Source organism: Panicum virgatum, chromosome 5N (assembly GCF_016808335.1).
Source record: "Panicum virgatum strain AP13 chromosome 5N, P.virgatum_v5, whole genome shotgun sequence".
Lineage (NCBI taxonomy): Eukaryota > Viridiplantae > Streptophyta > Magnoliopsida > Poales > Poaceae > Panicum > Panicum virgatum.
The window spans coordinates 43,176,961-43,249,049 of record NC_053149.1 but is presented as its reverse complement, the minus strand read 5'-3'; the positions used below and the strand labels follow the sequence as shown (position 1 = coordinate 43,249,049).

At 47.2% G+C, this 72,089-nt stretch overlaps 1 protein-coding gene across 1 annotated transcript; it reads right to left on the bottom strand.

Moving 5' to 3' along the window:
• Positions 1 to 20,015: 20,015 nt before the first annotated feature.
• LOC120674822 lies at positions 20,016 to 60,991 on the bottom strand. Its single transcript, XM_039955934.1, has 8 exons — positions 60,753 to 60,991; positions 50,486 to 50,504; positions 44,668 to 44,844; positions 22,390 to 22,675; positions 21,827 to 21,872; positions 21,656 to 21,736; positions 21,188 to 21,270; positions 20,016 to 20,355 (listed from the first exon to the last, which is right to left on the bottom strand). The coding sequence occupies exons 1-8, from the start codon at positions 60,989 to 60,991 to the stop codon at positions 20,171 to 20,173; spliced, it is 1,116 nt and encodes a 371-aa protein (XP_039811868.1). The 3' UTR covers positions 20,016 to 20,170.
• Between the last annotated feature and the right edge of the window lie 11,098 nt (positions 60,992 to 72,089).

Sequence of the window (72,089 nt, the reverse complement as noted above, 5' to 3'; positions counted from 1 at the left end):
TTTCGGATCCGCTCCCAGCGGGACACATGATCTGGTTCGGGAGTCTCGAGTTTAGAGCAACCGGCAACGGTTACCTCATGCAGCTCCTCTCGCCCAGACGTAACCCCGTCATTCCGACTTCACCAGCCCAGTGCAACAGGTGCTCGGGTCAGCGTTCGCGACAAGCACGCACGGAGCGGCGTCGCGCGGCACGCCACAGCTCCCCCACGTGGGTCGAGGCTGGCATGTCGCAACTCAGCATCATGGCCAACGGGGCCACCGCTTCGTCATCACGTGCCTCGGCGTCATCAGCGCCGGCACCGTTTTCTGCGGCAGCACCAGTGCCTCCCAAGGGGGGCTCGACTTCGGCGTCGCCCTTCCCCTTCGGGATGCGCAACGCTGCCGCCTACGCCTCGTCAACCAGCGCTAACTTCATCGAGCATGAGGATCTGCCGGGTCATCATCCTCTGCCGATCCGCAGCCTCATCGCGTCGTCTCCTGACAAATCCTACCCCGAGACGGCGAGCTCGATTGCCGGCGACGTCAACTTCTTCATGAACAACTTCGCGGCCGACGAGGCCGAGGATTACTCCAGGGTTTGCGACCCCGACGCTCTTCGCTCATTCCAGCTGGCGATGGCTTACTGCCTCACCTGCTCCGAAGACTCCAGCGAAGGGGATTTCGATCCTTCCCGGGAGTGCTTCATGGCGGACCTTGCGGACGAGCAAAACGACAACGCCCCGAGCAACGACGGGGACGGCGGGGCGGACGCGCAGGCAAACCCACCGGTGGTGCCGCTTGCAGCCCCTTCTTCGTCAAGCTCGGCGGCGCGACAAGCTCAGCTGGCACAGCTCAAGGAGCTTCAAGCTAAGCTCGACGAGCAGCGTCAGCAAACCCAGGAGCTGCGCACCGCACTCGAGCAGCAGCGTACCGCGCGTGGTGCACATGCCCAGGCGGCGGGACGCGTCGCTCGGGAGCGGATCCTAGCTGACGACAACGTCGACAAACCTCCAGAACTGCAAACAGCAGGCAAAAAACTCGTCGCTGCGGCCTATCTACTTCAAGCTATGCCTGAGCCATCGACACCTTCGGGCCGCAACCTGCGCCGCGAGGCACAGGAGCTCATCGAGTAAGCTGCCGTGCAGCAGGCCAAGAGTTCTGCATCTCGTATGCGCTCAAAAGCCCCGGAGTAGCCTGGTGGGACTGCGCACCAAGACCGCAAGGTTTCTGTGCACACACCACCGGTAGGAAATGGCAAGGCAGCTGTAGTGCCCGGTGCGAAGGCACCCTCGGTGCACGAGCGCATCGGGAGAGTTCCCGCAAGGGAGCGAATCCGTGACATGCGCGGGCATGCCGGCAACGGCGACGCCCGCTGCATCATCGACGGCAGGAGGTACACCCCTCGATAGGGGTGAGACACCGGAGCCTTCGGGCACCCGGGTGTTCAGCCGGGAGATCCGAACTGCGTCTTTTCCCCCGCGCTTTCGACAACCCAACACCCTCGTCAAATACTCGGGCGAGACCGATCCTGCAGTCTGGCTCAATGACTACCGCCTAGCGTGCCAGCTAGGCGGCGCGACGGAGGACGCGGTCATCATCCGCAACCTTCCTCTTCATCTTGCTGACGCCACACGAATGTGGCTCGAGCACTTGCCTGCGGATCAGATCCACAACTGGGCCGACTTGGTCCATATCTTCGTGGGCAATTTCCAGGGCACGTACGTGCACCCTGGGAACTCCTGGGACCTCAAAGGGTATCGCCAGAAGCCCCGCGAGTCCTGCGAGACTACGTGCGATGTTTCTCCAAGCAGTGCACCGAGCTCCCCAGCGTCACCCACGTCGAAGTCATCAACGCTTTCCTCGAGGGTACGACGTGCAGGAACCTGGTGCATGAGCTCGCGAGAAGCCGACCCGTCAACACCAATGAGTTGTTCGATGCTGCCACCAACTACGCCGCCGGCGAGGAGGCTGTTGGTGCCATCTTCGACGACAAATCGAGCAAGCGCAAGGACGATGCGCCCGCGGAGGGCAGCAACGTCAAGCCCAATGCCCCCGCCAAGAAACTGAAGCGGGGGAGGAAGGGAAAGAAGCCGGTCCCACCGAACCAGCGCGGGTCGGGGCAGGCAGAGGACTCCGAGGAGGCCTTCGCTGCCGCCCCAGACCGCAAAGGACCTCGAGGCCCCCCTCGAGGTGGTGGTGGCCAATTCGACGACATGCTTAAGAAGCCGTGCCCTTACCACAAGGGCCCGGTCAATCATACCCTCGAGCAGTGCGAAATGCTCAAGAAATACTACAACCGTGTCGCGCATCGCGACGAAGACAAGAAGAAGGATGCTGGCAACAAAGGTGGAGATGACGAGTTCCCCCTAGTGGAGAACGCCTTCTTCATCTTTGGAGGAGCAACAACGAACATGACTTCTCGGCAGCGCAAGCATGAGCGCCGGGAAGTTTTCTCTGTTACCAAAGCCACGCCATCCTACCTCGATTGGTCGAAGGATTCCATCACCTTTGGCCACGAGGACCACCCCGACTACGACCCGCATCCGGGACGGTATCCGCTCGTTGTCGACCCCATCATCGGCAACACCCGCTTCTCCAAGGCGCTCATGGACGGAGACAGCAGCCTCAACATCATGTACGCCCGCACCCTGGAGCTCATGGGGATCGGATTGGACAAGCTTCACCCCAGCAAGTCGCCATTCCATGGTGTTGCGCCGGGGAAGCGAGTCCAACCCCTCGGCCAGATTGATCTGCCTGTGTGCTTCGGCATAGCAGCCAACTTCCGCAAGGAGGTACTCACTTTCGAGGTGGTGGGGTTTCGAGGATCCTATCATGCCGGGTCATCCTTGCTACGCCAAGTTCATGGCCGTCCCCAACTACACCTACCTCAAGCTCAAGATGCCGGGTCCAAAGGGTGTCATCACCATCGGCTCTTCGTTCGAGCATGCCTACGAGTGCGACGTTGAGTGCGTTGAGCGCGCGGAAGCTCAAGCAGAGGACGAGGCCCTCGCAGCCACCCTCGACAAAATGGCAAACGAGGCCTTGGACTCCACGCACCGACATGCCGGGAGCTTCGAACCCGCCGAGGGTATCAAGAAGGTGCCCCTCGACCCGAGCCACTCCGACGACAAGGCGTTGCAGATGACCGCCACCCTCGACGGCAAATAGGAAGTGGTGGTCGTCGATTTTCTCCGCGCCAATGCTGATATCTTCGCGTGGAGTCCCTCGGATATGCCTGGCATACCCAGGGAGGTCGCAGAGCACTGCCTTGATGTCCGCCCGAACTCCAAGCCAGTGAAGCAGCGCCTGCGACGCTTCGACGAGCTCAAGCGCCGGGCGATCGGCGAGGAGTTGCAGAAACTTCTGGCGGCCGGATTCATCAAAGAGGTATTCCATCCCGAGTGGCTAGCTAATCCAGTATTAGTGAAGAAAAAGAGTGGAAACTGGAGGATGTGTGTGGATTACAGTAGTTTAAATAAGACATGTCCGAAGGTTCCCTTTCCTTTGCCATGAATTGATCAGATCGTAGATTCTGCTGCGGGGTGTGAGCTTTTATCCTTTCTTGATGCTTACTCCGGTTACCACCAAATCAAGATGAAAGAGTCAGACCAGCTCGCGACTTCTTTTATCACACCTTTCGGCATGTACTGCTACGTTACGATGCCCTTCGGCCTCAGAAACGCTGGAGCTACCTATCAACGGTGCGTGCTCCACGTTTTCGGAGACCATCTCGGGCGCAGCGTAGAGGCATATGTCGACGATATCGTTGTAAAATCCAGGAAGGCGGACGACCTGGTTGCCGATCTCAGGATCGCATTCGATTGCCTACGGGCCAAAGGGGTGAAACTCAACCCCGAGAAGTGCGTGTTCGGGGTGCCTCGAGGCATGCTCTTGGGCTTCATTGTCTCCCAGCGGGGCATCGAACCCAACCCTGAAAAAGTCTCGGCCATCACTCAGATGGGACTGATCCGAGACCAAAAGGGGGTACAGAGGATCATGGGATGCCTAGCGTCCCTTAGCCGGTTCATCTCGCGTCTCGGCGAGAAAGGCTTACCCCTGTATCGACTCTTGAGGAAAACTGAACACTTCACATGGACCCCCGGAGCTCAAGAAGCCCTCGAAAGGCTGAAGGCGTCACTCACTCGTGCCCCCATTCTCACGCCACCCACGGACGATGAGCCCCTCTATCTGTACGTAGCTGCAACGACCCAAGTGGTCAGCGCGGTGATCGTGGTCGAAAGACAAGAGGAGGGCCATGCTCTGCCCGTCCAACGGCTGGTGTACTACATCAGCAAGGTGTTGTCTGAAACTAAGACACGCTATCCGCAGATTCAAAAGCTGCTCTATGCAGTGGTTTTGGCTCGGCACAAGCTCCGCCACTACTTCGAGGCCCACCCCGTCACCGTGGTCTCGTCTTTCCCTTTGGGAGAGATAGCCCGCAACCGGGAAGCCGAGGGTAGAATTGCCAAATGGTCTGTGGAGCTGATGGGAAAGACACTCACCTACGCCCCCCGCAAAGCGATGAAGTCCCAAATCTTGGCCGATTTCGTGGCTGAATGGACGGACATTCAGCTACCTTCGCCACAAATCCAGGGCGAATGCTGGACTATGTACTTCGACGGGTCGGTGATGAAAACTGGCGCCGGAGCCAGCCTCCTCTTCATCTCACCCCTCGGAGAACACATGCGGTACGTGATACGCTTGCATTTCCCTACTTCGAACAACATGGCGGAGTACGAGGCCCTCCTCAGTGGCCTCCGCATCGCCATCGAGCTCGGCGCCAAGCGCCTCAACGTGCGCGGGGACTCTCAACTCATCGTCGACCAAGTCATGAAAGAGTCTAGCTATCACGACCCGAAGATGGAGGCGTACTGCAATGCAGTGCGCCACCTCGAAGACAAATTCGATGGCCTTGAGCTCAATCATGTCCCGTGCAAGTACAATGAGGACGCCGATGAACTGGCCAAGATAGCTTCGGGGTGGACCACCGTCCCCCCGAACATCTTTGCCCGCGACATCACCAAGCCCTCCGCCGAATTCAATGATCTGACGGAGCTGGACCCCTCGTCCGCTGGGCCCTCCGGCGAGAACCCTCCGGCGGACGGGGTCGAGCCCATGGACATTGACTTCGGGACCACCTCCGCGGACGAGGCCGAGGCAATGGAAGTTGACGAGGCCCCCACTTCACGAGACTAGCGCGTCCAGTATCTTGACTGGATGATTCGAGGGGCCCTACCCTCGAACCGCTCTCAGGCGCGGCGCCTCGCTAGGCCGGCCAAGTCCTTCATCTTGATCGACGACGTGCTATAAAAGTGCAGTCCCTCGGGAGTTATGCAGCGATGCATCCCCGTCCCTGAGGGCAAGGAGCTGATCCGCGACATCCATGCCGGCATCTGCTGCCATCACGCCGCGCCGCACACCCTGGTGGGTAACGTGTTTCAGCAAGGTTTTTATTGGCCCACCGCGGTCGCCGACGCCACCGACGTCGTGCGGACCTGCGAGGGTTGCCAGTACTATGCTCGAAAAACACACCTCCCGACCCATGCTCTGCAGACCATCCCCATCACATGGCCATTTGCCGTGTTGGGACTGGACCTCGTCGGTCCACTGCAGAAGGCGCCCGGGGGCTTCACACACTTGCTGGTGGCGGTCGACAAATTCTCCAAGTGGATCGAGGCTCGACCCATCGGCAAGATAAAATCCGAGCAAGCAGTTCTATTCTTCAACGACATCGTCTTCAGGTTCGGGGTCCCGAACTCGATCATCACCGACAATGGCACCCAGTTCACTGGCAAGAAGTCCTTGGCGTTCTGCGAAAGCTTCCACATACGTGTGGACTGGTCAGCTGTGGCACACCCACAGACGAATGGGCAAGTGGAGCGTGCCAACGGCATGATCCTCTAAGGACTGAAGCCGATAATCTTCAACAAGCTGAACAAATTCGGCCGGACGTGGCTCACAGAGCTACCCTCGGTCATCTGGAGCCTGAGGACGACCCCAAGCAGAGCCATGGGCTTTACCCCATTCTTCCTCGTCTATGGCGCCGAGTCCATCCTCCCCACTGATTTGGAGTACGGGTCGCCAAGGCTCAAGGCATACAAAGAGCAACAGAACCAATGAGCTCACGAAGACTCGCTGGACCAAGTGGACGAGGCTCGAGACGTGGCACTCCTACACTCTGCGCGCTACTAGCAGTCCTTACGAAGGTATCAAGCGCAGAGGGTCCGGCGCCGAGACCTCAACGAAGGGGACTTGGTGCTAAGGCTCTGACAGGACAAGAGGGGCCGCCACAAGCTCTCACCTCCATGGGAAGGGCCGTACATAATCGCTGAGGTGCTCAAACCCGGCACGTACAAGCTGGCGAACGACAAAGGCGAAGTCCTCACCAACGCTTGGAACATACAACAGTTACGTCGCTTCTATCCCTAGAAATTCGAGCTTTTTGTACATTGTTTCTATCTGCATTATCAATTTCCCGAAATAATAAAGAAGTGCGCTTCGCTTGTTTATTTTTGGGAACCTTCCGGACCCTCGAGGGCTCGGATGTGCACGAACACTGAGGTATGCTTGGCTTTACCCTCGGCGAAGCCAAGCCTCCCTCGGGGCTACTACGGGGGGAACCCCTGAACGTCCCCAAAAATTGCTAGTGTTTTTTTCGAAATATTTCCGTCTCGACCCTAAGCTTCTCGTATCCTTGGAAAAAACGGACGCGAGGCGTAAGTAACTACGGTACGGGGCCGGCCGAGTCTCGGGGCCGCCTACGCCTCCGGGATACGGCACCCCCCTCACCATCCCACGCCTACATTGCTTATGAACACGAAATCCCTCGCAGACGTTCGTCTAAGTCGCATACAAGAACATGGAAATAAAGTAAAGAAACATAGGCTCGAACGTACGAAGGCCTCGATGGGCCACACAGTCGATTCAACGAAAATAAATCTCTTATATTCATAAGGTACGATTACAAAGTGCGACTACAATAATCACTAATCTATTTACATGGGCTTCGAGGCCTAGTTTTCCTACAGGCTACCATCCCCCCCTTGTGAGTCTTCCGTGGTGTCGAATTCAGTGATGGGAGGGATGTCTGCCTCGAGCTTCTCGGCGAGGACGGTGGCGAACTCCTCCGCGGCTGCGTCGGCTTCATCCATGATGGCCGACGCGGCGTCCGCATCAGCATCATCGGGAACGACGTACCCCGACGACACCCTCTGGAGATCCATGAGGTAATGCGTCGAGGCCATGGCGAGAGCCCGCAGGATGCCGAGACGGAAGGTGCTCTTGGTGTGTTCGGCAATCCGGCCGCCTAGCGCGCGCAGGCGGCTGATCACCGAACTGCCCGAGACGGCACCCTCCCCCTCGAGCTCTTGACACACGCTCACGGTGGTCTGCTCCAGCTCAGCAAACTCCATCTGTGCCGCCGTGTGCGCGGTGTGGACCGTTTCCTTCGCCGCGGTCTCGTCCGCCACCTTCTGCCTCAGCTCTGAGCAAAGGAAATCAACGTCAGCTACGAAAAGAAACAAATCGATGAAAAACTCGAAGGTACTCACCCGTGATGTTCCTTTGCGCCTCCTCCCTCTGGGCTCGAGCAGCCTCTTCGAGCGAGGACAAGGAGGCTTCCTTCTCCTTAAGGGTAGCCCCCATGTTCTGGAGGGCCACCTCCTTCTCCTCGGGGGCCTCGCCCTATTCCCGGAGGGTCCCGGTGAGCGCAACCACGGCCACCTCCTTGTGGAGGAGCTCGGCCTTCTGCTGCTCGAGCGTGGTGCTGAGGTGCTGCAGCTCGGCACTCTGTGCCTCAGCCTCCCGAGCTCTATCCTCGAGCGCCGTTCGTAGGTGCTGCAGCTCGGCAGCTTGTGCCTCGGCCTCCCGGGCCTTCTACTCTGCTGCCGCCCTCTGGACGTCCCGCTCATCGGTAACCCGCGCCAGCTCCTCCTCCAGCGCCTGCTGACGCGCTCCCAGATCCGCCATTTTCGTGTTGGCGTCGATGTTCTTGAGCACCAGCTCGGCGTTGTGTTGCCCGAGCTGGCTCATCTGGGAGTACATCTCGGTCATCTCGGCGCTCTTTTCGCGCGAGATGTCCCTCAGCTGCTGCAATAGGAAGGACGTGGGTAAAGACACGTTAAAGTTAAACCGAATCCGAGCAATTTTCGGGGGGAAATATTTACCTGGCTGACCTGGTAATCCGCATTCTGGTGGAGCTGGAAGGCGCGGTCGAGGGCTTGCAAGATCTCGCAACCGACGTGCATCTGCGCGTTCCAGGCTTCCTCCTCCTCTTGCTCCTTGCGGAGGAACTCCGAGGGGACCCCGATCGGGACGATTGGCCCGAGATGGCCCCCCTCGGACGTCCCCGCCTCGAGCATTCCCGCGCTGGCCGACGCGAACTCGGCGATGTGCATGGCGGCGCTTGCCACAGCAGCGAGGTCGATGTCCATTGAGTCCCCGTACTCCTCGCTGCTGTCCGGCAGCTCCACCACCGCCGCCGCGCTCCCTTGCGCCATTGGCACGGGCACTACCGCGATAATACCCTTGTCCCGGGCCTCGTTGGGCTCCGAGATGGGGGCTTCTTCCACCACTGGCACCCCCTGCGCCGTCTCCTCCTCTGCGACGCCCTCGCCCTCGGCCCTCGAGGGCTCGAAGACGAGGGTCTCCTCCTCTACACGATCGGCAGGGCGCTCCTGCGCGCCCCCGCCAGTCTCTCCTCCTGTGTCCGGTTGGGCGGCGCTAGCCGCATTGCCCTGACCGGCCTCAACTTCAGTACCCGCCAGGACGGCGCCGTCCACGCCTCCCCGGCCGGTCTCCTCGGCGTCGGTAGCCGGAGCGGCTGTTTCAGCACTGCTCTGGCCGGCATCGCCCTCCTCCTCCTGTGCCCGAGCTTGCTGCGCCGCCTGGGCCCCTCGAGCCATGGCCTCCCGTAGCCCCGCGGCCACCGCCTCGAGATCCACAGCAGGCAGGGGCTGCGGCGCCGTGTGCGGCGTGCTGCGTGCCTCAGTCTTGAGAGCCTTGGCCGGGGCAAGCTGCACCGCATCTTTGGGAATGGCCCCGGGGCTGGAAATCAGGAGACACGAGTTGAGGACAACAAGATCGAGAAACCCACCAAACACGCAACAAAAACGAAATCCAAATTACTTACCCAGATCGAGCACTCATGCTCTGCTTCCTCGTGGTGCTTCTTCGAGCCCGAGTCACCGAGCCACCCCTCGAAGATTGCCCCGAGGGCGCCCCCCTCGTGTCGGCCTGGTGACTCAAGGCTGGCAGCGCGGACAACTCCGCGCCCGCCGCAGCCTCGTCGACACGGATCGGCACCTTGGGCGCGGGCGTCTCCTCATCGGCTGCCAGAGGCGACGACTCCCGCTCAGCCCCCTCGAGGGATGGGTGCGCCGAGGCCATGGCCATTGTCTCTTTCGGCACCGCTGGCTCCCCCTCGTCATCGTCCCACAGGTAGAATGGCGGGGGGCTCGCGCCCGCACCTTCCCCGTCGCCCCTAAGAGCGTGGTCCTCGGCATCCGAGGCCTCCTCCTCGTCGTCCTCCGAGGACTCGGGCGTGGCGGGCTGCGGCTTCCCCTCCACGCGATCGAGCTTGCATGCCTTGTCGTGCCTCGCCTTCCTCTTCCTCTCGACCTTTGCCTCCGCCGCGTCCTTCCGCCTTTTCATCTTCTCCGCGTGGAGGCGATTGATCAGGCGTTGTTCCGGGACCGGGGGCTTCGAGATGCCGCTCCTCAACCCCTGCAAAAGCATGCCCGAGGTGGAGTCAGGAAAAGAGGGCTACACAACGCACACCGGATTCGAAGTCAAAACTTACCAGAGAAATGTACCCCGGCTTGGGGCGCATCTTGATCCTCCAAAGATCCTCGGGATTTCGGGGGAACTCCGCCACCGCATACTTTGCCATCCAGGCGGCGGTGGTGCGGGAGAGCAGCTTGTTCGACGTCCTCGAGCCCTCCACCTGGCTCCCGGGGGTGAGCTCGAAAATCGGCAGGGCCCTTTCCACGAGAGGAATAACCCTCTGCCAGTGGAAGTTCGCGATGACGGCCGCTGCCGTCAGCCCCTTCTTCGCCAGACGCACCAGCGCGTCGGTGAGGCCCTCGAGCTTGGCTTGTTGCGATGGGGGTGACACACCCAGTCCCACTTCGGCGGTCGCTCCCAGAGAACTCTATTAGTGAATGCCAGGAGCGCACCCCTGTAGTTCCGAAGGTAGAACCACCCTCGACTCCACCCGGCGTTGTTCGTCGTCATCTTGCTCGAGATGTAAAGATTCCTCCGGGTCGGGCGAACGTGGAGCGTCAGGCCGCCGGCGTGCGCGAACCGCCTCGGTTGGCCCCGCGCGTTCTCGACGAAGAGTTCGCCGCGGAACAGATGGATCCAGAGGTCCCAGTGGGCTTCGATGCCGAAATACCCCTCGCAGACGGCGACGAAGACCGCCGCCTGCGAGATGGAGTTGGGGCTGAAGTTGTGCAGCTCCACTCCGTAGTATTTGCACAAAGCCCTCATGAACCTGCTGACGGGGACGCCGAAGCCTCGCTCATGGAGGCGCACGATGCTCACGACGTAGCCTTGCGGGGGCTTCGGCTCGGTCTCGTCCGGATGCGGGGAAATCCACACCGGCGCCCCCGAGTCTGTGATCCGCGGCAGCAGCCGGTCGGCGACCAACTGCTCCAGGACCGCCACGGTGGCGGAGGACTTCCCCCATGGCAAAGGCTCCTGGATGTCCGACATGTCTTCGATCCGAGGGGGAATGTGGGAGCGAAGGCTCTGGGATGGCTAAGGTGCTCTTTCTCCCTTTTTTTTCTCTCTCTCTCTCTCTCCTTTCTCTTCCTCCTTCCGCTCTTGGCTGCGGGCTCAGGATGCAGGGGAGGCGGAGAAGGCGAAGCAGGATGGAGGCAAATGGCCAGGTGAACCCAAAACACCCCCTTTCTCTTCATTTTTATTCACCATGACGGGCGCGGCGGCAGCCACGGCCCAAATCTACCGCATTGAATGCGGTAGATTTTGCTATCACTGACGGATGGGCCCCACGACCGCGGAGTCTCCCACGCGTGCACGCAGCAATAAATGCGACACAGAAACCGGCGGGCGCGGCGCGACTGTTGCGCTATCCCATCCGTCAGCCGCCGCCCACACCGCTTCGTTTGCCCGAGGCTGTCGCCTGAAAAGGCGCGCCCGCACCACGCGCATGACTCGCGACCTTGCATCGTTTTCGAATCAAGACGGAATATTCCTTTGTGGGTCTCTTTACCCTCGAAGGAATCGCATTCCGAGGCCTTACCGATCAAGGGTTCGAAGCTTGGCCCTTCAGGGGGTTCGACAGGCGCCCCAGATCGCCAGAGTCAGGAACTGCAGGGATGTGCCATACAAGCTACTCTCGAACGTGAAGTTCGAGACATCCTATGCAGTGTTCAAGGCCGGTCGAGGGTGCCTAGAAGGGGGATCCCATCGAGGGAGAGCATCGCGCCCTCGAACCCTACTGAATGGGTCCGAGCCCCGCCTAGCGAATCCTCGCGAGCGCTTTATGAGACGTCTCCATGGATCACGAGCCGACCCTTATCGAACGGGGCACGGACGTCCGCTTGAACAACCCGCTAATAGCTCACTGAAGCAGCCATGGCTCGCGGCCCGGGCATGGGTAGCATGGTGCGCTTCACCCCTCCTCCCTGCGGAAGGGCGACGAGGGTCGTAATTGAAGTCGAGGGTTCCCCTGAACACCTTCACATGGGCCTAGGCTCGGGGGCTCCTCGCACACCACGGTTCAAACCGCACCCTCGAATAATTCAACGACCTTCAATTGCGAAGCTCCACGTGTCAAAACAAACCCTCCGCTGTTGGCGTGCGCTCTCCTGATGGCTAAGCTGAACGCCGGGCCGCTGTACCAGCACTGAGAACACCGAGGCCGGCTGAAAGAGTGCCGATGCCGGCTGAAAAAGACGCTGGACGGCCACCCCAGTAAAGCTACCCAGTGGGACAAACATTTATAGCCCTTGAACGAGCACAAACTCTCCTCCAAGGCCTCGGGGGCTACACCCGCGGGTGCGCTGACGCGCCCCCACGGAGGAGACTTCACACATATTTGAGGGTCGTAACTCTCTGTACACCCATATACCCTCGGTAATCCTCCCCGTAGAGGAGAAAGGGGACTTTATTGCTCAAATGCAAATAAAGATTACAAAGGGTTACCGGCGCGAAGCCGTTGAAAGATACAAACACGTTGCCACCTACGTGGCAATTTTCCCTGTCTTGGGGAGGAGCGAGCGACGAAGAAAGGCACCGAGCCCCTAGCTGACGCAACAGCGAGGCTGCTAGGGATGCGAGGAGAAGCCCCCAGGCCGCACGGGACCAGCGAGGGGCCCTCCTCGCAAGCCTTCTTCTAGCGTCTCCTCCACCGAAGACCACGCGGGGGGTCGAGCTGGCGGACAGCGCCCTCCGCACTGTCTCCCCCGAGAGCAACCTTGTCGCCGGGGGGACGATGCGAAAAACAGCCGCCAGACCTGGCGCCAGCGCCACGGTCAGGCGTCTCCATCCCCCTTTAGGCTAGGGGACATCGCAGGAGCAGGACCCCACAGGCCCAATGCTCTTCTGCTGGTCCCACTTAACCTGAGGGATGGAGCACGCGCCCACTCCGGTCTTCCCCTACCGCTCGCAAGCATTCTTCTAGCGCCAAAAGCCTAAAAAAGCCAGGCCACCCCATCTGGGGGCCGGTCACAAAAAGGCAAGGGAAACATTACAAGAGTTGGGCAATGCTGGAAGAAAGAGCTGGGAGGTTGGAGAGGAAAGGGAACCCCACGACCCCTATTTATAGCTGCGCCAGGCACCAAGCTTCAAGCCTGTCGAAAGGCGGAGGTTTGGATCGCCCGTGACGGCGCGGCAATCCACACGCAAAGAATGCCCTCGGTCACCGCGTCGAGACACGACCGAACGAAATAAAGCGGAGCTGAGCCCCTGGACGCTAAGCGGCACAGCGTCAGCTCAGGCCGACCGCCCTCGAACGGCGCGCTGCAAGGCAACCAGGGAAGGCAGGGCCAAGGCCCTGAGTGCGGGACACGTCTTGTCCTTCAAACAAACAAACAAAGAGGCGCGTGCCTCAAAGTACTCTCCCCGCGGGCGTACTACCCCAACCAGTGTGTTGTCACATCCGCCGGGCTGGCGCTCAGGCGCGTGTGGCGGGTGCGCGGCATTGACCGATCACGTCAAAGGGGAAATCGCCGAATCACCCTTTGGCCGAATCCATTGACTCGACCAAAGCCTCGGGGGCTACTGTCGGGTACCACGATTAGGGACACCCTAATCGGGGTACTAAGGTCGCTTTAAAAGGCAATCACATGTTAAAGCAACTGGGCCCACAAAGACCCACGGCCTGCTCCCCATCCGGAAGAAAGGAAAGGACTCAAAGAAGTCCAGCGTGCAGCCCATTCGCATCCCCCTCGAACCCGCGGAACGATCTCCGCCTCGCTCGAGGGTCCCTCTAGGGTCCGCTGGACAAACTCCGCCTCGCTCGAGGGTAGCGGATCTACTGTCGACCGCGCAACATATCTCCGCCTCGCTCGAGGGTTGCGAACATACCCTCGAGCGAGTGGCTCATCTCCGCCTCGCTCGAGGCCACCCCTCGGCACAAAGGACAAACGGCCCCGCCGCCCAACCGCTCGCCGTACGAAGGCATTAAAGGCCGGCCACTCCGCCACGGCACCAAGGACAGGCGGCGTCAGGCCGCCACTCCCATAGTGGATGTGACCGGGGTCCCATCCGCTGACTCCGGTCACCGCTCCGCCATCCCGGATGCTGTAGCAGCACTGTGGGACCTGCGACGCGGGACAAGACAGGCTCGGCACTGCTCCCGTTACTTTTCTGCCTACACCGACCATCCGGACCCGCCTCCCACTGGGGGAGGGGTCCGGCGACGTCACGTGTCCTTCTGAGAGGGGCGCTTAGCACACACGGACAGAGTCCTGGACCTCCCCCCTTTAGGAGTCCGGGACCTCCATGTGTCCCCCGGACCTTCTAGTGTGTACGCTCGCACTCCGACCAGGGGGTCCGGGGCCGTCGCGCGCCACCACTACCACGGGCGCATGCAGGACCCTAGTCCGCAGGGCCCCCTAAATGCCACCGCGCCGTATATAGAGGACCATGCACCAGCAACGACCACGCCGACTGTAGGGGCTGGCACGGCGAGCGGCACAATCTTTACAGGACCAAGGACGATATCCATGACGACTGCAACGCCCGCCGCCTTCCTACAGTGTACTTCCTACAGTATCCGACCACTGTACCCCCGCGATTCAGGGGAAAACGACGACTTCTACGCCCCCACTCATGTGCACCGCCCTCCTTGTAACTATAAAAGGAGGAGGCGGGCTTCCTTTAGCCGGGCTGGTCTCTCTGGCTTCTCTCTTCCAAGCGGACGTTCAGGGACTACTGAGCACTCATCTCAACCGACTCCACTTCTAGCAGAGACTTGGGAGCCTTCCTCCCTCTCTCGCCTCGCTTGTATCCCCTACTACAAGCACTCCGGGTGCAAGATAATACAGTGCCCTCGCACACCCCTTTACTGGACGTACGGCCACGTGGCCGGAACCAGGATAAACCGTGCGTTACTGTGTTGCCTCTTACATCATCATCTGGGACGAGGAAACACGCAGCATTTACTAGTTGGAATCCGGACCCCCGGGTCGGGACGCCGACAAAAAACATGGATTTCCGCTTCAATTTTAATGATGTACTATATACTAATTATAATTATGCTTTGTAATGATATGTATGTGTGTGTGTTTTATTTTTATGTGATTTAATTTTGCATGCATAATTATTATATTTATGAAACATGTTCCATGTCGATCCCGATAATATTCGATCATGAACTAACTTGATATAACAAAATTGCAGGAATTCAAATTTTTTGGCGGGCTGGAAAATGATTTCCAGGAGCGGGTGACCCCCTCACCCGCCCCTAAAAATGCATTTCCAAGAGCAGGTGACGGGTCACCCGTCCCTGGAAATGCATCTCAAGGGCGGGTAACATACCCGCCCCAGGTGCGCTGTCCGCCCCTGAAATGTTGTCTCGCCCGCCCCTGAAATGTTGTCTCGCCCGCCCCTACAAATAGTTTATGTTGTAGTGCGTGTTGCATATAAACTTTTATTATGACTATGTCTCTCATACGAATATTAAGTTACGTTCACCGGCTAATTGGCTAATAACTGCCTACCAAGAAAATGGCCATATACTTAAAAACATTCCAAATCAATTTTCACGATTTATTTATATAGAAACATCAATGGCTGCCCGAACTGGTGCATTAAACACACCCCAGCCTATTTCAGACTAATTCTAGTGATATAACGAAACGTTCGGAAAGTTTTTAAAATACGAGTATTGGCTTCAACGGAGTATATTGGACGCATTCGTTTCAACGGCAGCCCGAACGTACCGGTGCATTAATGGAGGGGTTATTACCAGCAATCATATTTTCAATCTAGTATATACACATTTACATTGTTTTTGATATTTTTTATGAAAATCTGAATGGCAATGACAACCAGCCATCTGACTCAAACAATTGAACCTGGATCAGCACGCACGACTATTGTCTTCAAGTCAAAACTGCCGGGCCGGGCAAGCAGATTGACTTATTCATCGTCTCTTCAGAGTTTTCCTTGAAGGCCTTTTCAAACAAAGCACACTGGCACTTCACTACTCGCGGCTTGTTCTACCCTATATATACTCGCCAATTCCTCTGCGTTGCTATGAACACCACACTACATCCCTAGTAAAGAAATCGCCATTAAATCCCTAGCAGATATATCCTTTCAGCTCCAACGACAACTGTAAGCAAGAAGTAGCGAAGATGGTGGCCGTGAAGGTGTACGTGCTGCTGTTCACGGCCTTCTTCTTCTCGGGGCTCATGAAGCTGTCCATGGCGCAGGACAAGCCAGCACCCGCAGCCATGGCGCGTGTACTGGTCGACGCGAAGGCCATTGATCAGGCGATCGCATACTTGCTCATGTTTGCGGCGCTGTTCGTCACATATTTCTCGCACTGATGCTCCGTGACAAACATGCAGAACTGCATAAGTTTTCTTTTATATTATGTAATGGTAATAAGCCAGACAACTTGTAGTGACAAAATTCTTAATATGCTTGGTCCTATAAAAGAGTGAAATATGTGAACAGCATATGCAATATGAAAGCGTGATGAATATTAAAGAATATCAAAACAAACTCAGCTCAAGTCTTGTAACTCAGTTGGTTGGCTTCCTTTTGGTAGAGCATTTTCATCTGGGTGTTGATTCTATTCCCCAGCAGTTTCTGATTCGGGATTCTCTATTTTATGAACTGCCAAGTCCTTCATGAAATTAGGTTTTCCATCTGAAACCCTGAAAACGGTGCTCATCCACTTCGCAAGGAAAACACTCCTCTTCTCTCTCTCTCTCTGTGGCTATTTGATTTTTTAAGAAAAATATGAATTAGATTGCACGTATTTGAATACAAATTATTTAGAAGAGAAATTTTACAATGCTTGGAAATACTTCCTAATGCTTTCTAATACCTCCCAACATCTACCCATAATATTATCTTTAATTTATTTAAATTATTGAAGGATAGAATAGTAATTAGAATACCCAAATCCCCGCTATCCCCACCTGCCTCCGCTAAACCCATGCCCGCCGGCGTCCTCTCTCCCGGCGAGTGTCGCCCCCCACCACCGCCTCCCGCCGCACCCTCGGCTTCTGTCACTGCCGCGTCCCCACCTCGCTGCAGCCTTTGCTCGCCAGCCTGCCCGTCCTCATTGATTGCGCTGCTCGACGACGCCCGCAAGTGGCCATGGTGCGATAGTCATCGGCATTGAAGGCGCCACCATCCGAGTTCACCTTCGCCGCCTATAAAAGACACCCCAAGCTGCTCTCCTCACCACCATTGAGCTTGCCGAGCCGTCCCGCTCCGCCAGCTTCCCATCCCCAAGCTCGGTCCATCGAGCTGCTCCGTTCTTGGTGGATAGACCACCCATCGATCTCCCCCGTCAGACCCTCTCAATTCAATTCCTCCCAGGGTGAGCACCTCCTCTACCTTCCCTTACCCGCGGCCTTCACTCTCCCTACCTGAGCAGAGCTCCCCACGAGCTTTGGGATGCCGTAGCCATGGCTACCGTGGCTGCCGTAGGCCCGTAGCCAACCTGCATTTCCCATGCCCCGAGTCGCCAAAGTAGAACCCCCTCACCCTCCTCTCTCTCTCCCCGTGCCCTCGGATTCGAGGACGGTGGCTGGAGCTGACGCCGGCTTGAGCTCGAGCAACTCAGCCATGGCGTTCCGGCAAGGGAAGAACACGAGCAGTTGTCTTCTCTATTTATCTCCTGAGCACGTTTGGGCTTAGTTCTTTATGGATCAAGGCACCATTTCTAGGCCATCCATCCGGCCTTGGCGACCACCTACAGATGCAGGGGGTGCCGTTCGAGGAGCGCGTCGAGCACGATGCCGTGGAGGTGAAGCCGCGCCGGTGGCGGAGAGGCTGTTGTCGCTGGACTGGTACAGCCAGGTACCGGTTCAAAGTTAGAACATTATTTTTATAAATATGAATTTATCCATTTACCCTTAATTAAAAAATAACTATGAAATAAGAATTGTTATGAATTTTTAATCCTCTTAACTTTGGAGGCGTTACGGTACATACCACCGACCATAGATACATCTAACGCCTCCTCATTGCTACCTCTCAACACTTTTCTTCATATTTGGCCCACGAATCATAGACACATGAAACGCCTCCCAACGCCTCCCCAAGCATTATAAAATTTCTCTTTAGGAATACCGATTATCGGAAAACTTTTGGGTGCACGATGAGAGTTACTTAAGTTGTCATCCTAGGCACCAAGTGCTATCCTTCCTCCCTTCTTAAAACATGGCCATTTGCCTATGCCTTACTCTTCTCAACAAATTCTGCAGACCAAAAGTTGCACAAAAGAAAGACTTATTGAGTAGTAAAATAGTCAAACGACTGTGTCTTTATCATGGTACTATTTTGTTCCTAAACAAGGGCAATTGGGTGAGTTCAGGTATGAAGGGAGGATGGCGGAAGAGCATAAATACTAAGAGTGTGTTTGGTTCTGCTTTTGAATCTCTCCTTTTGCTTTTTAAAAGCCAAAAGCCATTCAAACACACTAACTTCCCAAAGCTGCTTTTCCTCTAGTATAAAATTGAAAGCAGCTCCTCTCCTATCTTTACCTGTTGTGGAGTTGGGCAACTTCGAAAAAATTACCTACCCACCACCTTTAAAAAATAATAGGTTTTGAGCTTTTTCATAACCCACAGCCCACAACAATTTTTCCACAGCTCACAGCATACAAATTTTTTTTAAAAAGTTACAGCTCAACTAAACACACATACATATTGTGTGGGTTACTCATGCTGTATGGAACCCACATGATTTTTACAGCACAAAAATATTAAAATTTGTTGATAGGGAAATAAGGGAGTGGAGGGAGAATAATAATGCACACTGTTCTTTTCCTTCCAAGAATAAATGCTTGAGACTTCCAAAAAATAAAATATATAGAACGTGGTTTAATTTGTGGCCTGGTGAGTACCATGGTTAATTTATTCTCCACGAATTTCATAAAAATGCGTCGCTACATGAATTTGGCAACTCAATCAGTATACATGCTTCGCGCAGCTTTTGATAGATAACAGCAGACGCTCTGATAGTAATTACTGTTTGGTACCACATGGCATTGCGCCTGCCGGCCGTGTGTTGCGCCGCCCTCGCACGGGAATTGAACAGCATCGCCGCCAGGACTCGGTCAGCAGCAGCCCTCTGCCGGATCAGAAAAAACGCAAGGCGCCGCGTGGTATCGGTCGGCGTTGTTCCACTGGCCTCGCGCCGCTACCTGCTGATGGTTTCAACGGGCCATCATGCATTCTCGGTGAGAAAAAAAACGGAAAACCCGATAATCACGTTTATCAATGGTGATCGGTTTGTCGAAATTTTTCAGTAATTTTGTATCCATTCCCATCCCTTTTCTCTCTTAGTCCATATATCTTCTCATTTCGATACGTTATGATGTCTTTTTTTTTTCTTGTTAGGCTGTTTGGAGATAATCTAGATTATTTTATGTACAATTTGAGGAGTTTTTTTTTCTAAATTTTGTCCGAAAGAAAAACGGCAAATTCGATTTCCGAGATATCCAATAAGCACGTTTATCGACCATCTTCGATTTTTTTTACCTTACCGGTAAAGTAAACCCTGGACAGTACAAACTAACAACTTCCAAAAGCTCAGCATGGTACAACGTGAAAGACCGGTCAATCCTGCCGAGCCTGGCGGACAAGACTGACTGGTTCGTCGTTCGTCGTGACCCTTTTCGTGCTCTGAATCCTGATCAAACAAAGCACACTGATGAGAGAACTCTTCGCTCTTGGCTTGATGCTTGGTCTGTCAGGCTCACACTACATATATACCCCAGCTGGCCAGGGCCAGTAATTCATCCGATCCTCACTGCACTGCCATACAAATTAGGAAACATCTGAGACGAAGGAAAGACCTTGTCTGTGAGAAAGATCGATAAGCTTCGTTTTCAGCAAACTTTGTTTCAGGTAGCAAAGACAATACATGGCGACCATCAAGGCTTACATCCTGCTGTTCACTGCCTTCTTCTTCTCTGGGCACCATGCCGTCCGTGAAGGTGATGAGGACGGCCGGAGATGGTGGATAGTCTCTCGTGGCGGTAGGCGCACCTGAGCTCCTCTCCTAGCTGCACCGGCCGGCGCCAGCTCGTGATCGTGGGAGATCTTGTAACGTTCTGCTTCGTGTTTAGTTGTGTTTTTCAGTAGCACTACACCGTGAGATACTTGTATAGCAGAATGTACTTCATCCCAACTTCCATTCTGATTGAAATGGGGTTTTGCAGTAAGATAGAGATTCTTCAGAACACCGCAATACTTCAGTCAATCCGTCCTAATTCCAATTGAAATGGAGATTTTGCAGTAAGATAGAGATTCTTCAGTACAATACAATACTTCGGTCATTCCATTCTATGTTTAGCTCTTCTCAACGAGGATGAATACTTATGAAGAAAATAGAAATATCATGCATTATATGGCTCCAGTCCAGTCACCTTGCCAGTCACTCAAGGCATAAAAACTGAACACGGGGAAGCTGAGAAGCCTTTGTTGCAAAAATAAATTATATACAACAATTTATTTGAAATTGAAGATGCACTTTAAAGAGTTTGAAGTGATAACAGTGCAATCTTTGAATTCTGTCCTGATTGTTTTCTGAGTATAGCATCAGTTGCATTGTCTATAGAAGCAGTGGCCTCATCGAGAACTAAAATGCGGCATCTTCTCAAAATTGCACGTCCCAAACAGAAGAGCTGCCTTTGACCCATGCTCCAGTTCGACCCATCTTCGACCACTATACATCAAGATGTCTGTTAGTACAGCATCAAAGATAATTGCAGTATTATGTTACCCAAGGTAAAAAAAGGAAGACACCATCCCTAAAAACTTTGCCAAATATATTGTGCCATTTAACCTGCAGCCTGATTGTCAAAACTATCATTGGCACTGAGATGAACAGAACTTGCCAGGTAACCACAGCCAGTACCCCCAGATTGCTATATGAATTTAAACTGGCACTAATGCTAAACATGTAAATAGAACTTTTGTCTTTCCAATTCATTTCAGAATTCTTACACTTGTGGAAATGCTTGGTCCAGCCTTCAGGATCACGACTGACAAACCATGCAAGAATTCGAAGCATCGAACACCCACAATAATCTCAAGAATCAATATGCATATCCATCAATGATGTGCAAATGACATAAAAATTGCAATATTTACAGTTCAAAGAATAGTTCTAAGATATAGATGTTACAGGGTTCACAATATCTCCCTAGCCTTTAGGTAGGAGTACATGAAGAAACATCCAGCTCGTGCTCCAACTACTATTCCACCAGTCGTCGCTCAAAATGCCCACTGCTCGAAAACAAACTAATTGTCAACGAATGGAGAGGCGTGGTATATTAATATGGCTAGGTACATGGCATAGAAGCAGAAAAAAGATCAGGAATGCAGGGTTATACCGCGTTTGTCTCGAGGTATGATTTAAGATTCATGCCAAATATTCCTACAGAAGAAACACCAGGGCATTACTCTACGAGTGGTGCAGCAAATAAACCTGAGAAATAACATGAGATGAAACATAATTTACAAAACAAAAGTTAAGATCCCTATACCTGCAACTAATGCTCCTACTGCAACACAAAACGTTCCTACTTGAAGCAGCAGCTCCACTCTACTTACTTCGAGTCGCCAGGAACTGCAAGATTTCCAAAGCAATGGTAAGCAAAAACTTAATCCATTGCACACTGAAATTTAGAGAAACTTTGCTAATTTCATTTCTCATGACAGAATTAGCAGTATTTCATAATTACTGATTGTAGGATGCAGGATTCAGAAAACAACCATGAAACAGCAGAAACAGTTGAGAGGCGGTTGTTTCTTTCTTGACTTTTGAGGCATGTGGATAATAAGTTACTGTCCTACTTTGAGTGACTTCTTTATATATATTCATACTAATTCAAGTATATTCCTACTTTTGAGGCATATATCATCAACTATAGTTTAGTAACAGATGCATTAGTGAAAGAGAACGTGCAGCATTTCTTAGAGCTCGAGTGGTGAGAATGGACAGACTCACAGACCTAAAGTTCACAGCAATTGAGTCTTCCATTTCTCTTGCAGAATCCAGAAGTCTCTCTGCTTGACCAGGGCACGATTCACATATGACAGAATGCACAATGAAATGGCACCATAGCCAGCAAGAAAAAACAAGAAATCAGAAAACCTAGTGTTTGCTGGGATGAGAAGAATACCGTTGAAGATAATTTTCCAATAACATTTCAATTTCTTCCTCTTCCTCTGTTGAAGCCAAAAAGGTCACAAATAATCAAGTAAAAGTCAATTTGCTTCCAATGAATTGTAGATCACAAGTCATAAAAGGAGTGCTAAAGAAACCCAATCTCCCAGCTGAATAAAATTATAATCCTCACCAATAAAATTAATGACGCTGAGGTAGCCAGGGAAACCATCAAAATTGTTTGAACAAACTTACATACGCAGCAAAGGCCCTTGTTCAGGGGCAAGGGCCAGGACGACGCCTAGAGCAAGAAGAAAGGGCCTTAATTCCTCAAACAGCAGCTGACACTCCAATCAAGCTAGAGCACTGCTCCCACTATCACCGGACGAGATGCTCCGCGTCGAATTAACACCACAACCGTGGCAGACAGCAGCAGCAGACCCGAAAACAGCAAGCGAGTTTTTTCTCCTTTCCCGTGGCTGCAGCATTTCACCGAACAGGTGGTGGGGGAAGCAAAGCAAGGCAAGGAACGTTGGGGGCGGGGGGGGGGGGGGGGGAGAAGGGAAGGAGGCGCGGTACCTTTCGGGGGGCGCGAAGACGACACGGAGGAGATGACGACGTGGAGGAGTTTGCGAGGAGCGGAGCACAAGCAGCGGTTGGTCTCTCTCCCCGTGGCGGCCGGCGGCGCCGGGGCAGAAGGGCGGGGGTAACCCGCAGGGAGGACGGCAAGGGCACGGCGAGAGGTACCGACGTAGGCGGCGGAGCCGGCGTCGGGGGAGAAGGCAAGGGCGACGCGGAGCGGCGGAGGCGGCGATGGGGGAGATGGGTAGGGCGACGCGGAGACATATCTGGTGAAATCACAGAACTGGTGAAATCATCGTGCAATCCGACTAAAAAGGTCTTCAAAAAATTCTGAAAAAAATCATGAATGTACATCTCGGTCTACCCCATCTACATATAAATTTCCACGATCAAATTCATCTTACACTTACAGTTACAAAAAAGACAAATTTTCTGACAATCAGTAACGTTCAAATGCAGCCCAAATGTGTCTTTTTTGTAACTGCTAGAGTAAGATGAATTTGACCATAAAATTTTATATGTAGATGGGGTAGACCGAGATGTACATTCATGATTTTTTTCAGAATTTTTTGAAGACCTTTTTAGTCGGATTGCACGGTGATTTCACCAGTTCCGTGATTGCACCAGATATGTCTCCGGGCGACGCCGTGGCGGACGCGGAGGCAGGGGGTAGTGGGGATTTAGGTACAATTACTATTCTACCCTTCAATAATTAAAATTAGTTAAAAATAATATTATGACTAAGTATTAAAAGATATTGGAAAGTATTAGAAAGTATTTCCAAGCATTGTAAAAGAACTCCTTGACAAATAGGTCGTTGGCCATGAAAGTATTTCTCCGTACACTGTACTTGGCTGATGATATATCTTCTGCTCGTACCCCTTTGTTACACTATACTCGGCTGAAATATATAACTATACAAGTTCCGCTTATTATGATAGAAATTTACAGGTCCCTCCACCTTATTAGCATACAGCTGCTTTGTGAACGGGTGCCCAATCCAAATCTACACGTGGTACCATTAGTCTTTTTTTAGATTTTAGATTACACAGACACTCACAACGCACATATACTTACTCCTATAAACGCACATAACACTATTTCTATTAGCATCTTCGAAGAATGAGCTAACAAATTTTCGAGATTGACGAAATTCACCCTAGACGTCTATCTGTCGATGGAAACACCGCTACCATTGAAAACATAATACTTTAAATTCTAGAAAATTTGCTCCCACGGAAAGCCGAATTCAGAATCTGAAATGCTACTGAAGTTCTTATAGCCACTAGGCTACAGATGCTCCTGAAATGTGCTACAATTAGTCGAGGCAAATAAACATTTTCTCTCTAACGAAATAGAGAGAGAAAAAACTTTATGTTCTCAATTTACTAAGCATTTCTGACAGATTTTAAGAGCGGCCATGACATGAGCTCGAGGGAATTTTTTCTTTTTTATATTTAAAAAAAATTAAAATTTCAAAAATATATGTCCGTTTTGAAATATTTCAAAACTACCCCCGGTCACCCTATAGGGGGGCGACAGGCCCTAAGTGTAATTTTTTTCTTCAAATTTGCAACAAAATTCCTGGCAAAAAAAAAGGGGCATGTCGCCCCCATAACGAGCGACAGGGACCTGTCGCCCACCCCAGGGGCGACAGGGGCCTGTCGCCCACCAGAGGGGCGACTGCCTCCACCTACAAGCGTCACCATATTGATTTTAATTTATGGGCACCATATTGATTTTAATTTATGGGCAGGAGGGAGTTAGACGCGTGTACCGTTCGAGCGAGGCTTGTGGCAGGGCGACGGGTGTCCGGCTGAGGTGGCACGCTGCCGCACACGTCGTCTCGTCGGTCGCCGTGATCGCTTTGGCCCTAGGGCGGCACAGCTTCTGGTCACTTCGGTGCTTCCGAATGCTACACAGTACGCCTTGTTTAGTTTCCACTCCCATAAACCCGTAAACACAAAAAATATCTCATCAAATATTTTAACACATGCATAGAGTACTAAATAAAATTTATTTACAAATTTTTTTACATGGATAGACTGTAAATCGCGAGACGAATCTAATAAGCCTACTTAATCTATGATTTGCAACTGTGATGCTACAATAATCATCCGCTAATTATAGATTAATCATGAATTAATTAGCATCGTTAGATTCATCTCGCGATTTATAACCCATCTGTGCAAAAAGTTTTGTAAATAGACTTCATTTAGTACCAAGATTCTTTCGCAAAATTTTTTTTGCACAGATGTGTTATAAATCGCGAGATGAATCTAACGATGCTAATTAATTCATGATTAATCTATAATTAGCGGATGATTATTGTAGCATCACAGTTGCAAATCATAGATTAAGTAGGCTTATTAGATTCGTCTCGCGATTTACAGTCTATCCATGTAAAAAATTTTGTAAATAAATTTTATTTAGTACTCTATGCATGTGTTAAAATATTTGATGTGATATTTTTTGTGTTTACGGGTTTATAGGAGTGGAAACTAAACAAGGCGTACTGTGTAGCATTCGGAAGCACCGAAGCGACCAGAAGCTATGCCGCCCTAGGGCCAAAGCGATCACGGCGACCGACGAGACGACGTGTGCGGCAGCGTGCCACCTCAGCCGGACACCCGTCGCCCTGCCACAAGCCTCGCTCGAACGGTACACGCGTCTAACTCCCTCCTGCCCATAAATTAAAATCAATATGGTGCCCATAAATTAAAATCAATATGGTGACGCTTGTAGGTGGGAGGCAGTCGCCCCTCTGGTGGGCGACAGGCCCCTGTCGTCCCTGGGTGGGCGACAGGCTCTTGTTTTTTTTTGCCAGGAACCTCGTTGCAAATTTGAAGAAAAAAAAATTACACTTAGGGTCTGTCGCCCCCCCATAGGGCGACCGGGGGTAGTTTTGAAATATTTCAAAACGGACATATATTTTTGAAATTTTGATTTTTTTAAATATAAAAAAGAAAAAATTCCCAGGCTTTGCTACATAGGCTTGTACGTAGCCCAGGCCCGTAACGTGAAAATGAATCGCGTAGTAAAGGTTTGATTTTGATTATTTAAAAGAAAAGACATCCGTAGGTTCCAGGGGCGTAGCTAGTCGTTTTTTTTTCTTTCATGTGTATGGCGTCGCGTGTGCTCGGTCAGCACGGTTCTGCCGCTCGCTCTGTGGCGCCGTTCCACGTACGCTGATGACAGAGGCAATCTCGAGCCCGGATAACATCACGCATCTTGTTTCTTGTGTCGTGTGTCATGCGTGCAAAACGGTGCAGAGCAAGTCACAGCTTTGACAACGTGAGGCCGGCGTAAACGACATTAGACCTTGGAAAGCTCAGCATAGAAAGAACCTCCCTCCCGTCAGCCCTGCCGAGCCGGACGCACAGATTGACTTGACTGGTTCTTGATGCAACTCAGACACTTTTTTCTTCTTTTTCTGCCTCGCTCAAGTGAATTCCTCTAAGAATGAGCACTGACACAAGTGCTCACCCTTGGCTCGCTCGTTCTACTAGACTGATAGTACCCCACATCAGCAATTCCTTATGCATTGCATTGCACTTGTCAGAAACAACACCTGACAAACCAAAGAGCAGTCGTCTGTGGTCCATATCTTACAATACGAATCCCGCCAAATCAGAGTTTTCCAATGGACCATGTCAACTATAAGCAACATGAAAATTCAATGCCTCTGCACTGACAATGAAAAGGAGTATCTATCAAATGAGTTCACTATCTATTTCAAGGAGCACAAGATAAGAAGGCAATTGACATGCCCCAATACTCCACAGCAGAATGGAGTAGCAGAGCGCAAGAATCGTCGTCTTGCTGAAACTTACCAAAGTATGCTCCATGCCAAGAATGTGCCTAGAAAATTTTGGGATGAGTGTATGAGGACAGTTGCCTATATCATTAATAGGCTACCTCAATCAAAGCTGGGATTCAAGTCTCCTCATGAGTTGCTATGAAATGTGCCTATATTTATTGAGCCATCTTCATATGAGAAGCATCAAAAGGTCCTCAGTGGTATAAGACGATGGAGGAAGAAATTAAGACACTAAATGATAAATCAAACATGGGATTTAGTACCAAGACCAAATGAAGTAAAGCCTACATCTTGCAAATGGGTCTACAAAGTAAAGACTCGTCCCACTACTAGAAAACGTGCCATGAGAACCGGTTGGAAATAGCCTTAGGCACCGGTTTTCCAATCGGTTCCCCCAAACCGAGACCAATGGCGTCACCCTACGACCTCGGGTATTTAAGCCGGTGCCTTAGGCATCCATTGGCACCGGGTGGCAGCCCCTTTGGTACCGATTGGTATTTCCAACCGGTACCAATGACTTTTTCCCTTATTTTCTCAAATCCAGTTTTGTTTATTATATTTATTACTATTTATTCTTTTATAATTGCTAAACGCACTCAATCTCTACAGTACTATACGTTCATTGGTCGTTCGTGTTCGATTTCACAGAATATTTGGAACTAACTAAAAGTCAAATGCTAGCATGTAATTAAGTTAATTAGAAAAGCTAATATATTTACAAATATACAAACATCAATGCATCACGTTTATAAATATTTACAAATGTACAAGTCATGTTTGTAGTCCAACTACTGGGCCCCTCAGGAGCTCGATGGAAGTCCTATATGGATGTCACCGTCGTGGTAGAACTCGCCTCTAGGATCCAGGATCTCGTTCAAAATGAATCCGGCGAGCTGCTTGCACACGGCGTTGATCCGATCAGTAGAGTAACATTCATCCCCCATTTGAGACATCTATCATTTAGGAAAAAAGGATTAACATCATTTGCGTTAGTATAATTATAAAAATGTATTACTGAATGGTCTGTACGTACTCTTAAGTCCTCCGTAGTAGGCTTCCCGCATGGAGTCATGATGTGCAAGTAGTCGCATACGTAGTACCCGCACCAATCAGTTTCTTGTTATTGTCTCGCACACTTAAGGAGAAACAAATAAATTACTAAATTTAGAACAATTTGGGATTACTTAACTAGACAAATCTTTGTGAATCAACATACCAGATAATCCATTTTAACATTCAGTTCGGGCCTCCATTAACCACGTCCTTTGTTCTTTTTCACAAATTTTTTCCAAACCCTGCACACAAAGTTAAGTTTGATATTCAGGAATTGTTATTAATAGAAAAAGGATTTGATTGTGCAAACTGAACTTACTTGTTCAAGGGGTCTATGATATGTTGGATTGCGGACTTTGGATTTCTCATTGAGTCAAAGACTATAAGATTGCCGGTCTCTACGGAAAGTATGAGTAAAATTCAATGATAACTGCAGATATAGATATGACATATACATACATGCATTAGACGACTTAGTATTTATTTAGTAATATAACAGAGGATTGAGTCGACCAAGGCTTACCCAAAGTTGTATGGTATGTATATATAGGATTTGTAATTTTGCCTTGTCAACGAATCGTACATGTTTTGGCACGTTTCTGTGTAATTTTCGTTGAGCATTTTCTGGTTGACTAGCAAAGGAGACATGAAGCCGATCTGATGGTGCCATCCATGTTTTCAGCTTCTTTGACTCTCCTGTCTAAACAATATAATAGAAATTTTATAATGCACACATATAATTATGTTCTTGTTAACAAAAAGTATTAATGTAGAGGTAAGTGATACTTACAGAACCCAAATGGTGATGATAGAGGCGTCGAGGGCTTGTCGATGGTAAATGTGATATAAATCTTCGAAGTACACCCAGAAGTCATCCTCCCCGCGGAAGAAATCATGGTCATGATACTTGACTCCAAACATTTTCCCTTCATCATTCGACATTCGCAGGTACCATCTATGCAAATTGAACATCTGCGTGCCTAGACTTTTCTCCTCTTCCTCAGTGACAAAAGGTTTTCCATGCTGGAATGGAGTAAGAACGGGAGCGACAGGGATTTCCGCCTCCACTTGCCCCATTGCCTGCTCTAGCATTAATTTAGTTTCAGAAAGAAATATCGCGGCCTGTAGGTCCGCCTGGAGTTGTACGTCCTTCGGGTGTAGGAGTGGCAACCCTGGCACCCGGAGGGCCTCGAGTTCTTTTTGTTGTGTGCCAAGCTGAGGAATGGTCTTGCCATATTTTTTCTTCACATTTCTCACCTTGTGTGCCTTTGTCAGAGTACATTCATAGTCCGAGGGTAAGCTTTTCGGTTGTGGTGGGTTGTCTAGGCTCGCGAGAAGCTTTTTCCCTAATTCTAGAGGTACCTTTTCCCTCGGCGGGGGGACTTTAGGCTTCAACTGTTTTTTTTATATATCGAGCAGTGTCCTCTTCCAACTCCTCAGCGGTCTTCTCATAGGTCAATTTTCTTTCAACTGTTTTCTGCTTCTTCTTTGAGGGTCCAGCCACTGGGAGGGATGCAGTCTTTTTCTTTCCTTTTTCTGGTGTAGGAGGAGTTGGAGTACTTGTGGCCCATTGTGCCGGCGGAGACGGTGGTGAGGGAGGTGGTTGTGGGGACGACGGTGAGGGTGGCCGCGGAGACGGGTGATCGGTCTGCACGGGAGCCGTTGTGCTTGCAGTAAGTTTGATGTCGGCCTTGCACCATAGAACGACCCTGTGCAGTGCGTCTCCCAATGTCTTCTCTCCATCCCCTCCAACGAAGCCGAGCTCAAGATCCTCATTGTTTCCAACTACCTGCTCAACTGTGACGAAGGTGTAGCCAGGGGGTATCGGCCTATCATGAATTGTAGTACAAGGATTCAGGGGCAGGGCTGACCCGTATGCGACATGAATGGATATATTCTTTGCTCGCACATGAAGCTCGCATGGTGTCGGCATAGTGACATCATCCACTGGATACCTCTGGTCATCTACCGCCGTTGGCTCAATCTGGGGTTGATGTTTAGCTTGTACGTCGGGCGCCGCCGTGGATGCACAGCTACTGCGTTGCTGAGAGGCCGGGCTTATCACAACATCCGGGTGCGACCCAGCAGTGCCCCTTTGGCTCAGAGCTAGCATAATTGCCTCACTGACCCTGGCGTCCATCTGAGATTCCAAGGACGCAACCTTCCTCTTCTTGTATGGCACGAAGTTTCTCTTCTTGTTCGGCTTTTCGATGAGTCTTGTAAGAGGAATCTCCGGCCCAAGCAACATTCCATGGGACCACGCCGATGCCGCGGGCTCGTCCAGGGTGTTCCGGATTCTTTAATGCCCTTGTCAGCTCATCATTCTCCCTTTGAGGCTGGAATGTTCCTTGTTGGGCCTCATCTATTGCAACGACCAGATCGCGGGACACTTCTTGCATATGTTCAGGCACGGCCAAACTTCCATCCAACTGGTTTAGTGTCACGCCATTAGCAAATAACCATCACTTGAATCTATCTGGCCAATCCCAAGTTGTCGGCCTGATGCCTCTGTCCATAAGGTCCTGCTCCATCTTCTGCCATTTTTTTATTGCCTTCTTGTACCCTCCAGCCCCAAGGTGGTGGGTGTACTTCTTATTTGCTGCATTCACCTTGGCTTGTTGGGATTTTTCTTGGGCTTCCTCTGAAAGTTTGTATTGTTTGAACTCCTCCCAGTATGATTTAACTCGAGGAAGATCCTCCCAGTTCGGCTCCTTATCCTTCTTGATGTAATTGTTGTACAACTTCTTCTTGAAACTTGAAAAGGCAAGGGCCATCTTTTTCAAGGCACATTTCTTCACAAGTTCTTGGTCAACTCCTTCAGGAAGAGTGAACATATCCTTGAGTTCTGTCCATAATATTTCCTTCTGATGTGGAGGCATGGCGTGTTGCTGTTCTTCTGGTTTGCTCGATTTCCATAGTCTTGTGGTGATCGGAATTCTCGCCCGAACAATAACCCCACATTGGTTGACAAATTTCATGCTAGCAGCCTCTGGAGCACTTGGACAGCCCTCCGCTTCCACTTCTGTGATGACCTGTCTTCCCTCCATTTTCTTGGTTGGCCGGCGTCTCCCTTTTGACTGGCTCAATGAAGTCGATGCGGAGGTCGACTAAATTACAAAAAGATATCTTAATTGCAAAATTAATCTACCAAAGTCACCATGCATATATAATTAAGATACATACTGGAACGTGCTGCTGATGGTTGGATGGCGGCGCAAAGTCATCATCTTCTTCTTCGGCATCTCCAGACATATTCAGAAAGGAATCAGCTGTCCTAGCCTCTTCTTCACCGATTGGCTGGGTGGTGTTGGCCCTCGTATCTTCGTTTATTGCGTCCAACATGTATTGCCTGGCGGCCTCGTCATCACCGAAGGGGTCCATCCTTAACTGAAACCGTAAAAATGTGTTAGAGTATGTGTCCATCCTTAAATGAAGAAGGAGAATTCAATTCTTTGAACGAATATGTGTGTTTGAAAGAGAGAGAGTGTGTGTGTTAGAGGGAGAGAGAGAGAGTGTGTGTTAGAGGGAGAGAGAGTGTGTGTGAGAGTGTGTGTGTGTGTGTGTATGTTAGAGGGAGAGAGAGAGAGACTGTGTGTGTTTGTGAGTGTGAGTGTGAGTGAGTGTGTGTGTGTGAGTGTTAGAGGGAGAGAGAGAGTGTGTGTGAGAGAGAGTGTGTGTGTGTATGTTAGAGAGAGAGAGTGTGTGTGAGTGTGTACAAGTGTGAGTGAGTGTGTGTGTGTGTGTTATAGGGAGAGAGCGAGATACCGAGCGTGTGTTTGCGTGTTAGCGCGAGTTTGCAAGCTCGATCAGTAATATAAATGACACATTCGAATTAAGAATGAACAATACATGCAATTAAAGTCTTTGAATGATATAATTAAATAAAACATATGTGATAAATTAAAGTTTTTGAATGACATAATTAAATACTGAATACATGACAAATTAAAGTCTTTGAATGATATAACTAAATAATAAATACATGATAGATACAAGTCTTTATCTCTAAATAAATTCTATTAACTATATCTAATAATACAAACACTTTAATTCTCTCTAATTATCTAAGTATCTCTAATTATCTATAATTATCTCTAATTCTCTACTAATTCTTTCTAATTCTCTCTAATTCTCTACTATTTCTCTCTATTTCTCCACTAATTCTCTACTAATACTCTCTAATTCTCCAATTCTCTCTAATTCTCTCCTAATTCACTAATAATTCTCTCCTAATTCTCTCCTAATTGTCATAAAATTAAAAACAAAAGGGGCGCGGCGGCGCTTTGGCGGCCCGGCGGCGGCAAGAAGGCAGTGGCGGCCGAAGGGACGGCGGCGTCGAGGCGGCCGGCGTCGAGGAGGCGCGCAGGGGAGGCAGGCGGCGGCGCGAAGGGGAATGGCGGCGGCGCACCCGGGTTCGGCGTCGTCGAGGCGGCCGGGGAGGTCGAGGCGAGGCGGCGTTCAGGCGGTGGAGCGCGCGCGCGAGGCGGCAGCGGCGCACCGAAGAAACGGGCTGCGCGGGGCCGTCGAGGAGGCGCGGCGGTGGAGGATTGGCGGTGGCATCGAGACGGCGTGCCAAGGGATGATCGGGCGCGGCGCGGAGGGGGCGGCGGAGGACGATCGGTGTCGGAGGGGGCGGCGGAGGACGATCGGCGCGGTGCGTGGAAGGAAGAAGTGAGGAAGAAGGGAAGGAAATCGGGTACGACCTTATATACACCAAAGGCCTTAGGTACCGTGTGATAAGATCAACCGGTGCCTTTGAGGGCCTAAGGCACCGGTTTGGAACCCACCCAGTACCTTAGGTACCCAAAGGCACCAGGTGATAATTCCACCCGGTACCTTAAGGCTACAACGGGCGGGAATTGAAAAGTGCCTAAGGCACCGGTTAGTAACCAAAAACCGGTGCCTAAGACTGCTGAAATATTTATACTTTAAGGCTTTTGCCGCCAATTATATCGAAAGCACCGCGTAACGCAGTGGTAACCCTAACTGTTCTAATCGCCGAGGCCCGGGTTCGACTCCCGCGCGCCCCTTTTTTTTCGCCAAGTATTTGGTACCGGTTGAAACCTTCAACCGGTACCAATAGGTTATTTACAAAATCGATTAATTAAATAGTAAATCATTTAATTGCATCATAAATTATTTAAATGCATAATAATTCTATTTATTACCTAATAAATCATTCAGGTGCATAACTAATCATTTTAATTGCATAATAAATCATAATAAATCAAATAATTGCATAATAAATTATTTAAATGTCTAATAAATCTGATAATAACATAATAAATCATTTAAATGCACAATAATTCTATTTATTACCTAATAAATCATTTAAATGCCTAATAAATCTGATAATAGCATAATAAATAATTTAAACACATATTAAATCAGATAATTGCATAATAAATCATTTAAATGCCCAATAAATCGGGTAATTGCATAATAAATCCTTTAAATGCCTAATAAATCTGATAATAACATAATAAATCATTTAAATGCATAATAAATTGGATAATTGCATAATAAATCATTAAAGTGTATAATAATTTGGGTAATTGCATATTAAATCTGATTATTGACTAATAAATCAGGTCATTGCATAACAAATCTGATAATGTTCATGGAAAATATTACAAGACATAATCATTCAACTGATGGAATATTAACGATGGTTCGCTTTACAATCGTCCCTTCATTGTGATCATGGCATGCATAAGGGCCTCCACTTCGGCTAAAAGAATATTTGTGTCAACCTCCACTGCGAATGGAGTCATATCTTCAAACTTGTTGTATTCTTCTTCATCTGTGACATCGTCGACTCCCACAATTTTCCTTTTGCCTGCCAGAACAATATGGCTCTTTGGCTCATCTCCGGCACCTAGAAAATTTGATTTATTTCTGGACTTGTCCTTTCTCGGTTTGCTAGACATGTCCTGCACATAGAAAACTTGAGTGACATCTTTAGCTGGGACGAATGGTTCGTCTCGATAGCCAAGCTCTTTGTGGTCTACCGTGTCATTCCGTACTCGTCGATATCGACACCTTTTCCTGTGAGTTTAACCCATTGGCAACGAAATAGAGAGATCTTCAACGGCCCATAGTCGAGTTCCCAGATCTCTTCAATGTAACCAAAATATTATTTCGTTTGGCCACTAGAGTCAGTGGCATCTGTACGGACACCACTATTTTGATTGGTGCTCTTGTTATCTTGGGCTCTTGTATAAAATGTGTAACCATTAATTTCATATCTTAGGTATATCAGGATTGAATTTGCTGGACCCCTGGCCAGCCAAACTAGTTGCTCATGAATTTCATCGTTGGCCATGACTTCCTTCTGCAACCAGATGGCGAATGTATCATTATGATATTTTGTAATCCATGTCTTAGACTTCAAAGGGTACATGCTTCGCACAATTTGCATTTGCTCCTCCATGTATGGAGACACCAATGCTGATTGTTGCAAAACTATGAGATGTGCTTTGCTCAACGTGGCATGATCTGTGGTATTTACTGATTTCCTTCCAAGTGTGCCCTTTCCAATCAGCCGCCCCTCATGACGTGATACTGAAATCCCAATTGGGCAGAGTTCTTTCACATAGTCAACACAAAACTCAATGACCTCCTTGTTGGGTATTTTTAACGATGCGAAATAAATTTGCAAGCGCACGGATACCGTCGTAGCTTTCACTGTGAGTACTCAAGGGTATCGTATCCACAAGGAACGTGTGTGCACTAACTCCTAAATTAGTGGGTCCAAGGACACACCAGGATATGTGGCGAGTATGGAGAGGATTCCTGCGGTAGCACTAAAGATGAGTTAAAGGTCGATCTCTCGGGCAGAATACTCGCTTCGGGCACCAGCTTACCCCTGAAATGGTCAGGAGACTCCAGCCAACAGCTGTACGCTATATCCGAATGTGGAGGACTACGAAGGACTGACAGGGCTGTCACCACCTACAGCCTACCTCACAGATCGTGGGATATAAGGCAAACGAAGGTAACCCTTAGCTCAGACACCACGTCTGCGCTACTGATTACTACTGCAGTCTAACTACGTCTGTTAACCCATAGCAAACTACAGCACTCCGTATAAATACAAAGCGACGAACCCACGAGTAAGAGAACTGATCTCACTCAAGCAAAAATACTATGCAATACAAGAATCATAAATACTAACTTACTCTTACCAGAGGAAGCCAACATCCGTAGAGGTACAAGACCGGAGAAGACCGCCGACAGGCACGGCGCTTCCCCGAACTACTCCTCACCCTCCTCCTACTCTAAGCACTAGCCTAAGTAGCGCTTCGCCTTTGGAATGGAGTACAAGTCTACATCTTGGTGGTGTGTGTGAGAGGGGGTGAGGGAGGCTCCTTTTATAGCCCAAGGAGGTCGGTTCCCGCCATAAATAAATATGGAAACCACCTTATGTGGATAAGGTCAGTCTTCCTGCCAAAGCTCGGGCCATTTGGCGCCAAAGTGTGGCCGGCTGACCCTGTGGTTCGGCCGGCCCATAGGTGCCGCCTTTCGCGCCGCCTTTCGTCCTGGACACTGCCAGGTGGGCCCCCAACTTGTGTATGTCGGTGCCGGGGCTTTGTTCGTCAGTTTTATATGTCAAATGGACCTCTTTTGGATGTGTAACGCAGCAAAGATGTTTTGTGTCTCTCTGTTGTGTCTTCTGCGTGTTTTCATGTTATTCCTGACTTGTGTCCCTACAATTAACAATTCACCAACACTCGTGGAATTCGTTAGTAATAACTCCTACCACTACTGTTGATGTTCATTTTTCATATCTTTATGCAGGAGTTGACGGCATATATTTTAGACTTAACAGCCTTTAACAACACCCCCTCACTTAGCCCTTTGCTCGTCCTCGAGTAAAGATTGAAGGACTAAGGTGGATACATCTCCCTTGATAAAATCTGCATACAAGTTATTCCAAGTTCCTTCCAATTCTTGTGAAACTTTTTGAGTGGCTACCATGCTTTCTTGGATAATTGAAGAATGGAACAATAAAGACTTCGGGTTCCTAGCTCTTCCTGCTTAGAAACTTGGGTTTTAAATTTTTGAAACAAAAGAATAGTCTTGCTCCTCAAATTATTCTCTCGAATCACTCTTTGTATTTTAGATCCCCATCAAGGCAAAGTTGCTGCCTTATTTTTCTCCTATAATCTAATCAGGCATATGTGGAGCCCAGGGTAGGAGTAAAAGAGGCATGTCTGCTTTGCTTATGTTGCTAAGTCAAAGACTAGATCCAACCAGAAACGAGTCATACAATTTGATCAAGATGTGCAAGTGTGTGGATTTTTTTTGCAGAGGGTGGATGAACTCCTTTGCACGATCCATCTCTCTTCTTTATTTTCCTCGGATGTGGACTATCTTTCTTTTTTTTGACATGCTGTTATCGCCATAAATTAACAGGAATAATTTATGGGCCGAAAGCAAGATGGGCTTAAAGCAGAAGACTAAGAAGACTTGTAAATCGGCTCCTGCGTGAGCATCTGGGCCACATGGGCCATGTATCCTTAGATTTAGTTTAAGATTAGAGATAGGGTCCGATCGGGACAAGATTAGTTTAGATTGTTTCCCAAGTCTCCGGACTATAAATATGTATCCTTTGTTATTCGTAAAGGAGAGTGTCATCACGTCTCGCAAACAACAACTCTCGGCGCATCGCCACCCCTAATCCTAGGGTTTCATCCAAGTAAGTGCCATGCTGCCCTGATCGCTTCTTGCGATCAGGGCAGTATTGTTTTTGCTTTTACCTTGGTATTACTCGTACTGAAGCGTTTTTGATGGCGAGTAGTACTAGTTATCCTGATGTTCGTAGCATGGCTTTTAGTAGATCTGTCGTGCTTCGTTGCTTGTCATCTACGAATATCATGTTGTCTCTGTGCAGTCACATTTCAATCTCATGCTAGTTCTTGTCGCATAGAATTAGTTGCACAGAGGCAACACCCTGCTTCTTTTGAGTTTAATAGATCTGATCTATTATGATTTGCTCTTATCTTAAGAGTTGGCGTAATATCTGCTAGGTTAGGCCTTGCAAACGGAATTGATGATCCGGTGGTGTAATAGATGCTTTATCTCAGCCCTGATAGGGATTGTTCCGGGAATCGGCTCTTGCTAGTTCTTAGGCCTCTGTTTTAGGTTGTGGTTTAGTTGTCTGTTATGTTCATTAGGCCTAGTCACGTGTAGGATGTTCCGATCTAGCAGTGAAGCTGTTATCATCGTGGATTAGATTAATTAGATTTAATTGAAGTAGTTTTTTTATAGTTATTTGCTTTATTCATCAATATCCGGATAGACACAGATCCAATCTGACACCGGGACTCGATCGGTTCTTTAAAGCCGATGCAAGAGTCGTCCCGGGGAGCCGACCACGGCTCGGACTTACATTTACACATGTCTTTGTTTGCAGGAAACTGTTTGGAGCACGTTCGCACCCTCCTGATCGGGTATAGGTCAGGTGGCACACCCGGCTTTCCACACATTCTCCGGGCGCGTGACGGAATTGCGGGCCGTCGACGAGGGAGCAGTGCCTGCCAGCGCCCCGGCGACCTCCCGGCTCTTCGTGTTGCCTGTCGCTGCTCGCCGGTGGGTTTCGACCGACAACACATTCTGGCACGCTCGGTGGGACACTTCTTGGCAACAACGTCCACTGCAACAATGACTGGAGCTCAAGATCAAGAACCCACTCCCAAGCCCGTCACGTATGAAGAGATCCCTCCTGAACACAAGAAGAAGTATGATGAGATCAAAGCTCTGCTGGAAGCCGATCTCATCAGCTCTTTTGAGAAGACCCGCAACCATGGCATCAGGTGGAAGGGGTTCTCACTAGAAGGCGCTCTTGACAATGTAGATCTGCCTGCACCATCTGAAGAGCGCACCAGAGCCCTGCGTCAGGAGATGAACTACATGGTGGCCCATGCGCTTCATCGGCACTCTCAGAGCCTGATGAACGAACTCGAGCGCATGGCGCATCGCGTCATCCAGGAGATAATCAAGAACCAGTACTCTCCATCGGGGCCAACCCTGGGGAGTCACACAGAGGAAGCTGCACTGCATTCTAGGCCGCAATTGCCATTCTCATTTGCGGCACCAAGACCACAGAGCTCGCCGATCTACGTCGTCCACAAGATCGGCGGCGATCCTGGAGAAGGCCAGTTCCTCACCGAGCCACCCAAGGAGATTCCGCATGGCTACATGTGCGTTTACATCCCTGACAGCGTCAATCCAACACGCGCGGTGCAGATGGTAAACCCAGGAGCTTCTGGAGCAGACGCAGAAAAGCAAGCGTGGCTGGCAAAGTACGCTACTGGGCCGAGTGCTGAGCCATCGGCCCCAGGAGTTCTTAGTGTGGAGCAGGTCAGTGCAATACTGAGAGACCAGTTCGGCATCCTGCCCAAGAGGAAAGCGATCGGCTATTCCAAGCCGTATCCAAGTGACTATGACTTGATCCCACTACCACCCAAGTATCGGCTTCCTGAGTTCACCAAGTTCAACAGGTCAGAAGGAGCTAGCTCCATCGAGCACGTGAGCCGATACTTAACGCAGCTTGGATGATCTCAGTGTCGGATCCGTTGAGGGTCCGATTCTTCAGCCAATCTCTTACAGGCCCAGCTTTTGGATGGTATGCATCGCTGGCTCCGGATTCAATTCGAACTTGGAGGCAGCTTGAAGATCAATTTCATACCCAGTACCATTCGGAGGCTGCTGAAGCTGGAATTGCCGACCTCGCCCAAGTCAGGCAGAAGCGAGGAGAGACTGTGTCAGAATACATACATCGCTTCAGGGAGGTCAAGAACCGATGCTACTCGTCGCGCATCACGGAGAAGGAGGCAGTCGATCTGGCTGTCCTGGGACTCGCTAAGCCGATCAAGGATGCGGCTTTTCAGTTGGAGTTCACATCTTTGGCGCACCTGGTGCAAAATCTTACAGCATACGAACATTACCATCCTGAGCTGTACCAGGACAAGTTCAAGCGCCATGTAAACATGGCACAGGCAGAAGAATCTGATGACTCTGGCGAGGAGCAAGAAGTAGCCATGGCAGAATGGACCCGGGGGGCAAACCCTGTCCCATGCAAGTGGGTCAAACAGCAGGGACTTGTGAAGGGCTTCGATTTCGACGTGACCAAGGCGGAGCAGATATTTGATCTGCTCCTTAAAGAAAAATAGCTGAAGCTCCCAGAGAATCACAAGTTACCAACGACACAAGAGCTGCAGGGAAGACTGTACTGCAAATGGCACCACTCGTTCACTCATTCCACGGGTGAATGCAAGGAACTACGTCGTCAGATTCAATCGGCTATTGAGCAAGGCCGATTAATCCTGGCTCAACACACGATGAAGGTTGACACAAAGCCTTTCCCGCAAGCTAACATGGTGGAGCTGTCAGATCTCGGATCCAAGGGCCAGGATTTGGCATTCCAGATCAACATGGTGGGGCCCGTGCGCCGCCATGACAAGCAGAGGAGAGAGGCCGCTTCTGGCAAATGGCCGCAGGATAGACGCGAACTGGAATAGCAGCATGTGACCGAAGAACAGGTGCGTCACATCCGCAATCAGCTTCCAGCTTCTAATCGGCTTCTGGAAAAATACCAGGACCAGTACAAGTTGCGCCGCCGATACGAATCGGAAGAAGACGAGTACGAGCACCGCTCAGGAAGGACACTGGGGAGACGCCAGGCTGTACGCGACCACTGGCATTGCCCGTTCTTCAGGTACTGTTGGAATTCCGGCATGATCCGATTGCCTACTATAGATGATTGCTTGGAGTGCAGGCCTCAAGGACGGCAGCAGGACAAGACATCGGTGTTCCGGCGCTTAGGGCCCATAACACGTCATGGTGACCATATAAAGAGGCCAACCAGGGGTGATTCCGAGCAAGAAAAAGAAGAAGACAGGTACCATCACCCACGGTGGTGTCCTGACGGGCTTAATCGGTCGCAGAACTGCAGAGTACAGCGCTTGCGCAATCTGGAAGAGGCGGAAGCAAAGTACCTCGACGTGCTGAGGAAAGCGCGTCCGAATCTCGCAGAGCAAATCAGGCGACCGCGAAGGGAGGAGGGACGCCCTCCGAGAAAAGAGTGGCGCCCCAAGCAAACAAAAGCCGATGAGAAGCCATCGGCTGATGTGAACATGGTATTCGTGCTCCCATCGGAGTTTCGGGCACCCCAACTGGAAGAATCGGCTGTCGCACAGCTGGATCTGGGTCCACAGCCGATCATCTTCGCGAAGCCCAAGGAGAAAAGCTGCAAGCACCTGAAGGGATTGTATCTCAAGGGCTTCATCAATGGCAAGCCTGTGAACAGGATGTTGGTCGACACTAGCGCCGCAGTCAACCTGATGCCATACTCTGTGCTGCGCCGATTGGGTCGTTCTTCTGCCGATCTGATCAAGACCAATGTGATGCTTAATGACTTCAATGGACAGCCATCAGAGGCGATGGGGGTCCTAAACGTGGAGCTGAAAGTGGGTCGCAAGACTGTGCCAACATCGTTCTTCATCGTCAACAGCAAGAGTACATACACAGTACTGCTTGGGAGGGACTAGATTCATGCCAACTGCTGTATCCCTTCCACAATGCATCAGTATCTGGTCCAATGGGATGGTGATGAAGTAGAAGTGGTCCATGCAGACGATTCCAGCGAAGTCTCGCTTGCAGATATGAATGCCTGGGACGCAGATGGACAAGAGCCGATCTCAGGGATCGCCCTGGAAGACTGTGATCGGATCGAGGCGACAAAAAATGGACTGAGGCTGGTCTTATCCACTGGCCTCACAGAGTAGACGCATCCTGGCGTGCTGCGGGATGTAACAGAAATAGAGAGGCCGGTCCCAGCGACCAGCCCCAAAAAATAGAAAAATCCTGTGTAGGTTCAGAATTGCTACATCATGTACACACGATGGCCTGCTCTGGCGGTTGGCCACTCATCGACTATTTGGTTCCGAATGATAATGGAAGTGTGGAAGCGGCCAGCCCATGCGGTTGGCCAAATAATTTTTCTCGTCATCTCCCTGTGTTTGCCGCTGATCTTGTGGATAACGAAGACTCGCCTGCGTTCGCAGCTAGTTTTTCAGATGACGGCAAACTCGGATACGGGTTCACATCAGCTGATGATTTGGAAGAGGTTGATATCGCTCCTGGGGATAAGCCACGACTGACATTTATCAGCAAGAAGTTGGATCCGGCCTTGCGAGAGGAGATGATCGCACTGCTGAAAGAGTACCGGGACTGTTTTGCATGGGATTACACCAAGAAGCCCGATCTGGATCGAAGCATCGTCGACTATCGGCTCCCGCTCAAGAAAGGGTTTCGGCCATTTCAGCAACGAGCACGTCAGATGAAGGCCGAAGTCCTCGAAGAAGTCAAGAAAGAGGTGGAGAAGATGTTGAATGCTGGGTTCATCAGGCCATGCCGGTATGCAGAATGGATCTCTAGCATGGTACCGGTACAAAAGAAGGATGGCCGATGGTGTGTTTGCGTCGATTTTAGAGATCTCAACAGAGCGACGCCAAAAGACGAGTATCCGATGCCTGTTGCAGAGACATTGATCAACGCAGCTGCCGGCCACAAGATGATGAGTTTTATGGATGGTAATGCCGGTTACAACCAGATCTTCATGGCCCCGGAAGACGTGAACAAGACCGCGTTCAGAGTACCAGGCGCGGTCGGCTTGTTCGAATATTTGGTGATGACCTTTGGACTGAAAAATGCCGGTGCAACATACCAACGTGCCATGAATTATATTTTTCATGATCTCATCGGCAAACTGGTAGAAATTTATATTGATGATGTTGTGGTCAAGTCCAAATCAGTTGGGGGGCATCTAGAAGATCTACGTCAAGTTCTGGAACGGACTCGAAGGTTTGGGCTCAAAATGAACCCAAAGAAGTGCGCCTTTGGAGTATCGGCCGGTCAATTTTTGGGATTCCTGGTGCATGAACGGGGAATTGAGATCGGCCTGAAGAGTCAAGAAGCTGTGAAGACGATGAAGCCACCTACTACAAAGAAAGAGTTACAGAGGCTTATCGGTAAAATTAACTTTGTCAGACGATTTATTTCTAATCTGCCTGGACGCATTGAGCCGTTCATGGGTTTAGTAAAGATCAAATCCGATGATGAGTTTCGCTGGGGGGCAGAACAACAACAAGCTTTCGATGAAATTAAAGAATATTTGTCCAAGCCTCCAGTGTTGGTTCCTCCTCAACAAGATAGGCCGTTCTACGTATACCTATCCGTGGGTGACACTTCTATTGTGTCGGTGTTAGTCCAGAAGCACGACGGCCAGGAGAGGGTGGTTTTCTAACTCAGCAGGTGCATGTTAGACGCCGAGACCAGGTACCCTGAAATTGAGAAGCTTTGCCTTTGCTTATTCTTTACATGTACAAAGCTTCGTCATATTTTGCTCTCGGCGGAAACAATTGTCATATACAAATCGGATGTCATAAAGCACATGATGTCAGCTCCTGTCCTGAAAGGCCGGCTGGGAAAATGGATGTTTGCATTGTCAGAGTTCGATATTCGGTATCAGCCTGCAAAAGCAGTCAAAGGACAGGCACTGGCGGATCTTGTTGCAGACAGGATCAGCACAGATATTGCTGCACTATTTGTTCGTGCTTGGGCTATGTTCTTCGATGGATTGGCTTGTGATGATGAATGCGGTGTGGGAATTCTGTTGGTGTCGCCTCGAGGGGCGACTTACTCCTTTTCCATCAGGATGACTGCCCCGTGCACTAATAATTTGGTGGAATATGAAGCCGATCGCAAGGGGATGGAACTGCTCCTTGAAGCTGGTGCAGAAGAGGTGGAAATTTTTGGAGATTCAAAGCTGGTGATCTCTCAGCTCACGGAAGAATATAGATGCGAGAGCGAGGCTCTTTTTCCGATATGGATGCAGTGCCGTGAGTTGATGTCACAATTTAGGTACATCAATTTCCACTGGATACGCAGGACTCTGAATAATGAAGCCAATGATTTGGCACAGATGGCTTCTGGGTACAAAGAGACAGCCGATGGAGTCGACGTAGAGGTTCAGTTTCTGGAACCTGGAGACTGGAGAGCCGATATCTTCAATTACTTGAAGGATTCGGCTCGGGGGGCACCCAGAAGGATAAGACTCAAGGCTATGAAGTATGTTCTGATAGGGGATGACATGTTCTACAGGACCTTGGAAGGACTACTACTTAAATGTCTGGGACCTTCAGAGTCAAATTGGCTCTTGCATGATGTTCATGAAGGAGCTTGTGGTACTCACCAATCGGCTCATAAGATGAAGTGGCTGATTAGGCGATCGGGATATTATTGGCCTACCATGCTTGAAGATTGTTTCAAATATTATAAAGGATGTCAAGCATGTCAGAGGTTTGGCAAAATTCAGATAGTGCCAGCATCAGTAATGAATCCTATCATCAAGCCGTGGCCATTCAGAGGTTGGGCCATGGACATGATTGGACAGATCAACCCGTCGTCTAGCAAGGGTCACCAATGGGTCTTAGCTGCTACAGATTATTTCACAAAGTGGGTAGAGGCAGTGTCCATGAGGTCTGTAGCGTCAAGAGATGTGATCAGCTTTGTCAAAGAGCACATCATCCATAGATTTGGAATTCCTTAGACCATTACGACCGATGGAGGATCGGTCTTTATATCAGAGGAATTCAGGAAGTTTGCCGATGACATGGGAATTAAGCTAATCAGATCATCTCCATATTATGCCCAAGCTAATGGACAGGCTGAAGCATCCAACTAGAGCCTCATCAAGCTCATAAAGAGAAAGATCGATGAATATCCTAGGTGCTGGCATGAGGTGTTGTCAGAAGCTTTGTGGGCATATCGTATTTCATGTCATGGATCCACCAAGACGTCGCCATACCATCTCGTTTACGGTCAAGACGCTGTGTTACCATGGGAGATCACGGCCGGATCAAGGCGTGTCGAGTTTCAGAATGATTTATCCGCTGAACAGTATGCAGCCTTGATGAACGATAATGTGGAGGACCTGACAGAACTAAGGATTTGGTCGCTGGAGAAGATCAAAGAAAATAAGGCTAAAGTTGCTCGTGCGTATAACAAGAAGGTCAGGCCTAAGGATTTCCAGGTTGGAGACTTGGTTTGGGAGGCAGTATTGCCATTAGGAACTAAAGATAAAAAGTTTGGTAAATGGTCTCCAACTTGGCATGGGCCGTATAAGATTGATCAGGTCTTGCCTGGGAATGCATACATGCTCGAGGAATTGGATGGTGTCAAGTTTTCTGTTGCTGTCAATGGCCAACACCTAAAGAAGTATTTCCCGAGCATGTGGGAAGGCGAGTAACGAAAAGCCGATGAGATCCATCTGGCTGCAGTGTAATAGGCCAACACGTTGAGTTGGCCGCAAAAAAAAATCATGACAGGCCAACACGCTGAGTTGGCCAGTAAAAAAAAATCATGACAGGCCAACACGCTGAGTTGGCCAGTAAAAAAAAAGAAAAAAAAAGAAAAGAAAAGAGATAGGCCAACATGTTGAGTTGGCCGGTAAACAAAAAATATATAGTAAAATACATATGAGGAACGAAACAGCCGATGTGTAACCATTGACTTAAGATGTTTTTAAACAAGTACAAGTTTCAGGTTAACAGGCAGTACTAATTGTATCTTGAGCCTATCTACTGGTTCAGGAATTCTTCTATGACATGGATGGCTTCTATACGGACGGCGTCTGCTCGTGCTATGATTGCTTCGTCATCCTTGTCATCACCTGTTACTATCTGCCGACTCAAGGTGCTTATCTCTGCAAACTCTGCTTGTATCTGCTCGGTTATTTCCTAGGTCTCTTGTTCGGAGTTTGCAATGGAAGTTTCTTCGGCCTGGATGAGCTTCTTGGTGGTACGGAACTTTTCTTCGAGTTCTGCCAGTTCTTTCTTCAGGAGGTCGAGTCGCTTCTTGTTGGCAGACATGTCAGCTTTGGTATCTAGAGTTGCCTTCTTCTGGTTGAGGGCCTTGCACTTTTGGGTAATGCCAGCTTTCAGAGAAGCTTGAGAGCGACGTGCTTCCATCCGTTGTTGTGCTTTATTCACTTCTATCCTAAAGAATGGAAGGTTGCTGGCTGGCCAAAGCTTGATTTGCAATGGCTCCAGAAGTTGGGTTTCTATTTGCTCGAAGATGTTCTTTATCTTGCTGGAATCATCAACCAGAGCAGTGATCGGAGCAGATAGTAGATCCTTGATGAGTTGAAGCTGATGTGCCAAGTTAGCCGATTGCTGTAAAGATGATGTTTCTGCTCCTGGGGGAGTCAGACCCATTGATGCCGGGTCAAAGGAAAGCAAACCTAAAATGTCAAAGCCCTATAGACATATCTGGAGTTAGAGCAAGATGCATTTATAAAGCTATCGGCTGATTCAGAATTGGTTTTGTAATGTTACCTGTTCTGAAGAGGTGTTGGGCGATTCAGGAGCAATCGTCCTGTTAGAGCTTGTGTTGACATCGAGAACATCGACCGTATCGGCTTGTTCTTCGTTTGCATTCATCAGTGCATTAGGAGTTGCAGCCAGCTCATGTTGATCCAGGTTTTCTGCATTGGGGATTTCTGCAGCTGCATCCTGAAGATAGAATTACAATCAACCAGAGTACACATGTATGAGATAAAGAAGAAGTTTCAGAGAAATGAGTTACCTGGTTGGTGTTAGACTCTGATGGATTTGGGGAAGCTGGTGCTGGTTTCTTGATCACTCGCCTCGTGATCATCTTCCTTTTCTTGGTCAAGACTCGGGGGGCAACGCTTGCAGAAGTTTGTCTTCACTTGGAAGCCGACTGAAGTCAGTCTGGCTGAACAGACATTATCACTTTCTTCATTGGTGGTGATCCTTTGCAGAAGAGTACATCAGGAGCAGTTGGAAGAAAGTGGAATGGCTTCCCAGTGCTGGTCGTAGGTTCTGGACCATCTTGTTGCTGCTAACAGGATGAGCAGGATTAGCCAAGAGAAAGGGATAGAGGACTTAGAAGAAATAAAGTGCATAAATTCAGTACCTCTTCCTCGGGGATTACATATTCAAGATCGATTTGCTGCAGTCGAGGACCTAGAGCTTTTCTGAAGATATGAGTTTTCCACATGTTCCACCAAGTATCAAAGCCGATTGATGAAGAGGTGAAGGACAGATCGGCTGGTATTGGGATGTGGAGGTCATCAAACATGCTGTAGCATCTTGAACTGGTGAGACTGTCAGGCAGATCAGCTCTGCTCTCCACCAAGTGGTGAATATGGAAGTGGGGAGGGACCTGTCCTAGGCCAAATTGCCGAGCTGCTATGACTGGCTGGTAAGATTCATAACCTGGCTAGATAATTCTATTAGAGGTGCTGATGCCAACAGGGAGGAAGCCAGGGCGGATCATCAAAGAATATAGATGCCGAGTGCTGTCGTCATTGGCAAAGTTATCTAATCTGAAGGCAGTTGGGTTCTCAAAGGATTCAGATTCAGTAAATGGGAAGTAGAGAGGATTATCTAGTCCTTTGTAGAAGACTCTGAACCAATTTGCTGCATCTGTTGAGTTTAATTTACTGCCAGGAAGGTTCAACAAAGCTTGGCCGTAGCTAGTACATCTAATTGGTTTTCCACTCTCATCAGGGAAAGAGTTCTTGGTCAGGCCTTGGAAGTTTGGGATATGGTGCTGAAAGTATAGTTGTGCCCACAACTGAATACACCACCAAGGGCCTCCAGTTCTCAGTTTCTTTTGATTAAGCAAGTTAGATGTCATCAAATGGAGATATCTGTAGGTTTCTCCAAGGAAAAGTTTACCTAGGCCGGTGCGATTGCCATGGGCCAGGTGATAGGCCAAGGGAAGATAGTTCTTAGTCGGAGCTAAAGAAGGACCACAGAAGATGAAGTGCTCTAGCCAAAGATTTAAGAAGGCTGTGTGTTCCTTCTCAGTCACTGGACCTTTTGTTTTCATGTGCTGACTCATGTAAGTGCCCCAGTTTGTGCAGTTAACTTTGGAAGAAAGTTTGAAGGGGACTTCTGTCATTTTGTGAGCAGCAGGGTTAGGAGAACTAATATCTAGGCCAGTGATCATGACAATATCTAGCAGAGTGGGAGTCATGGGTCCATGACCAAAGAGGAAACAATTCAGGGCATCAGACCAGAAGTAGCCGATGGTTTTCAGAAGATTTTCATCTTTGTCAAGGGGTGACAGTGATAAGCTAAGTGCATTGGCTATGTTCAAATCCTGCCACAAGGGCATATGAGCTTTTGCTACTCTGCTGTACCATGTAATCCAACTCTCAGGGGGGTTAGGCCAGGCTTTTAAGCAGTCAGCCCAGAGGTTCAGATCGATGTTTTGACTCACAAAAGGGATCCTATTTGCTTCACAAGAAATCAAATCTATGGGGTTTTCATGGGTTTGGGGGCCAAGACAGAAAGATTTTGGATTGAGGGGATGCGGCAGAAGGATGTCTGACACCTGAAGTTCAGAAATTCAGAAGTATGCGTATGGTGTCATGTTTTAGAGTTTCAGTTTCAAAAGTTTAGTGAGCTGAAGAAAACTAAAGGATTGGGCCGAATATTACCTTCAGGCCGCAGATTGCCGCATCGTCGGTTGCTGAGCTTGTCGTCTGAGCTGCAGAATCTGCCATGGTTCAGATCTGTTGACTCGAGGTTTAGTTGCTGTGGGTTCTGATTCGAATTCCGTCTGCTTGGAGAATTCTTGCTCGAATTTGTGGAGCTTGGTTTTCGAATTATGCTCGGTTTCAAGAGTTTGTCGAGTTCAAGGTGGAAGGAATACTCTACTCTTGTGTGGGTTGCTTTTAGTTTGAATTCCGTCGGCTCTTGGATATTTATAGAAGCCTGATGCGTTGCCATCGGCTTTTGGAAAGTAAATATCAGACACACATAATTTAGGGAAGTCGATTTCATTAATGGAAAGTTCATTACAAGGAAAGCCGACTGTTACAAAGGAATTAATCCTTCGGCTTTATGATCCTACCCCTACGATGCTACCTACATCTACCAGTCGTAGGTGTCTGAATGCCTACGACGCTTCGGGCTTCACGACGGTGCGTCTTCGTCGTCGTCGTCATCATCGCCGTCGTCACTGCTGCTGCTGTCGTCGTCCTCGGCGCTGCTGCTGCTGCTTCGCCCGCCGCCGCTGCTGCTTCCCTCTTCGCGTCCCTCCGTGGGGCTTTGAGGAACTGGTGGGGGTTTCCTCCTGCCGCCGTGTCGTCGCTGGAAGAAGAGCCAATCTCTTCGGAGGAGTCGGCTCCTTCCCAGGAGAAGGCGTCGTCTTCACTGCTCTCAAGTTCCTTTTGAAAGAGGAACTGGAGGTCTTCCTCTCCCTCAGTTGTAGGTTCGTCCTCCTCGGAGGCGACCCCGAAGTCGAACTCCTCTGTATCCCAGTGCAGAGGAGCCAGCGCCTCGTAGGCTGCTGTTGGGTCCCATTCAGGGGTCGGCTCTCGGCTCTCTGAGATAGGTTCAATGGAGGAGGCGGAAAGGGAAGAAGAGGAAGAGGGAGAAGAGGAAGAAGAGGAATCTCCAAAGGAGTTGGAGCCGGAGGAAGAAGAGATGGCCATGGCTAGTAAAGGATTGGGGTTTCTGCGCTACTGGCTCTAGGAGGAAGAAGGAGTTTGCTGTGGAAAAGAGCCGATTCGGGTGAGATTAAATAGTGAAAGGATGGGAGTTGGATCGGCAGTTTCACGTTCTACGAGGAGCCAGTTACAGAGACGTTGCGTCTTCCTTGGTGGTTGCAGTGTGTTTAATGAGCATTAACGGGAAGATGAAGCGGCTGATTGATTTTGGAACTATCATTGCCAAAACCAGGGGGCATGTGTTATCGCCATAAATTAACAGGATTAATTTATGGGCCGAAAGCAAGATGGGTTTAAAGCAGAAGACTAAGAAGACTTGTAAATCGGCTCCTGCGTGAGCATCTGGGCCACATGGGCCATGTATCCTTAGATTTAGTTTAAGATTAGAGATAGAGTCCGATCGGGACAAGATTAGTTTAGATTGTTTCCCAAGTCTCCGGACTATAAATATGTATCATTTGTTATTCGTAAAGGAGAGCGTCATCACGTCTCGCAAACAACAACTCTCGGCGCATCGCCACCCCTAATCCTAGGGTTTCATCCAAGTAAGTGCCATGCTGCCCTGATCGCTTCTTGCGATCAGGGCAGTATTGTTTTTGCTTTTACCTTGGTATTACTCGTACTGAAGCGTTTTTTATGGCGAGTAGTACTAGTTATCCTAATGTTCGTAGCATGGCTTTTAGTAGATCTGTCGTGCTTCGTTGCTTATCATCTACGAATATCATGTTGTCTCTGTGCAGTCACGTTTCAATCTCATGCTAGTTCTTGTCGCATAGAATTAGTTGCACAGAGGCAACACCCTGCTTCTTTTGAGTTTAATAGATCTGATCTATTATGATTTGCTCTTATCTTAAGAGTTGGCGTAATATCTGCTAGGTTAGGCCTTGCAAACGGAATTGATGATCCGGTGGTGTAATAGATGCTTTATCTCAGCCCTGATAGGGATTGTTCCGGGAATCGGCTCTTGCTAGTTCTTAGGCCTCTGTTTTAGGTTGTGGTTTAGTTGTCTGTTATGTTCATTAGGCCTAGTCACGTGTAGGATATTCCGATCTAGCAGTGAAGCTGTTATCATCGTGGATTAGATTAATTAGATTTAATTGAAGTAGTTTTTTATAGTTATTTGCTTTATTCATCAATATCCGGATAGACACAGATCCAATCTGACACCGGGACTCGATCGGCTCTTTAAAGCCGATGCAAGAGTCGTCCCGGGGAGCCGACCACGGCTCGGACTTACATTTACACGTGTCTTTGTATGCAGGAAACTGTTTGGAGCACGTTCGCACCCTCCTGATCGGGTATAGGTCAGGTGGCACGCTCGGCTTTCCACACATTCTCCGGGCGCGTGACGGAATTGCGGGCCGTCGACGAGGGAGCAGTGCCTGCCAGCGCCCCGGCGACCTCCCGGCTCTTCGTGTTGCCTGTCGCTGCTCGCCGGTGGGTTTCGACCGACAACACATGCCTTGTGGGCATGTGGCATACCTTCATTCAGTATGCATCTTTTTTGCTTTCTCTTTTTTTTTGACATGCCTTTTGGGTATGTGGCATACCTTCTTTGGGTATGCATCTTTTATTTCATCATTTTTTTGTTTTCATAGTCCACATCCTCAATGGTCACTTTAGGGAGAAAGAGTCATGGTATGTCATGAAGTTTTATTTTATGGGTGGATGGCAATGTTTGCTATCTTCCAGTGTAGAAGTATAGCATGTGAGTGAACGTGTACGGGATCTTGATCATGAGAGTATGACAAGTCTCTAACAAGGGTCAAAGAATTTGACAAAACTCAAAGCAAAGTCAAACTGCATATGAAGGTTTGAGCATGAAAATCTAATTTTGGCTTTGGTAGGAATTTTCATTAATTTGAGGAGACAAGCTATTGATGATTTTTTTTCGAAAAGAAATTCCAAGTACTTTGCAAGGAAGAGCATGGTTCCGTTCATCCAATCATATCACATTAGTCAATCACTTAGATAGCTTGGGGTCCCTATGAAGATATATGTTCACAAGAACTAGAAAGAATGCGAGGAATAAAGAGTATGCAAGTTTATTCATGAAAGTGCAAGGAGTGCATAGGGTGATAGGTGGTTCATTGAGTTTATTTTTAGTGATTAGCATGAATTCATTTAAACTCAAGAACTTAGGGAGTAAGAGGAGTGTTTGTGAGGGATGTGTTGCACATACCATCGCTTGTAGAGGAAAAAGAGGGAGCTGAGCAAACTCAGAGGTGGTCTGGTTGAACCAGAGGTTCGGCCATCCTTCTCTAAGTTCCATCTGTCCTGTTCTTTAACATGTTGAACTGTCGATGATGTGCAACATGTTTGGGGGAGAGATCTTGAACGAATTTGAAATTGGTGGTTTTGATAGACCTCCCCCACACTTATTCTTGTACCTGTCTTTATTCAAAGAAAACAAAAGTGGAAACAAGAAGGGACTCTATCGGTTTTAACACCGTGGAGTCTAAACTTTATTGAATCAAAGAACATTACTATATGGAGCACTAATTTTTATTTTATTTATATTCTTTTTTATATCAATTTTGATGTTTTTATTTATTCTTTTTATTTTATTATAAATTTTTCTTTTCATGGCAAGTTTAAACAAGATGGGTAACACAGCAGGGTGGAGACATGAGGCAAATGGTGCACGAGGTGTGTAGGATACTTACCCGAGAGAACTCGCCAAGCCTGGAACAAAAATTCAAGAGTTAAGCTTCAAAAACATGAAACAAAGCTTTGCTTTTGTTCAGCTTGGTTCCTCGTGCATCTGTCTTCCAATGGGACCAAGGAGCGTTGTGTTGGTGATGGAGTTATTGTATACTACTCTTTGGATATTTATTTCCTTCCCTGCAAAATGTTAGTGGACAACAAATATTCTAGGAATACTTAAAGAATTTTGAATGGAATTTTTTATTTGTTGTTCGCATCCATGCTTCAAGGAAAAATCAAGTTCAAAGATGCAATGAGCATGGATCCCAAAATGCTTGCCAACATTTTATTTCATTTTCTTTTTGGGGGAGAGAGGCTTCTTCTTTTCTTTTTTTACAAAGGGTTTCTTTTACTTATATTCATCATTCACCAATTTTTTTTTCATTTTAGCAAAACTCAAACAAGACCAAGATTAAATTGCATGCACAATGCACATGGGCATTTGGTAGAGTGCACAAACTGCACTTTTGAAACGCGACTTATGCCTCCTTTGCGTGTTGTGCAAATTTTATTATTTGAAGCACTTCCGAGCCTTGCCTTATCTCCAGCATGAACTTGAGGATTTTACCCAACAAATTTGAAAAGTTTCTTGCAGGGGTTTGTCCAAAAAGATATGCATCCAAAGTTTACGGTAGTATTACTCAAAAGTTCATTAACCAAAAATTTGACACCATGTCTCATTTTGATTAAAGAAGGCTATTTAACATAAGCACCATGCTCAATTTAAAAAGCCTATGGATGTACCGTATAAATACATCCAAACCAGAGCAAACGAACGTACAAAGGAAGCAAGAATTTGCATGATCAAGCTCTATGAAGATAAACATGAGTAAAGGATTGGTGAACCATACCTTTGCTTACCAGAGTATACTTACCGCCAGATGGATGTCTTGAAATTGTTGGAGCGATGGTGTGTGATACTCTTGCCTCGTGTGTGCAAACCTTGTTCATTAGAGGCATGATCCGTTGGCACAATGCTTTATGATTGGGGAAGCAAGGTACGTCTCCCTTTGCATGTGAGCAAGTGCCGATCTGAGTGGAGTAGCAAAGGCTTGGAAAGGAAGAGGAGCAGGGTCCTTGATTGTTTGTGTGCATGAGCTGCTTGTGTGTGTGGAGCCATGGCTCTCACTCACTCTTTCCTTCTTCCTTTCTCTCTTTTTCTTTTCTCTCTCTTTATTTTTTTTCTTTTTTTATCACTCTCTCTCTTTTTTTATTTCTTTTCCTCTCTTTTTTTTAGCAAGCTAGGTCTAACGCCTTCTTGAAACAAAGATACTCCTTTGGATGTTTAGAACTTTGCAACGAGACGCTCACTGATTTCCTCCACACTTGGACTTTTGTGTGTAAGTCAAGTGTGCAATGTCGGGGTCTCCTTTCGAGTGTGTTCCAACTCCAAAGATTATTAAAGTGTTCAGCTGATGCAGACCTCATGTTCTCAGGCATCGTATGTCCCTCGTTCTTCATAGTCGCCACCTGAAATGGTTAGAACCAAGAATACCTGAAGGTGCATACTATGCTTAAAAACATGTTCTTGCTTTTTTTTAGGGAGAAAGATTTTTTTTAAGGTTGCTCCAGGCTATCTCCCGGCAGTGCTTTGTTTATGGTCGCAAGCTCGACCATGGGGATCCCTCTTGCAGCTGCCAATGGTGATGTAGTTCCCAGCTTAACCACCATTTGTTGATTTGTCGTCGTTCAAGCTGCAAGGTTAGTGCACAAATGCAACAACGAGCCCTGCATAGATATTATGATATGCAGAACCCAAAACAACCATCCTAAAGGGCATCTATGAGGGGAAAACCTAAGATGGTCGTATGGCTCGTAGCGGCTTGGCACATCAGAAGATCTCGGAGAAATCAAGGATGAGCATGGCTTTTATGATGAAGCAGAAAGGAACATCTTGCTCATAGTGTGAGAGGCTTGATCTCCGGATAGAGCGACACGAGAATGTTCATAGCCCCATAATGAATGAGAATGTGTAACTCTATGGGCCAATGGAACGATTCTGAGTTCGGATCATGAGGGGAATGAGTATTTTTCAGCTCAACCCCTCATTAGGATGAAAGCCTTGCATGGAGACAAAGCAATCCATCCTAAGCTTGCAATACAAGTTCATTTGAAATAAAGGGTGATCATAACTTCTATTGGGCATCAATCAAAATCAAGGAACATGATGTGAATTTTGAATCACTTGATTTGATTGGCATCGATCGGAAATCGAGGATTTGAATGTAAATTCATTTCACTTGATTCGATCGATATGTCCCTATGATCCCTTGACCGAGAGATGAGTCCTACGGACTTACCGCATGGTGGTCAATGTTGAGGCATATTCCTCGGTGAAAACACCCCGGAGTTTGCCTCGACACAGGAACATTTCAGGGATGAATCTCATAGCCGGATGAGGAACTAGGTCCTGTAAGGATGGCTCTAAAGACTCACCCCAAAGGGATGGAAGGTGTGTACGAGGATAACCTTCCAAGGGTAGCGGGGGTAGAGGTAGAGATAAGAAAAGCAAAAAGGTACGAAGACGAAGTGGGTAGCGGGGGTCAAGGTAGAGATAACAAAAAGCAAAGGCTAAGAGATTTTTTTTGGAAGATAAAGATACGAGGACCAACTAGGTTTGAAGTTAGAACAACAACTGTTCCCCGGCAACGGCGCCAGAAAACTTGTTGGGTATTTTAACGATACGAAATAAATCCGCAGGCGCACGGATACCGTCGTAGCTTTCACCCGTGAGTATTCAAGGGTACCGTATCCACAAGGAACGTGTGTGCACTAACTCCAAACTTAGTGGGTCCAAGGACACACCAGGATATGTGGCGAGTATGGAGAGGATTCCTGCGGTAGCACTAAAGATGAGTTAAAGGTCGATCTCTCGGGCAGAATACTCGCTTCGGGCACCGGCTTATCCCTAAAATGGTCAGGAGACTCCGGCCAACAGGTCTACGCTATATCCGAACGTGGAGGACAACTAAGGACCGACAGGGCTGTCACCACCTGCGGCCTACCTCACCGACTGTGGGATATAAGGCAAACGAAGGTAACCCTTAGCCCAGACACCACGTCTGCGCTACTGATTACTACTGCAGTCTAACTACGTCTGTTAACCCATAGCAAACTACAGCACTCCGTATAAATATGAAGCGACGAACCCGCGAGTAAGAGAACTGATCTCACTCAAGCAAATGTATTATGCAATACAAGAACCATAAATACTAACTTACTCTTACCAAAGGAAGCCAGCATCCGTAGAGGTACAAGATCGGAGAAGACCGCCGACAGGCCCGGCGCTTCCCCGAACTACTCCTCACCCTCCTCCTACTCTAAGCACTAGCCTATGCAGCGCTTCGCCTTTGGAATGGAGTACAAGTATACATCTTGGTGGTGTGTGTGATAGGGAGTGAGGGAGGCTCCTTTTATAGCCCAAGGAGGTCGGTTCCCGCCAAAAATAAATATGGAAACATATGGGAACCGCCTTATGTGGATAAGATTAGTCTTCCGGCCAAAGCTCGGGCCATTTGGCGCCAAAGTGGGGCTGGCCGACCCTGTGGTTCGGTCGGCCCACAGGTGCCACCTTTCGCACCGCCTTTCGTCCTGGACACTGCCAGGTGCGCCCCCAACTTGTGTATGTCGGTGCCGGTTCTTTGTTCGTCAGTTTTCTATGTCAAATGGGCCTCTTTTGGATGTGTAACACAGCAGAGATGTTTTGTGTCTCTCTGTTGTGTCTTCTGCGTGTTTTCATGTTATTCCTGACTTGTGTCCCTACAATCAACAATTCACCAACACTCGTGGAATTCGTTAGTAATAACTCCTACCACTATTGTTGATGTTCATTTTTCATGTCTTTATGCAGGAGTTGACAGCATATATTTTGGACTTAACAGCCGTTAACACTCCTCTGTGACGTAACCCTTCGGAATGCTTCCTTCTGGACGAGCCCGATTACGAACGTATTTCTTTAGGACTGCAACGTATCGTTCAAAAGGGAACATATTATTAAGGAAAATAGGACCGAGAATACCAATCTCTTTGACCAGGTGAACTAGAAGATGCGTCATAATATTGAAGAATGATGGAGAAAATATCATCTCAAGACTGACTAAACTTTGGACAACATCCTCTTGTAGCATGCTTAAACTCGATGGATCGATTGCCTTCTGAGAAATTGTGTTGAGAAAGGCGCATAGCTTTATGATTATTGCTCGAACATTAGCTGGTAGAATACCTCTAAGTGCAACTGGAATCAATTGCGTCATCAACACGTGACAGTCATGGGACTTTACGTGTGCGAATTTCTTCTCTTTCAAGTTCAGTAGCCTCTTTATGTTTGAAGAGTAGCCTAATGGGACCTTGATACTATTCAAATAGTCGAGCATACTTTGCTTCTCTTCCTTACTAAGAGTGCAGCATGCAGGACCTAGGTAATGACGTCATTTATCCCTTTTTTTCTGGATGTAGGGCGGCCCGTTGTTTCATACGTTGAAGATCTTGCCGCGCTTCCAATGTATCCTTTGGCTTACCGTAGACACCAAGGAAGCCTAGAAAGTTCACACAAAGATTCTTTGTTAGGTGCATCACATCAATTGCGTGGCGGACCTCTAAGACTTCCCAATATGGTTACTCCCAAAAAATACTCTTCTTCTTCCACATAGGTGCACATCCGTCATCACTCTGCACTGATCTGCTGCTAGGTCCTTTTCTGAATACTACTTTTATATCTTTGACCATTTCAAATACCATTTTCCCACAACGGTGCCTAGGCTTGGTACGATGATCTGCCTTTCCATCGTAGTGAGCATGCCTCCTCCTTATTGGGTGCTTGATCGGAAGAAATCGATGATGACCCATATACACGATCTTTCTACAGTGCTTTAGGTACGTGCTGTCAGTTTCTAATAAACAATGGGTGCATGCCCTATAACCCTTATTGGAATGTCTGGAGAGGTTGTTTAGTGCTGGCCAATCGTTGGTGGTTACGAAAAGCAATGCATGAAGGTTAAAATGTTCCTCTGTGTGCGCATCCCACATACAAACACCCTCCTCTTTCCACAACAATAGAAGATCCTCAATCAGTGGTTTTAGATACACATCTATATCGTTATCGGGTTGCTTCGGGCCGGGGATAAGCACCGGTATCATAAGGAATTTCCGCTTCATACACAACCAGGGAGGAAGGTTGTATATACAGAGTGTCACAGGCCAGGTACTATGGCCACTACTCTGCTCACCGAAAGGATTCATGCCATCTGTACTTAAGCTGAACCTTATATTCCTCGCATCATTTGCAAATGTTGGGAATGTTCTGTCCACCTTTCTCCACTGCGACCCGTCAGCAGGGTGTCTCAACATATTGTCTTGCTTATGTTCTTCTTTGTGCCATCGCATCAATTTAGCATTCGTTTTGTTCGTGAACAAACGTTTCAGATGTTGTATTAGAGGAAAATACCACATCACCTTGGCAGGCACCCTCTTCTTGACACGCATCCCCTCAACGTCGCCTGGATCATCTCGAGGGATCTTATACCGGCATGAATCCAAATTTTCATACTCACCTCGATATAAGATGCAGTTATTAGGACAAGCATGTATCTTCTGTGCCTCTAATCCTAAAGGACAAACAACCTTTTTTGCCTCGTATGTTGTCTCCGGCAAGATGTTACCCTCGGGGAGTAAGTTTTTTATAAGTTTCAGCAACTCCTCGAATTCCTTGTCAGACAAACTATTTGATGCCTTCCATTGCAACAATTCCAATGTGGTACCTAACTTCTTTCTGCCTTGTTTGCAATTTGGGTACAACAATGTTCTATAGTCCTCCAACATACGCTTCAGATCTCTCGATTTCTTTTTTGTTTCGTAAATTTCCTCAGCTTCGCGCAGCATCTGACCCAGATCATCTTCTACATCGTGTCCTTCAGCATCTTCTTCAAGCTCATCCATTGCAGTGTCATCAAAAAAGGCGCCGTAATTGCCTGCAAAGTCAGGAATCCTGTCATCTTCTTCTTCATTATTATCCAGCATTATTTCTCTTTCTCCATGCTTGGTCCAACATAATAGTTCGGCCTGAAACCACTACTGAACAAGTGACTATGGATGGTTCTTGATGATGAGTAATCCTTCTCATTCATGCAGTTTTTGCATGGACAACAAACGAAACCACCGTACTTGTGGTTCTCAGCAACTTTTATGAATTTATGCACACCATCGATGAACTCCATTGAACGCCGGTCCGTCATGTACATCCATTGCCGACTCATCTGGGTTCACATTTCATTTATTAACATCAAACGAGTGTCAACATAAACCATTTGTAAATAAACATTAGAAGTAATAATAATAATAAATTGAATTAATCAATGATTGATTACGAAACAAATTAAATTGGAGTGTCATCAAAATTATATACTATAAATATATATTATACATGCCTAATATTAAAATAAAATAATCCAAATCCTAACTATATATATAAATAAATAGTTATCTTATGCCTAATAATTTATATAACAATAATATGAAACCATAAACTAAATCGGGTCCAAAAATATATCTACAAATATTTATCATGTATATAAACTAAATCAAATGCTAACTACATCCTCCAAATTAATTTGCTAAAGTATTGAAAACAATTTTACTAACCTTTTAAAAAAATTGAAAATAATCGCCCCCCTTCCCTCACTCAGCTGCCATGAACAGTGAGTTCACGGCAGCTTGGAGGGGGGAAGGGGGCGGGGTATTTATAGTGGGGGCACAAAGACACCGGTTGGTGCCTAGCAACCGGTGCCAAAAGTTATTGATCAGCACCGGTTGAAGGCTCCAACCGGTGCCTATAACCAGGGCATTCAGTGGCATCGGGTTGTGGCATGACCCGGTGCCAATGTCTGCACCAATAGCACCGGTTAGTTCCACCACCCGGTGCCATTGATGCACCCTCCATTTGGTACCGGCTCCTGGCATTAACCGGTGCCTTTGTCAGTGCATTAGCACCGGTTTGTGCCGTGGCGCGCCTTGCCAGTGCTCAGCGCAGGTCAATAGTACCGGCTATAGATGCAGCCGGTGCGATGTCTCACATTAGTACTAGTTCAAACAACAAGTGGTACTTTTGGCCTGGATCTTTGGCCTGTTTTCTAGTAGTGTCCAGATGGCTCAGTTGAAAGGTATAAGGCTTGACTTGTGGCTCGGGGTTTCTCTCAACAATATGGGCTCAATTATGAGGAAACATTTAGCCAGTGGCAAAAATCACAAGTGTTTGAGTCTTGCTCGCATTGACTGCTTACAAGTCTTGGAAGTTGTGGTAGACGGATGTTAAGAATGCATTCCTACATGGCGAACTTTATAAGGATATCTGTATGGAGCAACCAAGAGGCTTTCAGAGCAAGATCCACCCCGAGTACGTTTGTAGACTGAAGAAGCCTCTCTATGGCTTGAAGCAAGTACCGTGAGCATGGTACAGGAAGATTGGTGAGTTTCTTGTGCATAGTAGTTTTAAAGTCGCTCCATCAGACTCTAGCTTATTCATGAAGACCAAGGATGGTAGACTAGCAATAGTACTAGTCTATGTTGATGACTTAATCATCACCGAGGACTATTCTGAGGAGATACAAAGGACAAGAGAAAATCTCTCAGTCCAGTTTCAAATGAAAGAGCTTGGAGAGTTGAAGCACTTCCTTGGATTTGAGGTGGAGCGCACAAAAGGACTACTTCTGTGTCAACAAAAATATGCCAAGAATCTTCTACAAAGGTACGGGATGATTGACTGCAAGCCCATGTCTACTCCTATGGATCCCATGTGAGGCTACAAGAAGATGAAGGGAAGGACTTGGAGGATGTGACTATGTATCGACAATTGGTCGGGAGCCTTATCTATCTTACCCTGACTCGGCCACATATTTTCTATCCAGTTGGAGTGGTCAGTCGATACATAAGCAATCCAAAAAAGCCTCACCTTGAAGCAAACAAGTGCATCCTCAGATATGTTAAAGGCACCATCAAATTTGGTATTCTATACAAGGAGACAAAGGATTGCTAGGTGATGGGATATTGCCATGCCGATTATGCTGGAGATTGTGGCACATGACGATCAACCACATGATACTTCTTCAGTCTTGGGTCAGGACCCATATCATGGTGCAGCAAGAGACAACTCACTGTGGCATTTTCAAGTATTGAAGCTGAGTATCAATCAGCAGCAATGGCAGCTCAAGAAAGCACCTGACTTAAGCAATTGTGCAAGGACCAAACACATAGAAGTCCAATACCACTACGTAAGGGAAAAGGTCCTTGAAGGTAAGATCAAGATGGTGCCTACAAAGATAGATGAGAATTTGCTGACATCTTCACAAAAGGTCTAAACAGGGCAAAATTTGAGAAGTTTCGAGAAGCACTCGGCATGGCCTGCAAAGCAAATCTGGATAGAAGTTTGCCTTGAGGGGGAGTGTTAGAAGAATGCAAGACAACCTTCTAGAGTATTCTCTACAAGGCAATAAGAAGATATTTTCATAGAGTACTCTAGAATTAGTAATAAATAAATTAGAAAATTTTGTAATATTTAGGAATTCTCTAGAAGGGGGGACACATGTCACCACCATATGATCTGTCTTGGCCTACAATTAGAGGACACCCACCTTATCATGCCATCTATCCAAGAGTATGGTAGATGAGAAGGGTGAGTGCTAAGATAGCCACAAAGAGAGAGCGTGTTGTGTACTCTTGTATAATAATATTTTGTTGTAATAAAGCAAATGTTTTGTAAGTGTTAGTCTCCCAATTTCTAAGTACTTAGTGTATAAGTTGTGATCTATCATAGGCTGGTTCTGCCACCCAGGATCACAAAGGGTCTGGACTTCATCGTAGGAAGGCTCTGCCTCCCGGAAGCCAGCTTCATCTGTTGGTAGGCTCTGCCACCCGGAAGTGAGAAAGCAGCTCTATCGTCGAAAGGACCTTATACACTAAGTAGCTAGAAATTGAAAATGCTAACCGACTCTAGAGTGAATTTGTGTATCTTAAGTGTAGGTCCTTAGCATAGTGCGTATTATAGCCACGTTGGTTTCCAACAAAACCCATGATAACTTGTCTGGGTCACTACATATGCATATTTCCATTTCTTGCATTTAAGGCAGACAATAGAATGAAACACTGCTAGTTAGACTGAACAACTACGGGAATTTCCTTATTTCCATTTCTATGGGTGCCGGAAGGGGAAAACAGGCAAGTCTGATTCAACAGTCAACAATAGCGAAAAACTACTAGAAGGCAATGTTGTACTAGGTGGTTCCGTGGTGGTGGTAGAAGTGAGCTAAGCCCACCCTATCTTTCCTTGTCTCAGACAGCATCAACGAACTCAATACCAGAATGTGTAATCTGAAGGAACAATGAAAATAGGAACAAGTTGTCAGAAATGAGATGACAATGAGAGGAGACATGTCAGATGCCAAAATTAGGAAGACGAATAGATGAAGCACGCATTTTCCAGAATATCCTGACCCGATGTGGGTGTTGTCATACAGAGCAGCTTGGAGCTGATCTCTCAATTCGGTGAGGGTCTTAAGGTACTCGATCCGCGTTGTCTCTTTGTCCCTGAGCGCGTGCTGGTTGAGCTCCTAGAAACAGATCTGCGAGTACCAATTGGCTTCTCTTGAGCCCAGTTTAGCCTAGTGGCTCAACTTCCTCTCGGTAAGAGCAACGTCGTGGTGTTCAGGGATCTCCACATTGCTCTGCACTGCAATCGATGATTCAGCAAACAATAAAACAATGCAAATGATGATTCAGCAAACAATGCAATCGTGTGCAGCAACGAGTGATGCCGAGGATTTGAACAATCCATCTCAACCAATCTCCCTCCACCCAGCCAACTCCACCAAATTCAGAAAATAATGCAAATGACGATTCAACAAACAATGCAATCGAGTTGAGCAGGGAATGACTCCGACGATTTCAACAATGCATCTAAACCAATCTCCCTCCACCCAACCAACCAATCAAATCTGGATTGAGCAGACAACAATCTGTTTTGCTGCACTACCTGCCAAAACCAGTCGGCTTCTTTTAGCTTATTCCCTCTCGTAAAATACTATTGAAACAACTAAAAATAGTCGGCTTCTTAAACTAGCCGAACAGAGTTAATGCAATCGAGAATCTCAACTGAAGCATGGTAGCATACTCACCAGGTACAGGATCTATGGGTAGGGGAGTGTTCGGTTGTCGATGGAGGGGCCGACACGAACGAACCACCTTCCTCGTTGCATGTAGCCTTGCACGTCGGCAATCTTCTGGTGAGTTGCAGCGAGACCGAGAGTCTTCCTATCGATAGCGCGCTCAACTTCCTCGATGGCGACGTGCAGAGCTGCCTCCGCCTCAACCTTCCGCGCCACAAACTCGGGGTTGAAGACCTTGAATGCCACCCCTGCTATCCCTGCACGCATCTGGCCCTGGATCTTGATGGCGTCAGCCAGTCTAGTCCCCTTGGGCATGCCGGCATGGTGAAGTGGGAGATCGTGCGCCGCCTGGTTCGTTAGATATATAAACTTGTGTTATGCTCGTTTATTGTTTTTTGTCACGTTACTTGTTTTGATTAAGCGTGAGCTCAGCTTGTGGCTTATCCATAGCTAAGCGCGTCCGGCTGGAGACGTGGTTGTTCACGTCGCGGCCGTGGTGCACAGCATGATCTAGCGTGCGGAATGTCGCACACATTCAGCAGATCATGGCGTGCACATGCAGAAGCTGAAGACCAAGCTCTGCCTTTCTTTCTTCTGTCAGTTGTAATTGCTACAAATAAGAGAATGAGAAATCAGACAAAGCTGCAAGTTGTTTGCGGCGCCAAAAAAACTCTCGCGTTGAGTTTCCACCCTGTGTTTATCGACTTCTTGAGCTTTCTGCTCTTGGCCGGAGTGATTCCGGCTGACATGGTTGACCATCACTCCCCCACTCTCTCTTGCGCGTGCAAGCAAAAATTGGATCCAGGTGTTGGGCGGCGCCGGTGGGGAAGAAGGGGATAGAAGCAGTGCGAATTGCAATGGCATTTTTTATTCCGGCGGCAGTGGTCCCTTTTGTACCAGGCGATGGCTTTCTTGACCTCCACATTATGGCTGCGGGTGCCCCACAGCTCTGATTTGCTTTCACATCAAGATCTTAACGGAACAGGCCCGGGCCCAAGGGGGTACAGCCTGTGCGGCTGCACAGGGCCCTCAAAATTCTGGGGTCCCATAATTTCAAGTAGCCCATTAAGTAGTCTAGCTTCTTGCCTCCTTCCTACCGGCCCAAATGTGCAAATGGCCAACATATAGCCCATGAGTCATGAGTTACTTGCCGCCGGCCTCCGCCTGTTCATTGGCTCGTTGGCTTTGCTGTCTGCCGATTCATCTTCAACTGACCGGCGACCGTCCCTCCCTGCGCAACACGACGACGCCGAGGCGGTGAGGCCACACGCACTCACGCTGTGTCGTGTGCTGCTGCGGCGCTGCCGAGGCAAACGGCCAGATGGCGCACGGCTGCAAGCACCAGTCAGAGCTGCAGAGCGCAGAGGCAGGACGATTGATCAGGCGACTAGGCTATGTAGAAGGTAAATACTAAATAGATGTTTTTTTATTTTTTTAATTCCCTAACTGACTACATGTACTTGTATCCTTTCAGTTTGAATCTTTAATAGATTAATTATAATTTTATTCTTTCATCTTTTATGTTAGAACCAGTGATATCGATTGATGATTGAAGTCATGTCTTCTGCAAATCGATCTAGAAAATATGATTGCAGTAGCCAAAAGCATAAAAAGAAACAAAGACTAGATGATTTAACTCAATCCCAGAAATGACCTATGGATAGATTTATTGTGAAAGAATCACTAGTGTCCTCCAATAATCATATACTTGATCAGAGCCCTGCACTTGATAGTAATGTTGACAATGATCCTAGAGATGGTGATCCACAAACAGAAAATAATGTTCGGGTTGAGAAAGTTTCTATTGGTAGTACAAACATTGAGATTGTTGGTAATGGTGCTAATGTCGGAGCCACGTGCACTAACGTTGAGATGGATGATAATAATAATGGCGATTCTTTTCAACCTGATATATTTGATCCAAGATATTGGGATTCACTTGATACTAAACATATTGACATTTTGGCGCAAAAGGGTCCTAAAAGAGACTTATCGATTCAGAAAGGTCCTAGAGATAGATATTCTAGAAGGTTTTCTGCACTATTTTACAATAGAAAACTACCAAATGGAGAGTATTGTGATAGAGATTGGCTTGTCTATTCTCAGGAACTCGATAGAGTATTTTTCTTTGGTTGTAAATTATTTACAAAAGGATACCGAAAGGGACAGTTGGCAAATGAGGGGTATAATGATTGGGCACATCTTGGTACTACACTTACAGAGCATGAGACAAGTGCAGATCATGTTTTGAGTATGACCACTTGGTATGAGTTGCGTAGTAGGTTGCAAAAAAATCAAACTATTGATAAGGCTGCTCAGCGACAACTTGAGAGAGAAAAGGATCATTGGAGAAAGGTTATATTCAGAATTATTTGCATTGTAAGATATCTTGCCAAGCATAATCTAGCATTTCGTGGTACTAATAGATGTTGGGTATTTTAACGACTGCGAAATAAATCCACAAGCGTACGGATACCGTTGTAGCTTTCACCAGTGAGTATTCAAGGGTATCGTATCCACAGGGAACGTGTGTGCACTAACTCCTAACTTAGTCGGTCCAAGGACACACCAGGATATGTGGCGAGGATGGAGAGGATTCCTATGGTAGCACTAAGGATGAGTTAAAGGTCAATATCTCGGGTAGAATACTCGCTTCGGGCACTGGCTTACCCCTGAAATGGTCAGGAGACTCCGGCCAACAGCTCTACGCTATATCCGAATGTGGAGGACTACGAAGGACCGACAGGGCTGTCACCACCTGCGGCCTACCTCACAGACCGTGGGATATAAGGCAAACGAAGGTAACCCTTAGCCCAAACACCACGTCTGTGCTACTGATTACTACCATAGTCTAACTACGCTTGAGCTCCCGTAGCAAACTATGCCACTCTGTATAAATACAGAGCGACGAACCCGCGAGTAAGAGAACTGATCTCACTCATATGAAAGTACTATGCAAGACAGGAATCATAAATATCAACTTACTCATACCAGAGGAAGCCAACATCCATAGAGGTACATGACCGGAGAAGACCGCCGACAGGCCCGACGCTTCCCCGAACTACTCCTCACCCTCCTCCTACTCTAAGCACTAGCCTAGGCAGGGCCTCGCCTTTGGAATGGAGCACTACATCTTCTCTTGAGTGGTGTGTATGAGAGGGGGTGAGGGAGGCCCCTTTTATAGTCCTAATAGGTCGGTTCCCGCCAGAATGAAATATGGAAACACTGGGCACCGCCTTTAGGATGATAAGGATGATCTTCCTGCAAAAGATTGGGCCGGTTGGCGCCAACAAGGGGTCGGGCGACCCCGAGGTTCAGCCGACCCCCGGGTGCCGCCTCTCGCGCCGCCTTTCGTCCTGGACACTGCCAGGTGGGCCCCCATCTTGTGTATGTCGGTGCCGGGGCTCTGCACATCGGTTTTCTCTATCAAATGGGCCCATCTTGTAAGTGTAACGTAGGATGCAATCTTCTGTGGTTTCTCCTGCGTATTCTTTGTGTTTTCTCCTGCGTATTCTTTGTGTTTTCATATTATTTCCAACTTGTGTCCCTGCAATCAATAATTCACCAACACTCGTAGAATTTGTTAGCAATAACTCCTACCACTATTGTTGATGTTCATTCTTTATATTTTTATGCAGGAGTTGATAGCATATATTTTGCACTTAACAGTCGTCCACAATAGCAAACTATATGATGATAGCGATGTGAATTTCTTGGTTTCGATAGATATGTTGGCTGAATTTGATCCATTTATTCAAGAGCATGTTCGTCGTATTACAAACAAAGAAACCCATGTTCATTATCTTGATCATAAGATTCAGAATGAGTTGATTCACATGCTTGCTTCTGCTATTAAGTCTGAGATTATTAAGAAAATAAAGAGAGCAAAGTATTTTTTCCGTCATACTTGATTGTACCCTTGATGCAAGTCACCAAGAACAAATGTCTTTAATTATAAGATATGTGAATTTATCTTCAAGTGGTGTTTGCATTGAAGAATCCTTTCTAGGATTTATAGATATCAAAGATACAACTGGGCAAAGATTATTTGATGCAGTACAAAATGAACTAAAGCAGCTTGATCTTGATATAGATAATGTGAGAGGACAGGGCTGTGATAATGGGTCAAATATGAAAGGAGGCAATAAAGGGGTACAAAAGAAAATTTTGGATGTAAATCCAATAGCTTTCTATTCTGGTTGTGGTTGCCATAGCCTTAATTTAACACTTTGTGACATGGTCAAGAACTGTGGTAGAGTAAAAGATTTCTTTGGGATCATCCAGCGGATCTACACAACCTTTGCCAATTCTACTAAGAAATGGCAAATTCTGAAAGATAATATAAAAGGATGGACTCTCAGATCAGTATCGGCTACACGTTGGGAGAGTCATGTTGAAAAGTGTTAAAGCTATCAGATTTCAATGTGGAGATATTCGAGAGGCTCTACTTGAGGTATCTTCTATGGATAATAATGTAAAAATAGCACTGAGGCTAAAGGTTTGGCAAATAATGAACTTGGAGAGTATGAATTTATCATGGCAATAGTCATATGGTATGAAGTATTACTAGGCGGGGATGCCCCCGGGCACGAATCTTGATAGACATGGTAGCCATCGATGAGGGGGTGTATCTACAAAGCTGAATAGCGGAACAAAAACGCTGCTGTGGTACGGCGCCGGTGGGAGCAAGTCGCGCTAGGGCTTGCAGGCGGCGTGGAAACAGATGTAATCACCGGCAGCAAGAGATGTCGCACAGTAGATTGAAGGGAAGGTCGGGCCAAGGGGACGACGTCGAGGCTGCGTCATCGTCCGCCGGCCGAGTAGAGGCTCGCGGCATGACAATTCATGGATTGAATCCAGGATTGCACCACTGTTTTATTTCTGAGACCGTCATCATTGATATATGTAGAGATATACAAAATAATATAAAATAGTAGAAATAAATATTAGCATAATATAAAAATAGGTTTACTCCTTTTAAGGTGACTGAAATCTTGTTTTGGTGTAAGTCACTCATCTGGTTCGTTGGATGTGAGATCCATGGTTGGGATTGATTCATGTGCAATTCTGCTATCGGGCCCGCCTGTAAGCTGTTAAGTGGATACTGGGTCCGCTTGTGACCCATTATGTGTGTACTGAAACCCGTAACACTGTCGGCTTGTGATCTTTACTCCAGGTGTTTTTGTGTCTGGCGTTCCCCATTTTTGTCCCGTTGGTTGAGTTCGAGGCGGAGAGAGCGGCGAGGACCGAGGAGGGTGCAGCTTCTCATCGGGGCAGAGAGAGCGGTGAGGAGGCGGCCGCCTCCTCAGGGCGGAGAGATTGGCGATGAGGGTAGGCCTTGTCGTGGGGGGCATCACCGGCGTCATGAAGACCGGTAAGTTCATGCGATTCTGCTCCCCTTGCGTCTGATTGTGCGATTCCTTAGGGTTTGGTTTGATTTGCGTCTTCAAATCGATTGTGTTTGTGTTACTATGCTACCGCCATTGATCCAGGGGTCCTAGGTTAACATCAGTTCCACGATGTCACAGGTACTCTCTGAGGAAGCTAGTGTCTGAGGATCTTAGTGTTTTGTGCTTGTGTTTGTACTGAATTAAGTCATGCCATTTTGATCTGTCTGTATGTGTACATATTTGTGGAATGTAGTTTGATGTTGTATATCATGTAGGTCATTTGGACCATGTACAGTTCTACATTTCTAGTCCTGGAATTTTATACTTGTTGCATATTATATTGTCAGCGACTGTGTTTGAAGTAACTTTTTCAGTGTTCATAATTAGACATTAGTTGAACATTTATCTTTTATAATGATTTTTGTTTTTAATTGTAGCACTATATTATTATTATTATTATTTGTATTTTTTGAGCCACGATGCCTCCTGTACGTTGAAACCGTCATGTGGAGGTTGATGAAGACTACGATGATTTTGATGATGATACTGATGAGATGTCTGAAGAAGATGAATTTGAAGGTGGTGGAGATGCAACACAAAGGCAAAGGGATGAGGAAATGCTTGATGATGATGCTGTGTTCGCAATGTTCAAAAAAGTTGTATGTACACTGGATCTTTAATTCTTGTTTTAAGAATTGTCTGTTAATTTTGTTTATGTGTTGTGCCATTGATCCAGGGTCCTAGGGTTACATCACTTGTATCGACTGTGCATGATGAGTTCTGTCTGTTAATACTGATGTGACACTGAATTGTAGAAAGGAGTTATCAAGTTTTTAATATGTTGATTTTTGTTTCTTTGCAGTGTTAATTTTTCAGTTTTGTCTATAGGCAATTACTTCATCGTAGAACTAAAATTTTTTGCTTACTTTTATGTTGCTAGGTTTGCAATTCATTGAGACAAATGATGAGTAGTGGTGCTGGTTCTCAAGTCGGTACCTCTGAGTCTAGAAGGAGCAAAAGATTTACTGGTGGTGCTGTTAGTGATGCCCGTGTTCAAAAGACAGTGACTAGATTGAATGTGACTTAATTTTCAGAAATTCTTGAAGATTTGGATGTTCCAAAGCGTGAGGTTATTGAGTCTTATGGTTTTGGGTCATTGCTACAGTTGATAAATGTGTCATTCCTTTGCCTTTCTCTCGTTGGATTGCTTAACAAGTTAAAGTGAAGAGTAATGACATTGTTGTCCGAAACAAGTCAATACCTATTACTGTCGGTATTGTGCATGATGTGCTTGGCATTCCTATTGGAGGATCATTAGTTAGTAAATCTGATGCAGAGAGAGGGAAGAAGGAATTTCTTGGGGCTTTGAGTTTGAGTAGCTTGCCAAATTTCAAGTATTTTGGTAATAAGTTGAAGCAAGACAACCTTTCTGATGATGACATTGTCCACAATTTTCTGGTTGTTGCCTTAGCTGCATTCTTGTGTCCTAACTCAAACACGTATCCGAGCACAAAGTATCTTCTTCCCCTGGTTGATATAAAGACTGCTAAAGAATGGGATTGGTCAAAGTTGGTGCACTCCTGGTTCTTTAACGAGATTCGGAAGTATCAGCGTCTAAGGAAAGCCTCTGCTCATGAGTCTATCACTCTTGGAGGCTGCTTGTACCTTCTTTGTGTGAGTGTATTTGTATCTAATCTTGTTTATTCTGTTGTTTTTTGTTTTTTTCATTGTGTATGAGTTTTATGTGACTTTTTTGGTTTTCAATTAAATTAGGTTGTTTATCTTGACCACTTGGTATTTGGTCCTGATCAACCATTGGCACCTACACTACCTCGGATCAGTGTCTGGAAGCAAGAAATGATCAAAGAATTTTCGGAGCTGGACTGTGTTGAGGGCCATATTTTTGGCAAACGTCCTGTGAGTATTGTTAGCTTTTATGATTCTCATTTCATTATTTTTTTCTGACTTGGTATAATTTTTGGTAGATTTTGCCATTCAAATCAACTTGTTACGCTCGGCGCGCTGCAGCTAGGACTCCTTCTCCTGTATGTGATGCTAATGTTTCCAACTTCAAGAATGAGCTGTTGCGAAGAGTTCCAGGAACCTTCTCTCCATAGGTAATATTTTTCTGTGAGGAATTTGTATGATTTGTATTTTCATATTGCTTACTTTTTTTGTTTGAAATTGTAATTATGATTTGTTATTTGTTTCATTTTTTTATGCAGTCGTTGGATGATATTACTGCTTTATATAAGAAGCATGCTGCTGCTGGTCCAACTTAGTTGCCAGCTGTACTTTCTCAGAGTATCATTGTTGATGTCATTGACTACTTCTATCAGTGAGCCCGAAGAGATAACTCAAATGACAACAATCAGACAATGAATAATGATGAAGCTGGTTGCTCTGTACCGTTTTCGAATAATGTTGGAGCTGAAAATGATAATGCATATGACAATGTCCACTTTTGTGATGATCGCTTCGATGATGTTGCTCGTGATGCAGATTCTCCTGTGCAAGCATCACAAGAAAATATATGTGATGCACCTATTTCCTCACCTGTAGTTGAGGCAGCTCGTGTTGGTCAATGTATGAGTGGTGAGACAGAGGTTGTTCCATGTTCTGCTGGTCGCACTCAGTCTGATCAAGTTTATACTGGTGAAACTGAGAAAATACCATCAAGATCTCCTGATGTTTCAAATCAGTTTAATGTTTCACAAGGTAAAATTTTTGTAATTCTGTTGTTTGTTTGCTAATGTATTTGTTGTTGTTTTCAGTTAGTATTCTGTTTTGTTGTTTTTATATAGGCTGTTCCCAGGGCAAGAAGAGAAGTGTTCCTGATTCTTTCACTAATTTTGCTGGTGAAAATGTTGCCAGCCGTACTCGTTCTCGTCGTAATTCCCTTTTACCAAATTCCCCCACTCCTGGAGTTGGCATTACAGATAATCCTGAAGGTATAATCACAAGACAGAGGGTGAAAAGATTGGCAATACGAGCTATGTCACCATTAGGTCAGAGAATTGAAAATGATGGTAGTAGTTGCACAAATCCTACTACTGGCAATATAGGTGGTAAAGAAGTTGAAGAAGAATCAGGATTTCATGATAAGGTGCAAAGTGTTTTCTTCCAAATATTCTATTAGAATTTATTTTCATTTCATTTTTATTATACACATCTTCCCTATGAGAAAGGTTGATTTGAACAAGAAATTGAAGGATAAGTTATCTAAGAAGACTATTGAGTTAGCTTCATCTATTGCAAAGAATGTGAATGTATGTTTTCTTTTCCTAGATTTGCTTTCTGGTTTTTATTCTATAGGCTTACTTTATTTATTCGGCTGTTCATATTTTCTGTTTAGGTTCATGGATCTGTTTCTCATGGTAGTGGTTTGAAAGTTTCATCGAAGAAGTGCAGTGATCTGTTCATGTTATCAGAAGCTGCTTGCAATGTTAGTTAATTTTTTTTGGTAATTTGCTATTGCATGTATCTGTGCTTGTAATACTCATTTTTACTTCTTTTTTTGTATAGAGTTCTGTTAAAACTGATACTAGTTTGCGTTGTGAAGTAAGTTCACTACAAAGTGCAAGTTTTGATCATCTTCTGAGTAAAGATATTTCTAGTCATAGTTCTAGAGATCTACAACCACGCTCTGTAAGCATCTGGTCATTTTGGATGTTTAATGCCTGAGGTACATCTTTTACTTATTTTATATTCAAATTGTTTCTAGGATATTAATGACAAGATGCAAAAGCATCAGTGCAAACTGAGTCTTGCAAAAAAATTTCATTATTGGAATCAAGTGCTCCTTCTTTCAGCCTTGGAGATGAATTTGATCCTAGTGGTAATGCTGTTGCCAATGATACTGAGAATGTACCTGCTGCCAATGAAGCTGAGAATCTACCTGCTGCCAATGAAGCTGATAATGTTCCTGCTGATGCGGGAGATAATGTTGCCAAAGATCGTAGGGAGCATTCAAATGGACAAGAGGTTAGCTTCTGTTACTGAATTTCGTATATATTGTGGCTGTTAACATTTTGACAAATGATTTTTTTTTTGTTTTTTGGTATGTAGGGAACTAATGTGGCAGGATGTGGAGATAAACGTTGTTCATCTTCTGGATACCAGTCTTCATCAGTTAAGGTTGTGTTTTCAATGTTTTTTTTGTTTTGATAATTTCTGTATTGACTCAGTGTTAGTACTGATTCAGTGTTAGTACTGATTTCTTGTTTCTGTTTATTTTTGTTCTCCTAAATTTGGTGCCGTACATTTTATTTAAAATCAATAACTTATCTTATTTGTTGTTTTGTATATAGAGTTTCTTGAATTTGGTGGAACCAACATCTGGTAAAAGCCAGCAAACTGGAAGTAGCAAAGTTCCTTTTATCAGCTCTGAAAATTCAGGAGCACCTCAAAACAATGAATGTTGTCTCCATTGCTCTGAACCTGAGTGCAGTTCAATGCCCTTGCCTGGTTTTGCAGGCCCATTGAGCCTATCCCCCTTGTTGTTGATGATAGCCAGGTAGTTGTATTACTTGTTTTATTTTTTCTTTGCTCATTTTCTTAATTAATTGATTGAAGATGATGATATTTTATAACATATTGTACTTGAAGTTTTACTTAATCACTGTAGCGTAAGTTTTGTTATGTTGATTTGTAATTTGTTTGGCTTTGTTAGGGAGTACAGATGGCGTTTACTTGCATGTATTAGGCAGTCTTTTCATTTTTTACAACTCTCAGCTGGTTTCCATTCGTTGTCATGTATGGTTTTCTGATAATATTTTGTGCCCTAGACCTGTCCTTTGTCGCCAGAAGTTGTCATTACTGGTGAAAAACTTGTGGACTCGTATAAAACACCAGATCTGGTTATTACTGGATCTAGGAATTTCAACAAAAGTTGTGAAGCACTGGCCAAGTACAACGATGACAGCGTTCATGTTTCAAGAGATGCGAGGTGTTAGGTTTCAAGCTTGGTTCTTCTTCCAAAGGACAATTCCCACGTCGAAAAAGACGTTTACTGAAACCAAACTCGTATTTTCGTGACTTCTTGGTGAACATGTGCATCCCTAGGATACACTTTTCTTGTGAGGAGAAGTTAGCGTACGAATGTTTAATGTTCTATTTTGTGTCTGTTCATCATTCGAAGTGAGTATGTCTTCATATTTATTTATTTTCAATCAATCAAGTTTTGTCTTTGCATTGAACTGTTATTGTTTTGTAATCACTTGTGCTTTGTCTTGCTAGAGATATTGTTATTAATTATGGAAAAGTCTGCGTCACATATCATGAGCTTGGGTCATCATTAAGCCGCTATAACAAGGTTGTTGTTCACAGCCATATTATTAATGCTTTGTGCCGTAAGCTTTTCAGGGACAATCATCCCACAGTTTCACGACGCCATTACTTCTTCTTCTACAGTTGGAATTATCCCACAGTTTGAATTATCCTTTTTTCAAATTTTTATGTTTCCTTTGTTCATTAGGTTTTCTGTTTCATTAATTGATTATCAAATATAGGATTATTTGATTGAAAATAAAGGGAATTTAGCATATCACAAAAGGAACTGTGAAAAGTGCTTTAAATTTGCAAATCAGTGTTTGAATTTGATGACTGCAGATCTGGTATGTTTTTTTTTATTCTTAATATTTACTATGCAACTTTTTTTTTTCAAATTCTGAATAAAATTTATTCCTGCATTTCCTTTGATGTAGCTATTCTTCCCAATCTGTAAAGATGGCCATTGGTTTGTTTTCGTTGTCGCAATTCGAGATGGCTATTTCATATTCTTGGATTCCTTCTTTGGGGAGAACGATTTGTTCCAGGAGCAAGCAAGAGCTGTTGTTGTAAGTTATAAGCATTGCATCATTCTATTTTGGGAACTACATATATTTTTTTGTTCATCTGATGTTTTTGATTTCTTGAAGATACCTAATTTCCTCAAGGCTTGGGACGAGTTCATTGGTTACAATTATGACTTTGAAGACTTTGTTATTCACTACGCACCTGTGCCAAAACAAGACAGGGAATAT

Excerpts from the sequence above, each read along its gene's own strand:
- LOC120674822 (XM_039955934.1), bottom strand. The coding sequence starts at position 60,991 with ATGCCCAAGGGGACTAGACTGGCTGACGCCATCAAGATCCAGGGCCAG. Across the intron at positions 21,271-21,655 it reads TCAATTGCTGTGAACTTTAG|TTCCTGGCGACTCGAAGTAA; the intron begins GTCTGTGAGTCT and ends GAAATCTTGCAG. Across the intron at positions 20,356-21,187 it reads AGTAGGAGCATTAGTTGCAG|ATGGGTCGAACTGGAGCATG; the intron begins GTATAGGGATCT and ends TAGTGGTCGAAG.